General features: G+C 36.7%; 4 protein-coding genes and 1 long non-coding RNA gene across 11 annotated transcripts; all 5 read left to right on the top strand.

The window, feature by feature from the left end:
• Positions 1–26,620: 26,620 nt before the first annotated feature.
• LOC121797405 (protein TIFY 9-like) lies at positions 26,621–28,514 on the top strand. 5 transcript variants are annotated; one of them, XM_042196158.1, is made up of 7 exons: positions 26,622–26,831; positions 26,908–27,013; positions 27,082–27,169; positions 27,243–27,351; positions 27,441–27,498; positions 27,825–27,872; positions 28,306–28,514. In XM_042196158.1, exons 1-6 carry the CDS (start codon positions 26,720–26,722, stop codon positions 27,835–27,837), a joined length of 486 nt encoding a protein of 161 aa, XP_042052092.1. In that variant the 5' UTR covers positions 26,622–26,719; the 3' UTR covers positions 27,838–27,872; positions 28,306–28,514. The 5 variants fall into 5 exon arrangements, 4 of the variants coding, with proteins under 4 accessions (XP_042052090.1, XP_042052092.1, XP_042052091.1 ...); XR_006049839.1 differs by having other exon boundaries at positions 26,621–26,831; positions 27,441–27,872; XM_042196157.1 differs by lacking the exon at positions 28,306–28,514 and having other exon boundaries at positions 27,825–28,054.
• A 3,661-nt stretch (positions 28,515–32,175) lies between these two features.
• On the top strand, positions 32,176–35,725 carry LOC121794565 (U-box domain-containing protein 4-like). Of its 2 annotated transcripts, none has more exons than XM_042192775.1 (5): positions 32,176–32,437; positions 32,661–32,940; positions 33,042–33,158; positions 33,258–35,273; positions 35,356–35,725. In XM_042192775.1, the coding sequence occupies exons 2-5, from the start codon at positions 32,665–32,667 to the stop codon at positions 35,413–35,415; spliced, it is 2,469 nt and encodes an 822-aa protein (XP_042048709.1). In that variant the 5' UTR covers positions 32,176–32,437; positions 32,661–32,664; the 3' UTR covers positions 35,416–35,725. The 2 variants fall into 2 exon arrangements, with proteins under 2 accessions (XP_042048709.1, XP_042048708.1); XM_042192774.1 differs by having other exon boundaries at positions 32,658–32,940.
• A 1,582-nt stretch (positions 35,726–37,307) lies between these two features.
• LOC121794117 lies at positions 37,308–40,523 on the top strand. Of its 2 annotated transcripts, XR_006049238.1 has the most exons (4): positions 37,308–37,485; positions 38,205–38,325; positions 39,956–40,081; positions 40,292–40,523. It is a non-coding gene; the product is annotated as an uncharacterized LOC121794117 (long non-coding RNA). The 2 variants fall into 2 exon arrangements; XR_006049237.1 differs by having other exon boundaries at positions 38,205–40,523.
• Positions 40,524–50,538: 10,015 nt separating this feature from the next.
• Positions 50,539–64,851, top strand: LOC121793646 (protein LAX PANICLE 2-like). The gene is made up of 4 exons (XM_042191685.1): positions 50,539–51,287; positions 51,396–51,446; positions 51,524–51,596; positions 64,276–64,851. Exons 1-4 carry the CDS (start codon positions 50,797–50,799, stop codon positions 64,441–64,443), a joined length of 783 nt encoding a protein of 260 aa, XP_042047619.1. The 5' UTR covers positions 50,539–50,796; the 3' UTR covers positions 64,444–64,851.
• Positions 64,852–69,731: 4,880 nt separating this feature from the next.
• LOC121796469 (protein FAR1-RELATED SEQUENCE 5-like) lies at positions 69,732–70,919 on the top strand. Its single transcript, XM_042195314.1, has one exon. The coding sequence runs from the start codon at positions 69,732–69,734 to the stop codon at positions 70,917–70,919; it is 1,188 nt and encodes a 395-aa protein (XP_042051248.1).
• The last annotated feature ends 1,170 nt before the right edge of the window (positions 70,920–72,089 follow it).

The following is a 72,089-nucleotide window of genomic DNA, read 5'->3' as shown; positions in this document are numbered from 1 at the left end:
ATTATTTCTTGAAATAAACGCTTAGACATTAAATTAGGTCAAAATCCCACAATACGTTAAGTCAAATAGCACACAATTCTTCATTATACAGAAATTCTAATCAATCTCCGCCGCCTCTCTCACCGGCTTGCACCATCCTGAACCTTCCTCTCACGGTTCTCTCTCCAATGTTGCTTCTGATTTTACTAAAGCATTATATATACAAATTTTCCTGTGAATTTTGATTGCTTTATATGAATTTCGTGCACATGTATTTGTGAATTCGCAGTTGCAGATATAATATAATTACATCTGCAAATTGCTCACCGAAGAAGACGACCGAATGAAAAATGAGTCCAAATTGAGTTGTGTGACATGTTTCTATTGGGTTCATAATTTAAAATATATAATCTGACCCACCTATAAATTCTTTAATCCTAAATCCTTCTATTGTTAGAAAATGAGAGATTGTTAGGCGAAAATTACACGGAAAAATTAGGAAAATTTATATAGAAATAACTGAAAAAATTACACGGAAAACTTGTGGAAAGTGGTAAGCTGAGTTGAGGAGTCCTCTTTCTGCAAGACGAGATACGCCCCGGTAGTGCTCACGGTTTGGCATGTCGTCCCCAAAGATAAAATAGCTTCGTCTCTGAAGTAGCAACACCGCTAGCAACAGAGCTCCGGCGAACGGGAGTAAGGCGGGGGCAGAGCTTCGACGGGAAGATTATGCAGAGAGGGAGAGAGCGTGTATGCAAGAATGCTTGTATATGTTCTGTAGTGAATGCAACGGATGCATGCCTATTTATAGGCCAAGTCCACCCGTAGGGGCATTGATGGAGTCAACAGTCATTATGTGTGCCATGATGACTTGACTGTAACCGCCGGGGGTTATTGACTGGTGCACTAGCCATTGGGAGCTGAAGAGACACGACGCACCTGGACATGCTACACGACGGGATACACCATGGACCGTCGGGGTCCATCGGGGACCAAAAGTCTCTAGTTATGCGTCGGGGTCCAGCGGGGACCTTTTGTCTCCCGTTATGCGTCGGGGTCCAGCGGAAACATGACGTGGACCAGGACCCGTCGGGGATAGCGTGGAGTTTGGGGTGGTCTAAAAAGAACAAGCGGGGCTTGAACCACGCTCAACGACCAGCTCCAAAGAACAGCCCAAGGCACAAGGCACCCGGCGCACGGGTCACGGTGCGCGGCTCGCAGGCGGGCGGCGGGGTGCACGCGTGTGGGCTCTGTCACCCGTCTTGTTCCACGATAATTATTACACATAATAATTCATCTTATTAAATACTTCATCATAGAAGTTTATCATCCCCGATGTGGGATAATTAATAATTAGTTAATTAATCCTTTTGTTTTTACCCATAGTTCATTTTTAGCTTTATTGTGACCAACTTTAATATATTATTTCTCACTCACCGGGAATCGGGTTTGAGAAAATGAATATACTACGGTCATCTACTCGGAACGTAGATCGTGGCTATTGCATTTAATTTCACAAAATTAAATGTCTTGTAACATTTATTATTAGTCAAAGTCGTTTGACCAAGCACGATTCCAACATCTATTTTACAACTGTACTAGTCATTCTATGCATAGGCAAACTGCTTCCCAAGGTAAGAATTTAAATTGTTCATAAATTTATATTTGATCAATAAATTCTAAATAAATTCTCCCAAGTTAGTTCGACATTATATTATTGAATATAATAATTGCTCTTAATTGATCATATTGCTTGTTAATGTTAGTTAATAACTTTCATTTTTCTGTCTTTATTTGTATTCTAGTTGTTTCCTTATTTATTTTTTATATATTAATTGTTAATAGATGCTTCATATCATGTTTATTAAGTACATTTTTAATGCCAAATTTCTATTTTATTATTAGAACAAGATATGAATGCAGCACTTGTGGATGTCAATCTCATGGGTGATGATGGGCACATAAGGAAGCAATTTCAAAGGGATACACATATTGGATTTGGTAAGTGTGTTATATATAAAAATTCTTATAGTATATTTATTATTTATAGTAATGTTAGTCTTATTATATTTTGATAAATAGACGGCGGAAAAAAGTGTTCAAATCAATTACTGTGTGTATGAATCGTTCATGACACAGTAGAAGAAGTGAAGACTATAAAAGATGTTAGGAATTCTTGTATTCATCTAATGAGCGCAGCGGAAATTGCAGACAAGAATAACAGATCTAGATTCATAATCATATTGCAAGTTGAGCACGTAATACACAACGGAACTAAATCTTACTTGTTGTTGTGCTTTCTTCTACGATTGTGTCCTGCAAGTTGAATCCACTACTATCGAGGTCCACGTGTATTCTGATCCGATGCAGGAACAATTCCTCGGTACAATCGCTCTATAGAGAAAGCTAGGAATTCTCTACAAAGCTTTACGTATTTTCTCTCTAATGTTACGATATTTCTCCTCTCCCACAATGGAGAATAAATGACCATTATATAGACAAAGAGTCATTAGGGTTTCATGATTGTTGGGCTTATGGACTAAATATAATTGTAGCCCAACTATAATTATTTAATCCATATTAATCTAATCTAGCCCATATCCTTTCAATCTCCCACTTGGACTAGCATTAGATATAATACGCAGTTCCAACTTTGTACCCTTGAGCGGATCAAAATACACTTATAGTGTGACCCTTTAGGCCCCCATTATCGACGACGATCTAATCGAAGTCTGCACAAAACTCCTAGACTGCGTTGGCAGCGTAGCTCGATATATGAAGGACGTTTACGTGAATTCGGTAAACAAGCCTTTACACAAAGTTTATAGTAATATCCTTTCATTCACGAACCACCCGATTGAGCCTAAGATTTGTCATGTGTCATCCAAATAGCTCAATCACTTTATCTCATCTTTATTAAATGACCCATTCGATCATATTCAATTACTTTAATTGAATATATCTTTGCATTGGCCAATGACTTAATGGTCAAGTAATATAGAGAATTTGAGTGTTCTCTCGAAATTCTAATCGAGGAATGAATCTCATTCTTGGCTCAACTACCATTTCCATTTATCTTATGATGTACCCAACACAAGTCCGTGTCTTAATCCTCCGAGGGGAGGCAAAGCGTTGTACAAGGTCAAAGCACACCACTCAACAAACAAAATGTGTAATGATCTCAGATCCAAGGACTATTACATACTTCATGTACTAATAAACTGTAGACACTAAACAAAACAGTTTAATAGTAGGGTATACCAATACTCTCCAAAGTATACCATGTGTCCATCACGAGTATCTAATATCTCATAGTTGTGAGAACAACTACATTCTCGAAGAATGTGATGCAAACCCCATGCTAACCTATAACATATCATCAATATCCCATTCTTGATGATCATTGGTTAGGGCTATTTTAGAATTATACTATATCATTAATGTCTCACACCATTAACGACAGTCATAATTCAAGGGAACAAATATTTAGAATAAAATCAAACATTTAAAACAATTATTCCAATAAGTGCACAAAACCCATAGAAAATTAAATTTTCATATAATGTGATCAAGTAATATTGTCCCAACACAAAATGTTTCTAAGACATATCAAACTGTAACTCCCACTGATTCAAAGCCATCTTCCAAGATGCTTAACACCTAAGCTCTCAAAGTGCTTGTTGTGTTTTGCTATATATAACGGTTTGGTGAAAGGATCAGCCAAATTATCATCAGTGGGTACTCTTTCTAATTTTATGTCACCTCTTTCAATTATTTCTCTGATCAGATGATATCTTCTAGGAACATGCTTGTTCCTGTTCGTAGCTCTGGGTTCTTTTGCTTGCGCAACAGCACCAGTGTTGTCACAATACAAATGTATTGCACTATTGGCACTCGGAATGACACCCAGTTCTTTAAGGAACTCTAACAAAGCAACAGCTTCTTTGGCAGCTTCAGATGCAGCAATATACTCGACTTCGGTGGTGGAATCGGCAGTTGTACCTTGTTTGGAACTATTCCAACTCACTGTTCCACCATTGAGGACAAAACCATATCCAGACTGAGACTTATAGTCGTCATGGTCTGTTTGGAAACTAGCATCAGTGTACCCAGTAACTGATAACTCTGGTTGTCCATTATAGACTAAGAAATATTCTTTAGTCCTTCTAAGGTACTTAAGAATAGTCTTAACAGTTTTCCAATGTTCCTCACCGAGATTTTGCTGAAATCTGCCTGTCATGCTAAGCGCATAGGCCACATCTGGCCTAGTAGAAATCATGGCATACATAATAGATCCTATAGCCGAAGCATACGGGATCCTTTTCATTTTGTCTCTTTCTTTGTCATTAGAAGGACAATCCTTCTTTGACAATACAATGCCATGTCCCATAGGAAGAAAACCTTTCTTAGAGTTCTCCATTGAGAAGCGCCTTAGCAACTTGTCTACGTAAGAAGATCATGTTGTCTCTCCTCGAAGCTTGCTTAAGTCCATAGATGGTTCAGGCTTGTTCATTCTGTATGTGAGAAGGTTCAGGAATATCACTATGATCTTCTTGAGGTAGAGGTGATGCAACTATTGTATCATCTTGTGTTTGATGCATCTCATTGTCTTGAGGTGGTCTTTCGAGAGTCTCTCTAAGGTCCTCTCTAAGAGTAATTTCCCCTCCCAATAGATCATCAAAACTCCCACTGAGTTATTGTCCAATCCAGTGGATAATACCTCATCCTCATTGTTAACTTGTGGTTCTTGAATTTCTTCAAGATCTACTGTATTTTGACCTTATTCCTTGCAGACATAACGGTCTTCAAGGAACGTCACATTCCTTGATGTTATCACCTTGTGATTTTTAGGACAGTATAAATCGTACCCTTTAGTTTCTTTAGGATATCCCACAAAATAACATTTCTCACTTTAGTTTCCAATTTATCAGTCATCATTTCTTAACAAAAGCTGGACAACCCCAGGTCCGAATATAGTTAAGACTTGCTTTCTTGCCACACCATAACTCATATGGTGTTTTCTCGACTGACTTAGAAGGAACCCTATTTAGAATGTATATAGCCGTTAGTAAGGCATGACCCCATAGGAATAAAGGGAGACTAGCGAAGCTCATCATGGATCGAACCATATCTAATAATGTTCGATTTCTCCTTTCAGATACTCCATTCATTTGAGGTGTACCAGGAGGTGTTCAGTCCGACTGGATTCCATGTGACTTCAAGTAATCAAGAAATTCTCGGCTCAAGTATTCCCCTCCTCGATCTGATCGAAGAGTCTTGATACTTTTCCAAGTTGTTTCTCAACTTCACACTTAAACTCTTTTAAATTTATCGAAGGCCTCCGATTTATTTTTCATAAGATACACATATCCATACCTTGATAAATCATCAGTAAAAGTTATGAAGTACGAATAACCACCTCTTGCTTGAGTTGGAAACGGTCCACACACAACTGTGTGAATCAACTCTAGCAAATCTTTGGCATGCACTCCTTTCCCAGAAAATGGTTTACTTGTCAATTTCCTTTGAGACAGAATTCACAAGCTCCATAGGATTCTAAATCAAATGAAGTGAGATAGTCTAACTTTCTCAATCTTGCTATTCTTTTCTCATTAATATGACAAAGTCTGCAATGCCAAATATAAGTTGCATTATTCGTATTACTTAGCTTAGGTCTCTTGTTTTGCACATTGAGAATATTTTGTTCGTATTCAAGCGTATATAATCATTTTCAAAAGTGGCATTTCCATAAAACAATCCATTAAAAGAAAACAAGCATCTGCTGTTTGCAAAATGGAAGGAAAAACCTTCAATGTCTAACATCGGAATGAAAATAATATTCTTTGAAACAACTGAAACAAAATAACAATTATGTAAATCTAGTCTATGTCCTGAGGGAAGATCTAATCTATAAGTTCCCACGCGTTTGGCAGCAACTCTTGCTCCATTTCCAACACGCAAATCAACTTCCCCAGGTCTCACTTTCTTGCAGTCACTTAGCCCCTGCACATTGTTACAAATGTGTGAGCCACAAGTTGTATCTAATACCCAAGATTGTGAATTATTCATAGACATATTTATCTCAATGACAAACATACCTGAGCTCCCACTTTCTGCACCTTGTGCCTTGAATTTTGGGCAGTCTCTCTTCCAGTGTCCCTTCTCATGACAGAAAAGACACTCATCCTTTGATAATTTCGACTTCTTATTTGCCCCTCCACTCTTAGGCTTTAGAACAGCATCCTTAGATGCTTTCTTCTTCTGTTGCTGCTTATTCTTCCATTTCGAAGACTTCGCAGAAGAGCTCACCATGAGCACAGATTTTACCTTAGCAGTGGAAGACTCATAAGTCTTAAGCTTATTGTGCAGCTCTGGCAGCCCAACCTTCGTGTTGTTCATGTTGAAATTCACAATGAAATTCTCAAAACTACTAGGAAGAGACTGCAAAATTAGATTTGTTGAGACATTTGCGGGGAGCACCGTTCCAATCGATGCTAACCTCTCAATCAAACCAATCATTTTCAGCACATGCTCAGAAACCTTACTTCCATCATGAAGCTTGCAGTTGAAGAGATCGCGAAGTATCTCATACTCCATAGTTTGAGCTTGTGAAGCATACAAACTCTTCAAGTGCTTTAGCATTTCATATGGAAGCATGTGTTCATGTTGTCTTTGCAGTTCCAAACTCATAGATGACAACATGACACACTGAGCATCAGAAGCATTATCAATGTGTTTCTGATGAGCTTCAACGTCAAACGTAGCAAACTCAAGAGATTCCTTATCGGGGATGACACCGATTGGTTTGTCGAGGACATACTCAACCTTGTCATGTCTTAGCACCAAGCGCAAACAACGGAGCCAATCCGTGAAATTTGACCCAGTCAACTTGTTTGTTTCCATCAAACATTTGTAAGCCAAGTTTGACATTTTATCTGAACAGAAATTAAAAGAAAGCAAATCAGAAAAGCATGCAAAGATCACATTCGCATCACTAATCAAACAAGGGTTTATTGTATTGATTAGCTCCCACTAATTTTAACATATATTATGCCCCCCAAACATAAAATACGAATTTATATCTAATATAAATTTTAGTGGTCCAAGATCCAAGTCTATATTATTGCAGCCTCTGCGAGGGCTGATGACTACAATAATATCACCAGGTAGGCCTCCAAGCCAATTGTAACAACAATTTTACAATTCTTGGTTTATTAATCTAATTAATATACGTCCATAAATTATTCTGGCTGCGAGGGCTACTCAAAATAATTTAAGTAAGTCAACCCCATCACACGATGCCAACCATGCATCTATGAATGAGCCTAAACCTTGTAGATTTAGAGTAAACGCGAGGGCATAAAACTCGTGGTCGAAAAGGCTAGGAGCATCAAACAATTGTGATGGACGACGCGTTTATTTCAAAAACAAGACTTATATTTTGTGGGGAATAATTTTGTGATACTAATTTTGTGAATATAATATCCAATATTAAATTTCAAACAATTACTGGGTTCCGCCTACCCAGACATAGTATAACACGGACTACACATACTGGGCGCCGCCTACCCAGACATAATATAACACGGTCTCTAACTACTATAGTTAAATAAATAAGCATAAATCAAATAGCATGCTTATCACATAGGATATCAAATAATGCTCAACAAATAAAATCAAATTTTATTCATTAATTAAATGTGGATTTAATTATTTATATTAATTCTAAATTAATATAAAATTATAAAACATTAATCCAATTAATATTTATTAACGTAATTGAGATATACTGTATATAATTAATTCTAAATTAATTATATACCTAAATGTAACAATCTGCCCTATTATTTTAAAAAGAAAAAGGACCGTTCCTTATATTCAAATAAAAGATGTCAATTTATATTGAAAACTCAAAAGTAAAGCTTCCTCGTTTTCCATAAAACTTTCGAAAAGGAATAGAAATTTAATCTCTAACTTTCGAAAAGGAATAGAAATCTAATCTCTAACTTCCAAAGTTAATTACGAATCAAATTTTGATAGAAATTTCTAATTCTATTCCATGAAAACTATTTCAACCAACGAGAACAATAGCGAAATCAATCACCGACCATGTTCATAAAGAATTACGCGAGTAATTAAGTGCAACTAATGATACATAATTGGAGAATTACTTTCCATTCAATAATCAAAAGTAATCATTCCAAATAATGATTACAAATTGAGAAAACATCAAATAATTTACGTAATTTGATTCTTAAGCGTTCAAGCAATTCACATAATCATGAATTAAACCATATAATCATATTTTATCTTCAAAAGATTGAAGACTGTTTCGAGTTAAATCATATTTCATCTACAAACCCAATCACAAAACTAGATTACCGAAATCCACAAATATTCAACACGCAAATTAATTATGAATCGAGCCCCGAGCTCTGATACCACTGTTAGGAATTCTTGTATTCATCTAATGAGCGCAGCGGAAATTGCAGACAAGAATAACAGATCTAGATTCATAATCATATTGCAAGTTGAGCACGTAATACACAACGGAACTAAATCTTACTTGTTGTTGTGCTTTCTTCTACGATTGTGTCCTGCAAGTTGAATCCACTACTATCGAGGTCCACGTGTATTCTGATCCGATGCAGGAACAATTCCTCGGTACAATCGCTCTATAGAGAAAGCTAGGAATTCTCTACAAAGCTTTACGTATTTTCTCTCTAATGTTACGATATTTCTCCTCTCCCACAATGGAGAATAAATGACCATTATATAGACAAAGAGTCATTAGGGTTTCATGATTGTTGGGCTTATGGACTAAATATAATTGTAGCCCAACTATAATTATTTAATCCATATTAATCTAATCTAGCACATTTTTAATGCCAAATTTCTATTTTATTATTAGAACAAGATATGAATGCAGCACTTGTGGATGTCAATCTCATGGGTGATGATGGGCACATAAGGAAGCAATTTCAAAGGGATACACATATTGGATTTGGTAAGTGTGTTATATATAAAAATTCTTATAGTATATTTATTATTTATAGTAATGTTAGTCTTATTATATTTTGATAAATAGACGGCGGAAAAAAGTGTTCAAATCAATTACTGTGTGTATGAATCGTTCATGACACAGTAGAAGAAGTGAAGACTATAAAAGAGAGGATCAACCAGTACATGCCCCAACACTCTAGTCACTCTACTGTCAGTCTGGTCATGATGATCTGTAGAATTAGTAGATTGACATCTGTTTTTTTTATTTATAAACTATTGTAGTTTATACTTATAACTGTACTAGATTTCATTTTTATTTTGGAAAAATACATTATTACTTTATCAATTTATATTTCTTTTGTCTATAAATTGATGTTATTTATTTGATAATTTGTTGGTTTGTTATAAGCAATTTGTTGTAACTGGATAAGCAAACAAATAATTGAAACAATAATGTAGCAAAATACCAATCAATGATTTTTTTTAAATATTAAATTGGGGCTGAATTGAGCTTGTTGCTAATTCGTTGCTAATTTTAGGAAGAATTAGTGTGTTGCTACTCTGTTGCTAACAATTTGTAACGGACTAAGTTTGTTGCTAATAGTTTCGATCCCTTTTTTATGCCAACAAATTAGGAGCGGATTTGGTGCATTGCTAATTCGTTGCTAACAATTTGTAATGGACTAAGTTTGTAGCTCATTTTTTCGATCCCTTTTTTATGTCAACAATTTAGGAGCGGATTTGATGCATTGCTAATCCGTTGCTAACAATTTGTAACGGACTATGTTTGCTGCTAACGTTTTCGATTCCTTTTTTATGCCAACAATTTAGGAGCGAATTTGGTGCATTGCTAATTTGTTGCTAACAATTTGCAACATACTAAGATTGTTGCTAAATTTTTCTCCCCTTTTGATGCCAACAATTATCAACAAACTCATTCTACTACTAATTCGTTACTAAAACATTAGTAGCTCAATTTAGGTAGTTGCTAAATTTTAGCAGCACGGAATTTAGAAGCGTTGTAGATTTGTTGCTAATCCGCTGCTAACCCATTTTACTAGCGGAATTAGGAGAATTAACAACAAAATTTCCTGCTAGTAAATAGAGATTTTTTTGCAGTATGGCACTATCATTTAAGATGGAGCCACTACATCATATATTGGCCGGCCCACTATATATGCTGTATATGAACGAGACCATTATTATGTGCCACTTACCACCACGCAAGGTGTGACAATATACTACACTACATGAAGATGACTCAAATTTTATTATTTGTGCAATGCCTCATTTGGGATTTATATTAAAATACCTTTTTTAATGCTATTAATAATATACTCCAATTCTGAATCAGTAAAGAGGTGAATATATATTTCAAGAACTTTCACGTGTTATAAGGCCATCCGCAACGCTGTCACTTATCCGTCCCTTAACCGTCTCTTAAATTACTATTCATGGGCCCCACTGTACTTTTTTACTCCATCTCTTAACTAAGGGACGGAACCTGCAATCCTCCATCTCTTATCCGTCCCTTAAATTACTATTCATCCAGTTTCATTTTTTATTTTTATTTCCAACAAATTCAATTAATAAAAACACATTTCATTAAATAAAATAAAATTATAAAATTACATTCTTAAAACAATAAAACAAAACATAATTAAAAATCCTATAAAAAAATTAAAAATACATAATTTAATTTACTCTGCCAAATTTTGCTCAAATATGCTCCATTAGATCATCTTGGAGTTGGGCGTGGGCGGTAGAGTCACGTGTCCTTGCCCGAATAGACAACCGTTCTTGTATAGACGGATGCACTCCACTTCGAGGCGGACTACTTGCGGTTGAGCTTCGGGGGCTTCAGGGTCGAACCAATTTCCCGCCTCGGGTCCTTCGTCTTGGACAATCATATTGTGCATGATTATGCACGTATACATGATGTCGACCATGCTCTCCATGAACCACGTACGAGCCGGGGCTTTGATAATGTTGAAGCGCGCTTGGAGAACCCCGAACGCCCGTTCCACATCCTTACGAGCAGCCTCCTGCTTCTGCGCAAAAAGAGCATGCTTTGTGTTCACAGGCCTGGTGCACGTCTTCACGAAGGTTGGCCACTTCGGGTAGATGCCGTCGGCAAGATAGTACCCCATTTTATAGCGCCGGTTGTTAGCGGTGAAGTTGATGGCCGACGCTTTACTATCCAAAACTTCGACGAAGAGGTCGGATTGGTGGAGCACGTTTATGTCGTTGTTCGAGTCAGGGACCCCGAAGTATAAAGGTGGGGTGGGTGCCTTTTTGGCCGCTCGTGTACGACCCCCTCCACGCCACCGGACAATTCTTCCATTGCCAATGCATGGAATCGATGCTGCCAAGCATCCCGAGGAATCCGTGCACTTCTTCGTGAAGGCGGAGCAGGAACTGGCAATCTGTCGTGCTTGGCTTCCAGAGAAATTCGTCGGTGAAGGCTGCCCGGACGCCTTTGCAGAATTGGATCAAGCACATTCTCCCAGTGCTTTCACTAATGTGGAGGTATTCGTCGAACACATCCGTCGTTTGTCCAGTTGCAAGCTGACGGATTGCTGCAGTACATTTCTGCAGCGTCGTGTGACTGGGACGGCCGACGGCGTCGAACCTTGCTTGGAAGAACTATTCCCGGGGTGCCAATGTATTTGCGATGTGGAGAAATAGCGGTCGTCACATGCGGAAACGGCGACGGAAGTAGGTATCTCCCCACACCGGGTTATCGCAGAAGTAGTCACGGACTAACCTTGCGGCGACGGCTATCGCAGAGCGTCTTTGGGGCGGCGCGGCTTCCTCTGCCTCCCGGCGTCGATCTTCTTCAGGTGATTCTTCCATTATTCGACGCATTTGCTCATATGGATCCATTAGATCGATTAAATTTGGGGGAAGAATAAAAGAGATGATTTAAGATGAAAATTGGAGAGGAAATAGAGATGATTTGAGAGGATTAGATGTGTGTTTGTGTATGAAATGAGGATGAAATATGAGTATTTATAGAGTAAAAAATAAATAAATAAGGAAAACGGTCGAAAACGGTAATATTACAGTTTTCGAATTAATTTTTTTTTATTAAATTCAAATTTTAAAAAAAATAAATTATTGCGTCAGCGTGACGAAACCCACTCGCGAGCCGGTGAGTGGGCGTCACGCATGGTCCCAGTGCGCCCCACGTCGCGGGAGCACGTGGCGAGACGTCTCGCGCGGCGTCTCGGTGTGACGGGTGATCCGGCGGGCTGGTGACGGGACGGGACGCTGCAACGCGTCTCGCGCCCATCTCATCACGGAGGAACGGGACTCTTGCCACCCGCGTAACGCGTTGCGGGTGGTCTAAAGATGCACTTATTAAATGGAGTACATAATTATGAAACCTAGAAAAATAAAGAAACAAATGACACCTGACCTATATGAGGCCCAGCTAGAAGCTACACAGTTCCCATCAGTTGGTGATGAAAATTTGTTCGGAAATTAATACTGTAAATATTTTTTCAGTGAAAAAATGATCAGTTTAAGAAACTATATTCAGCATCATATTTTACCAGTGGTCGGGGTCAATAATCAACAACCTAATACATTTAATTTTCTGTTTTTTTCGTAGTAATAAAATTTGGATATTCTTCACTCGCAAGGCAAAAAAACCATCCAAAATTTATGTGAAAATGTTGATCAAGCATAATTCTTGTACCATGAAAACTTTGAATTGAAATTTTATCATAAAACTAGGTGGTAATATACTACTCCACTACAATGTAGCAGACATCTAAGCCCACTCCATAATAACACCTCCAGGCGTACAAAGGGGGCTATGAATTTATTGGGCTTCAACTCATGCTTTATCGGTTTTTGTTTTCAATCGACAGAATTGAACATTATTTATCAAAAGTTTTAAATGGATACAATAACATATGTCTCTGCTCCAAATTAATTTACAGCATCAAAAGGACAACAAAATATTCGAAAATATTGTTAAAATGCTTTACAGATTATCTCGATATGATCTTATAACAAAAACTTGTGAGAAATTGTATAAATGGGCTAGTTTTAATTTATATCCCAATATTCTATAATATTTTCAAATCTATCATAATCTTTATAAAATACTAGTAGTACAGTACGTATTAATTTTATGGAGTACTAATTTTCAATTTTTATCAAACCTATCCCTTGATTAAATTTATATCATCACATTAATGAGGTAGACAAATTTTTTCTTCGCCAATATGTACATAAGCTTTTGGCATGCTGTGCCACCAATGTGATTGGATATTGAATTTGGTGATAAAATAGATATAAAATTGATTTTTTATAAAGATTAAAATAGAGTTAGAAAATATTGAAAAATAAACTATAATTAATCCTAATTAAATTTACTAGTATTATCTTATCCAACAAATTTTAATTTGTGGGCTGGTTTTACATGAGTGTGCCTTAAATCATAGTAATACATGGAACATTCTTACATTTAATATAGAGGGGTAGTGATAAAATACAAACTCATCTATAGTACAAATTCAAACTTGTCATCCTAGTATCAACACAACGGCAATACAATGTCAACATAGTGTAAAATTTCAAGATTTTGATGTCAATACAATATCAATACAATTTCAACACAACATCAACAGTTGACATTTTTATTGCTATTATTTTATCATCTGTTGATATTTTTTAACGATCCAGATCATAGTTTGTAATTTGTACAATATTTAGAGTTTGTATTTGATCATATTCCTAAAATTTTGAAGAAACATACCAATTTACACATGGTATGTTATGGACTTACGGTGATATGTGTATTTACCATAAAGTAAACAAATTGGTAGAGTCTATCCTTATCAATATTTATCTGATAGCGATATATGAGTGGAGTTGTTCTATATCTTAGATTCCGATTTGCCAGCAAAAGTCAGTAGTTGAACTACTCGATCTTCTTGGCGTGTACAACTCATCAACTCAATTCAAACGTGCAGTTTATCCACCCATAAAATGTAGAGATACTACTATCACATAACTGAACTATCGCTAAACCACGGTTCCATATCTTGAGCCATATATTATTATATACTTAAAATACTATCGTTCCATGAGTTCATATTTGACTCGACACGAATTTTAAGAAAGGTAAAAAAAAATGAGTTTAAAAAGTTAGTAGAGTAAGAGTCCCACTTTTATTTATTAGGGCATCCCCAACCCCGTCCCCAATTCAGGCCTCAAGTCCCTTCCACGTCATCATTCCCCTAAATTTGAGTCTCATGCCACAACTCCTCTAATCATGCATGTCTCATCCCAGGACACAACTATTAAATTGGACTATTCACAACTTCTATCCATTTTACTTATAAAAATTAAAAACGTTGAACAATTATAACACGAGAAATTCGTTTGTAATTTAAAAATAATAAATTATAAACTAAAAAAATTAAAAATTAGAGCATAAAAAATGCAAAAAATTAAAATTAGAAAATCACGTGGGGAGCTCCGTCGCCCCTCTCCCTCTTCTTCCTCTCCCCCTCCCTCTTCTTCCTCTTCCAAATGCAAAAAAAACCAGAAATTGGGGCAACAAGTCACGGCCCGCTTCACCTCCAACGTCGGGTCGAGACTCGCCAACGCCGGCCCGAGCACGCATATCGCTGGACGGACCGGACCCCGGGCGCGGCCCTGAGACACGACTGCGTCACCGGGACCGTCCCACGCCGGAAAATGTTGACGTTTAACGCAGGGGGCCGCGGGCCGGGACCCAAGTGCGGTCCGGCCCACAGCATTGGGGATGGCCTTAGTTTCATAATGAATGTGAGTGGAATGCGTTAGTGAAATATGATGACTACTTAGAGTGTCCACAATAGTTCAGAACAACCACGCCACCGCCACAAAAACTTGTCCACAACTACAAAAAACTCTTCCGCCACATCATCACAAAATAAATTAAGAATCTTTTAAAAAAATAGAAGATGACCGCCGCGACGGAGGCGGCTCACAGTAGGCCGCCGCGGAATCGCCGAAGCGACTGCCCCCTCTGCCCCGTTCACGCCGCATACTCGACTCCGTCCCCTCGCCACGGCGCCCCTTGTCTAGCAATAGACCGCCGCGGCGGGCCTATTGTGGACACTCTTACCATTTAGGCCCTACTTGGTATTATGGAATGCAATGGGGGAATGAAATGACATTCCTACCTCCATTCCATTCCTTTACTTGGTAAATTTATATTTTTCGTAGGAATCACCGTTCCATTTGGAATGGCCATTCCATTTCACATGGGAATAGTCATTCCATCCATTTAGCTAAGGAATGACCATCCATTCCATTTCATATTCCTTTCTTCTTATTTTAAATTTTAACAAAATTATATAAATATTATTTTATATTATATTTAAAATTAATATCATCACAATTTTATAATAAAATAAAATTTTTAAAATTTTTAATAATTGAAAAATCCACACACACTACACACATTTCACATATTTCACACACTTCACACAGTTCTCATATTTCACATACTACACACACTTCACACATTTCACACACTACACACACTACACACATTTCATACACTTCACACAATACACACATTTCACACATTCACACACTACACACACTTCACACATTTGACACACTTCACACAAACTAAAATTTCAAATTTAATTCAGTTTTTCGGTTTGATTTATTTTAAACTGTTGAAAGTTTTCAGTTTTTCGATTCGGTTCGGTTTGGATCGAAAAAAAATTCAAATATAGAATGCTTGAAATGTGTGAAATGTGAGTAGTGTTTGTAGTGTGTTAATTGTTTGAAGTGTGTAGTGTGTGAAATGTGTAGTGTATGTAGTGTGTAAAATGTGAGTAGCGTTTGTAGTGTGTGAATTGTGTGAAGTGTGTAGTGTGTGAAATGTGTAGTGTGTAGTGTGTAAATTGTGTAGTGTGCGTAGGGTGTTAAATGTGTGAAATATGTGTAGTGTGTGAAGTGTGTGTAGTGTGTGTATTGTGTGTAGTGTGTATTGTGGATATAATTATTCATATTCCAATTCCAAACCCTCAATTCCATGGTACCGAATGCAACTTTAAATATTTTTTTTTGGTAGAACCAACATATTAATTATTCATATTTCATTTCATTCAATTTCTATATTAATTTGTAATTATCAAACATAGGAATGGAATCAATCAAAGAATAACAATTCCATTCATTTTGTATTCCTTGTGCTTACCATGCGCAATAATGGAATGGAATCCCTATTTCATTCCCACCTTCATTCCATTCCCATCTCCATTCCATTCCCTCCTCATTTCATTCCATCATACCAACAAGCCCCTTATAGTAAAAGTAAAAGTGCACTTTTATTGTGGGACAGACTAAAATGACAAAAATGAATTCTTACTGTGGGATGGAGGTAATATAAAAAAGTAAAATCCAATAATGTGGTACAGATGTAAAATTATTGTTTGCCCCCCAGCTATATCTTTCCGTTTTCGGATATAATCGCACCCAATACAATCACACGTTTATACTGTGACCAAAACAATACTGTCTCGTTATACTTTATCTCTTGCGTTATTTTATTTTGATTTCTCACATTAAAAAACCCCATTATTTGTCTAGAAATTATTGTTGGAGTCAATGTAGATTTAAGGAATATTTGATGGAATAATAACTATATTTTCTTATCTTTTTGTTTGTTATATTAGCAGCAATAAGTAATGGTCATAGAGTCATGACTAATCAAATGAATTTATGCGCTCTTAAAAGTAATTGTTTTATGAATTTATAATTTTATATCAGTGAAATTATGAAGAAAAAAATTAGAAGTAAGTTGTAGTTGGTTATTTTATTTCATTTTGACTTTAGATCACCTTAATATCCAGATCCAGTCAAATTGAGTAATAATGAATTGCCATACGGAGTAAGATATTGATTGTGATATTACAGCTTGTGATAAATATTGTGAGTGACTATTCAACTACCATTTAAAAGTAAACAAAGACAACTCAAACATATAAGAGGAAATAAAAGATGGAGATCAAGATTTGGGGAAATAGAATAATATAGTATCGATAACAATTATCCAATGTTCAACTAAATTCCAAACTATTCCAGCAAAGGGTCTCAAGGGTTACTAAACTATCATTTAGGTAAAACTATATCTTGTCTTGAAACATACAATTTGTAGATTGTAACCTAGAACTGAAGTCTCCTTCTTAGAACTAAGACAACAACTCCTAAAAGCTTACAAGATAACCGGCTTCATTCAAAGGCTCTAATCTCTCAATTATATTAGCAAAGACGTCAATTTCTCTTCTTTCAAATTAAACTATTTATCTCCCGATTATTGTAGTAGAATCCACATGCATTTATAAGGTTATCAGTCAAATAAAGGTATAAGCACAAGAGAAATCAGAATAACCACATGACCAAGGTATAGAAAAAGGAAATCAATTAAACATAAGAATCAATGTATCTCTCCTGTAGAACTCTACGGAGGATTTAGCTACGAATGTTCATCACAGAAGTCAAAGAAGCATTCAAGAAAATATTCAAAAACATTGTTTGAACAAAAGTAAAACTAAAATATGAACTCCTAAAATTGGATTTGGCGGGTTGGAGGCCTCGTCTTCAATCTTGCGATGAATACTCGTCCTCTGCTCGTTCTTCTCTTCTTCCTAGGTGGAAAACTGAGATTTTTTAGGTTGGAGGCGTGTAAAGTTACGTTGGAGGCGTGTGAATGGCATATATATAATTATGGTTGAAATTTCCATCTTTAATTTCTATCGGCTGAACCTGGCGAGTCGCCAGGTTCGTTGAGGCTCGAAGCTGGTGAGTCGCCATCACCTCTCGACAATTCTCGGTGCAATCCTGGTGGGTCGCTAGATTGATCTTCATGCGAAGCTGGTGGTTCGCCAGCTTGTACGATTTTGCATCCCTTTTAAGCCGGATCCTTCCTTTTGCTCTTTTAAGCTCATTTTCAATCTTTTTTTACACATTCTTTATAGAGTGGTCAAAATAGTAATATCATAGAGAAATAAATATAATTATGTCTCAAAATGCATAATATATGATCAAAACCAAACAAAACTACTCTATAAAACCGTCGTGTAAAATCCAAATATATCACTAGATTGTAAAACAACTGAAGATCTTTCAGAAACATACCATAAGATAAAATTCTAAAGTAAAGAACAATTGTGATGTGGCCAATGACGCTTTTCTCGAAAGTTAACTCTAATAAAGATATAGTGAATTGTGTGTAGAAATCATGGTATTAAATATGTCCGGTCAATGGATTTTGACCAAATAATAAATGTGACGAGACATTTAATTTTGTGAAATTAAATGACATAGCGTCGATCTACATTTTACGTAGATAAATGTAGTATATTCACTTTCTCAAATCCGATTTCCGGTGAGTGAGAAATAGTGGATTAAAGTTGAGCATAATTAGCTTTTATTAAAGCTTGGAGTTGGAGCTTAGGGAATAATTAACTAGTGTTAATTATCCCACATTGGAGGATTAACACATCTTTTAATGTGTATAAATTAAGTGACTTTATGTTACTTAATAATTATAGTGGACCAAGATGGGTGAAAGAGCCCACAAGCGCGCACACGCGCGCGCCGCCGCCGCCGCCCGCCCGCCCGCCCGAGCCCGTGCTCGTGCTCGCGCTCACGGTCACTGGCCGTGGGCCGTGGGCCTCGGGCCTCGGGCCCGATCCCGATCCCGGGCTTGGACTTGGACTTGGACTTGGACTTGGACTTGGATCTTGGCAATTGGGGCGTATCTCGTCTTGCGGGAAGAGGCCTCCTCGACTCGGCTAAACATTCACGATTTATTTGTTTCATTGTAATTCAGTTCAGTTTCGTTTCTTGTATTCCTTCTTTTGGGTTGTATTACGCCCGGCTTTTATCTCTTGTAATCAGTAGAACCAACAATCGCAAGATGAGATAACTTGCTTTTGAAGGGTTTTTGACCTCTAAACTGAACTTAAAATTTCGAAACTTAATACACCTTTGCTGGAGATGTCGACGGAATCCAACACCACCGCTGCCGCCACCACCGCCGCCATTCCTTCAACCATGGCGACCACTGGACCTGTCAACACGTCGTCGATTCCGACGATGATGCCCACTCCCGGGCGCTATCCTTCTTCCTCAACAACCCCTTGGGTAGGCATGCACAAGGGTCGAAAACCGCCGGTTCAGGGTCATGAACCGGCGGTTCAAGGGTCGGGGAATGTATGAACCTGAACCGGCCCGCCTAGCTCCCGGAGGTTCCGGTTCCGGTTCAAAAAACCGGCGGGTTACGGGGCGGTTCAAAACCGTCGGTTTTCGGCTTGAACAGCCGGTTCCAAGCCGGTTCGACGATTTTTTTTTTTTTTTTTTTTGCATTTTTCAACTTTTCAATTTTAATCAACTTACATTACACTTTTCAAGTTTGTTTTTTTATGAAATGTGAGTAAATAAAATTGAAAAAAATACGGATAAAGTTGCAATTTTATTGAAATTGCATGTTTACAAATTACACGTTACAAGTTACAACAATTACAAATTGAAAACATATGGCGATCTTGAAGTCTTAAACAAAATTTAAATACAAATGAGACTACTAGTGAAGAACTAATTACAAATGACAAGAAACGATGTTGAAGTTCTTAAACGTATAAGTGTATTATATATATACTCTTAACCGGCGAAGAAGATCTTTCTACATAACTAAATTAAGGACACCTTTAGCAATTCAACTTTAAATGTTGAGTTTCGTCTAACAATCAACAAATATAGTAGAATTGTCAAAAGTTTCCCTCATTTAGCCGTATAGAGAAATATACTTCATCGACTAGAGTATATACAAATACAATTATGTAATTGTTTTTGCATATACAAAAACATATGGCGGTTCAACCCTAAACCGACGGGTTGTCCACGGTTTCCGTCAGAAAACCGCCGGTTTCTGACCGAAAACCCGCGGTTTCTGACCGGTTTTGCAGGCCTACACACTGACCCTACGGCCTAGCCTCTGAAAAGTTGCCGGAACCGTCAGAAACCGGCTCCCGAACCGGCGGTTTACCCCTCAAACCGGCGGTTTACCCCGCGAACCGCCGGTTCCAACGGCTATACTAAACCCCTACGCGAACCCTACGAACTCCTAACCTACGAAATACTATTTAACCCTTTGAACCGGCGGTTCGAACCGCCGAACCGCCGGTTCAGGTTCAATATATTGCGGAACCTGAACCGGCCCTTCCGACCCTTCAACCCTTCTGCCGGTTCAACCCGCCGGTTCCGGGCCCGGTTCCGGTTCATGAACCGGTGGGCCCGAACCGGCGGTTAACCGCCGGGCTGGGTCGGTTTGTGCATGCCTACCCTTGGGAGTTCGTTAACCCCCTTGGGCTCACTGGTGGATCCACTTCGAGTGGGTCGGTTGGTTCCACTTTGAGTGGTTCCTTCGGGTCCTTTAATGGATCGAGTGCTGGGGCCTTCGGGTCTCACACGGATGTTGGGGCCTTCGGGTCTCACACGAATGCTGGGGCCTTCGGGTCTCATGCGGGTGCTAGTCCCTTCGGGGCTGGTACGACCATGGCGGGCTCTATGCCTAACGTGAATGGTGGGGGCTCTATGCCCAACCACGTTGTTGGCTCCTTCGGGGGCAACGGAATTGGTTCCTTCCAAGGACCAACTGCGGCACCTTTGGCACCAAGAATGATGCCACCTGCCGAGAAGCGACCAAAGTTTGGAGGATCTGACTTCAAGCGGTGGTATCAAAAGATGTTGTTCTACTTGACAACATTGGGCGTCGCCAACTTCCTCACGGAGAACGAGCCGCCCGCGCCAAGCGACCAAGAGACTAGGCTCGAAGTCATGGCGGACTATGAAGCTTGGAGAAAAGGGGATTATCTATGTAAAAATTTTATTTTAAGTGCATTAGATGATAGCCTCTATAATGTATACTCCAATGTAACCACATCTAAACAAATGTGGGAAAACCTAGAAAAGAAGTATAGCATAGATAATGCTGCAGGGACGGAACAAATTGTAGCATCTAAGTTTATGGACTACAAAATGGTCGACTCTCGACCCGTCATGGAGCAAGTCCAAGAGCTCCAAATGATCATCCACTCATTAGTGGCTGAAGGGATGACCTTGCCCGATAAATTCCTAAGGTGCACGATCATTGACAAGCTCCCTCCAAGTTGGAAGGACTTCAAGAGCTATCTCAAGCACAAGCGAAAGCAGATGACCCTTGAAGACTTGATCGTGAAGTTGCGCATCGAGGCCGACGTGCGCAAAAGTGATCAAAAGGCTAAGGGATTCGCCCCAAATGAAGCCAAGGCCAATCTGTTGGAGCAGGGCGGACCCTCCAACAAACGCCCTCGCCCAAACCGTCCAAATGACAAAGGGAAGGGAAAGCAGCCTTCAAAGAAGTTTGAAGGCGACTGCTACAAGTGTGGCAAACCAGACCACTTTGCCAAAGACTGCCGCAGCAAGAAGAAGAAGCCGGCAGCCCACGTCGTTGAGAAGGAGTTCAAGGACTGGGATGAGAACGACCTCATTGCAGTGGTCACTGAAGAGGTTAACCTTGTTGATAACAAGGGAGGCTGGTACATCGACACCGGCGCTACTGCTCATGTTTGCTCCGACAGGAGCAAGTTTGCCTCCTACACGGCTGTTGAAGGAAGGAAAATCAACATGGGGAATCAAGCATCGTCTGAAATCCTCGGCGTTGGCAACGTGATTCTCATGATGACGTCTGGCGTCACAATCACTTTGAAGGATGTGCTGCATGTCCCGGACATCCGCAAGAACCTAGTGTCAGGATCAATACTAGTTAATAAGGGGTTTAAACTTGTATTTGAGTCTGATAGGTTTGTCTTGTATAAGTTTGGAAAATCCCTCGGAAAAGGTTATGTAACCGATGGGCTTTTCAAGCTTAGTGTAGCAACTCGCAGTGTTGCAAAGCCATTGGCTAATAAGAATAAAGCATCTACTTCCTCTTATTTGATTGAGTCTTCAAATTTGTGGCATTGTAGATTGGGACATGTGAATTCAAAAGCTATTAAAAGATTAGTGAATTTAGATTTACTAAAGGCTAATGAATTGGATACCCAAGATAAATGTGAAATTTGTCTTGAAGCAAAAATGACTAAGTTGTCGTTTCACTCGGTTGAACGAAGCACAAAACCCCTTGAATTAATTCACACGGATGTATGTGATTTAAAGATGGTGCAAACAAGAGGTGGTAAAAAGTACTTTATCACTTTCATAGATGATTGCACAAGGTATTGCTACATTTACCTTTTAAGAAGTAAAGATGAAGCAATAGAAGCGTTCAAAAATTATAAGAACGAGGTTGAGAATCAACTTGGTTGTAAAATCAAAATGATTCGAAGCGATAGAGGAGGCGAATATGTAGCCCCGTTTGAGGAGTTATGCAACGCAAGTGGTATAATTCATCAAACAACTGCTCCATATTCACCACAATCTAATGGTGTTGCAGAACGCAAAAATCGAACTCTAAAAGAGATGATGAATGCACTGCTTCTAACTTCAGGATTACCACATAACATGTGGGGGGAAGCTGTTTTGACAGCCAACTATATCTTGAATAAGATCCCTCTCAAAGGAAAAGATGTCACTCCTTATGAGTTGTGGAATGGAAGGAAGCCATCCTACAAATACCTCAAAGTGTGGGGGTGTTTGGCAAAGGTGATGGTTCCTCCGCCCAAAGAAGTTACAATCGGACCTAAGACGGTTGATTGCATCTTCATTGGATATGCACTTAACAGTAGTGCATATCGATTTGTTGTTCACAAGTCTGAAATATCGACTATCACAGTAGGAACAACAATTGAGTCGAGGAATGCTGTATTTCTCGAAAATACGTTTCCTTGCAAAGACAAGGAAAAAGTCTCAACCAATTCTGAGACAAGAATTGAAGAAGCCACTAGTTCTAAACAAGTGGAAGAAAAAGCCACTAGTTCTAAATCAGCAGATGCGGAACCTGAATCGCGCAAGCGTGCAAAGCCCGATCCAAAAGATACAGTACTAAGACGTGGTAATAGAGTCAGAACACCAAAAACTTTTGGTCCTGACTACATTGCTTTCATGTTGGATGAAGAACCAACATCGATAAAAGTAGCCTTTGCTGGCCTAGACGGGCTGCATTGGAGAGAAGTTGTTCAAAGCGAAATTGATTCAATTTTGCTAAACCACACATGGGTGTTGGTTGATTTGCCCGAAGGTGCTAAACCTTTAGGATGCAAATGGGTTCTTAAAAGAAAGTTTAAGGCCGATGGAACAGTTGATAAGTATAAAGCCCGATTAGTAGTAACAAAAGGAAGGACATGACTTCTTCGATACCTATTCACTTGTAACAAGGATTACATCTATACGAGTGCTTCTCGCTATTGCTGCATTGCACAATCTTGAGATTCATCAAATGGATGTAAAGACCGCGTTTCTAAATGGTGAACTAGAAGATGAAATCTATATGGAACAACCAGAAGGGTTTGTAGTACCTGGACAAGAGAAAAAGGTATGCAAGCTCGTAAAGTCCCTATATGGATTGAAACAAGCGCCATTGCAATGGCACTTGAAGTTTGATAATGTGATGTTATCAAATGGGTTTAAAATCAACGAGTTTGACAAATGTGTCTACATCAAGAGCACTAATAACGGTCATGTTATAGTGTGTCTCTACGTTGATGATATGTTAATCTTGGGTAGCAACACTCAAGTAATTAACGATACAAAGGCCATGTTAAAGAGAAACTTTGACATGAAAGACATGTGTCTAGCCGATGTAATTCTTGGAATGAAGATTCTAAGAACGAATGATGGAATCATCTTAACACAATCACATTATGTTGAGAAGATATTGAATAAATTCAAAGCCTATGATGGCACGCCGGTTAAGACTCCAATTGAACTCGACGTTCACTTGAGCAAAAACAAAGGCGAGCCCGTTGCACAAGAAGAGTATGCACGGGTCATCGGGTGCATTATGTACTTGACTAATTGCACTCGACCTGACATTGCTTGTGCCGTGAACAAGTTAAGTCGTTACACGAGCAATCCAAACAAAGAGCATTGGAGAGCTCTTGTGAGGGTTTTGAGATATTTAAAACACACTCAAAATCTTGGGCTACACTTCTTGAGATACCCCCCGGTACTTGAAGGGTACTGTGATGCCAATTGGATATCCGATAATAGAGACTCACTTTCAACAAGTGGATATGTCTTTACTATTGGGGGTGGTGCTGTATCGTGGAAATCCACAAAATAGACCTGTATAGCCCGATCAACAATGGAATCGGAGTTCATTGCCTTGGATAAGGCTGGTGAGGAAGCCGAGTGGCTTAAGAACTTCCTTGAAGACATTCCATGTTGGTCTATGCCACCAGTGCTGATCCACTGCGATAGCCAAGCAGCTATTGGAAGGGCAAACAATGGCTTCTATAACGGTAAGTCTCGACATATACGTCGACGACATAACACCGTGAGACATTTGATCACAACAGGGGTGATTACAATTGACTATGTGAAGTCAATAGATAATCTAGCGGATCCGCTAACCAAAGGGTTAAACCGTGATCAAATGAATAAGTTGCTAGAGGGAATGAGTTTGAAATCCACAAACTAAAAGAACTATCACAGTGGTAACCCAACCATGATGACTGGAGATCCCAAGAACTTGGTTCAAAGGGACAACTAAGCTATGAGAGTTCATGAGAAACACTCAACTATATCTATTCCCTAGAGAGCAATAGAGTGTTGGAGAGCTTGCCTAGTGGTAAAGGCTAAGTCTATGACTTTTAATGGTTCTTAAGGATCTCAAAGAGATGGAATTCTCAAAGAGACCAAGTATGGCAAGGTACTTGACTAAGAATCACCTATGTAAGTGCGAAGTGTGGTCGCTTCATAAAAAATGCACTTATGAATCCAAAGTGGTGTCCAAGACCGCAATGGACACAAAACGTGAGAACGGATGAGGTTGAGGTGTTTAACCGTTAACACCATTGTCTCGGTGCACGCCGTGGGGGATTAGTTCAAAGCATCGCGCTACTAAGCCGCCTGTGTATCCGATGGTGTCGACTATGGAGGGTTCAAAGTCAACAACTACCTATCCTTATGCTTATATACCTCTCGAGGGTTGAGCTTGTGTCTGCATGCATATGCATTCGGCTATTTCCACTCATGTGGGAGATTGTAGAAATCATGGTATTAAATATGCCCGGTCAATGGATTTTGACCAAATAATAAATGTGACGAGACATTTAATTTTGTGAAATTAAATGACATAGCGTCGATCTACATTTTATGTAGATAAATGTAGTATATTCACTTTCTCAAATCCGATTTCCGGTGAGTGAGAAATAGTGGATTAAAGTTGGGCATAATTAGCTTTTATTAAAGCTTGGAGTTGGAGCTTAGGGAATAATTAACTAGTGTTAATTATCCCACATTGGAGGATTAACACATCTTTTAATGTGTATAAATTAAGTGACTTTATGTTACTTAATAATTATAGTGGACCAAGATGGGTGAAAGAGCCCACACGCGCGCACACGCGCGCGCCGCCGCCGCCGCCCGCCAGCCCGAGCCCGTGCTCGCGCTCGCGGTCGCGGGCCCCGGGCCTGGGCCCGATCCCGATCTCGATCTTGGGCTTGGGCTTGGACTTGGACTTGGACTTGGCAATTGGTCTTTGGGTGGTCTTTGGGCTTGGGGCTTGGCCCAAACTATTCTTTTTGGACCACCGCCGAGTCAGCAATCCAAGTGGCTTGACACGTCGTCAAGCGAGGCACAGTCACGGCTGCCACGCGAGAAATCCACACGCTCCACATGCGAAAGGCACACGCCTGCCACACGCTCGTAACCGACGTCGGTTACGAATCTGCCATGATGAGCCTTCATGGCTCGGTTGACCCTGCATGGTGGCTTGGCCTATAAATAGGCTAGCCATACCACTGCATTAGGACACACAATTCCAAGCATTCTCTGCATCATAAGCTCTCTCCCTCTCTGCATTGTCTTTCTGTCGAAACTCTGCCCTCTCCTCCATCCAGTTCGCCGGAGCTCTACTGATTGCGGTGCTGCATCAAAAGAGACGTAGTCATTTTACCTTTGGGGACGAAACGCCAAACCGAAGAGCACTACCGGGGCGTATCTCGTCTTGCGGGAAGAGGCCTCCTCGACTCGGCTAAACATTCACGGTTTATTTGTTTCATTGTAATTCAGTTCAGTTTCGTTTCTTGTATTCCTTCTTTTGGGTTGTATTACGTCCGGCTTTTATCTCTTGTAATCAGTAGAACCAACATTGTGACGGACCATAATATTTATTTTTCCCGTTTCATTGAAAAATCTCACTATCTCCCTCTCACAAGAAGAACCTTCCTGGTACTTCTGGGAGAATTTCGTATATAATTAATACTAGAGTAAAATGAATTTCTCCAAACAATAATGAAGGCACATGTGGTGGTGTACATTGGTGGTATTGTAATGACAAAAAGGGCACGAATTAGCCCAAAAGTAAACGGCGATACCAACCCATCAACCACAGAAGAATATGAGTATTAAATAAAAACAAAGTACAACACTGAAGTCTCATTTTCCCCGTGTGTACAAATATAAATATGGATATGCACATCGAAGCATATGCCATTACGTGAATGAATCACCATCTCCCACCTTCTCTCTCTATCTCATCTAAATCAAACAGAAATACATAAATTTAGCCATGGCCAAATCTTCATCTCTGGATCTTGATTTTTTCGCCATGAATAAAGGATCTACTGCTCTCCCACCGCCCTCTGCCGCCCCCGTTTTTCAGCGCAGAAGAAGTTTTCGAGGTTTGTAGAAATATTATTAATAGTATCCTTTTATCTCTCTCTCTCTCTCTCTCTCATACTATATGTATATGTGCAGATATACAAGGTGTTATAACGAAGATGAATCCGGAGGTGGTGAAGAGCGTGATTGGGAATGGCGGTTTTGCGATTCCTAATTCTCCTCAATTGGATCCTAAACTTAGGTAGCTAACCATAAATTTTCTTCCTTATTTCATTTCCTGCATTTAATTCTTTTTCAAAAATTACACAGCCTGCGGTGTGGGGGTGATGAGAATAGAGCTCCAATGACCATTTTCTACAATGGAATGGTTTCTGTATTTGACGTCTCTCCACGCAAGGTGCGTCTTTTTTCACAGATACCTAACATTCTTCAAATTTATTTGTTTCAATTCTTATTTATGATCGGAACAGGCACAAGATATTCTCAAAGCGGCTGATGAAATGCTTCCTTCTAAATCGCCTGAAAACTTGGAATCCAACGCAAATGGTGAAACAAATTTGCTGGAATCTTTCAACGGAGGTTGGTTTCGCTTTTTAATCCTATATTTATTCTATTTCAATAGAGGTTTTTCAGTTGTTTAAATACTCCACTTGAATGGATATATGCAGATTTGCCCATATCAAGGAAAATTTCTCTGCAAAGGTTTCTGCAGAAGCGAAAGGAAAGGTTGGTACTATTATTATATTTAAATTGTTTAATTTTTCGTTTTATTATGCTCCCTATATCACTCACAATTATCTAAAGGTTACTGTTGTGTTAAGATGAACATTTTTCTCGAAAATTATACTACTACCAAACTACCTATAATATGCCACCCCATATTTATTTATAGTTAATTAGCAACGGCCCCATTTAATTCGGGATTAAAATTATATGATTCCGCGGTTTAATCTTTCCTTCTTCATGTTGCCGACGGCTCATTAATCTGCAATTGTTAATCCTATTGTTCACTCTTTTTTTGATAATCCAAGTCTGAATTTAAATTTTTTCAGGGTTGAACATTGATGAAGACGTAATAACATAATCGTGCAAAAATTAAGGTCGACAATTCTCTTTATTACTCCCTCCGTCCTCCCGTATTAATTGTTCACTTTTGCCATTTTTGTCCGTCTCTCATTAACAGTTCACTTTAACTTTTTATCATAAATGATTAGTAGGTCTCACATTTTATTAATATTTTATTATAAAACTAATATACAAAAGTGGGGTCCATATTCCATTACTTTTTCACCTACTTTGCTTTACATTTCTTAAAACCCGTGTCAGAACCAAAGTGAACAATTATTAGAAGACGGAGGGAGTATTTTGTGTTAGACACCGGAGGAGTTTCTATATGTTTCATAGTTAAAACTTGACAAACTGAAGCACTAAACATGTGATAAAATTGGAATTTTAAATTGGAAGTCAATTAATAGTAAAGCAAGTGAACACGTGGGTCAAATGTAATTAACGCGGTTATGAATTTGAATGCAGGTTATGAATTTGAATGCAGCCAATTTGTTGGCTGCAGTTTCTTGGTTTAGTCGTGTGGATAGTGTGGAATGCTACGACCACTTTTTTATTTTATTACTAGTATATTACTATTAAATTACAATATTGTATGTGGAGATTTCTTGCAATTGACTTTAGTGTTTGCTACTCTTTGCCACCTATACTTAAAAGAAAAACCTAACTTTGAACAAGCGCCTAATTGTTGACCAATTCAACTGTGGAAATTTTAATGTATCTACATTTTGAAACATGTGGTTTTCGTGTTCTAGATCGACATAATTAATTTAGGTTTTCCGGTGCAATTATTAACTTAATAATTCATGCACAATTTTATTTTCATTTGACTCGCTGAACTAACTCAATAGGAACGTGTCGTGAGGAATTAGTCTTATAAATTAAATACACATTTTAATACTATGATCTTCCCTTCCATATGAGGTTACGGTATCTTTGATGAAAAATACTAAAATACATATATTTTCATTTTTCTTGTTCACCAAAAATAGTCTTGATAATAGAAAATATATATTACAAAATTGATAAAAAAAAACATGAAGGAGATAGAGAGAGAAATTGTAAGTATTAGTTATTCTTTTGGATCAAATTAAAAATGTATAGCACAATTAAAAATTAAAAATTATTGTTTTAAGTGTTTTTGTTACTACTATTTTTCGAAATGGTTCATTATAATTGTTTAAATTAATTTTTGTTCAAAACTTTAAAGTTCAGAGTTGCAATAAAAAAAGAAGGCAATGACTCGGTTTCAACATATCTACTTTTAAAAAGTGTATATCTAACTAAGTGCAAAGATCGAAGATCGCAATATTACTACATCTCATATATATCGATAAATGATCAGTATGTAGGAATAAAGTCCAATACTCGTGTACTCCACTATTTAGATCACGAATGTTGAAACTCATTTCGGTAACAAATGATGAAACACATGTAGGTGGCGTTCGGTTGTCATGACTAATATCATGAGACTATTCATCTAGGATTAAGTTGTGAGATTATTTTAGTTGGAGGGGGAGGCTATGACTAATTTCATGAGACTATCCATCTAGGATTAAGTTGAAGGGTTCAATCTTATGAACCAAACATGATACATATTTTATCATGAGATTTAATCTTGCCAAGCGAACACCCCCGTATTATATAATTTCACAGGCTAATACACATTTTTTCACACGTTAACATGGTTTAATTACTCAATTGTTTTCATATCAATTTCACACTATCAAGTAACTAGAGAGTCCATGTCAAGTGATATATCATGGATGGATTGTTGATAGCCAATGGAAGAGTTTTGTGGATCAAAAAAACAAAGCAAAGTAAACTTAAATTCCGAAAGACGTATGACTCCGTACAATGGGACTTCCTACAGGAAACAATGGCGGGGCATGGATGGAGCATTGATAGCCAACGGAAAGGTTTTTCCGAAAAATGAAGCACACTTGGGCAAAACTACTCGTTTGAAGCCGGGTGTAATTAAGCTATTTTTTAAACTTGGGCCTCAGTTCAAATCCAAGCTCATTTGAAGCCAGACTAAGCCCACGGCCGACCCACCTAAAAACCATCATTTTAATTGTTCAAGTATATATATGTACTCCCTCCGTCCCATAATAGATGTCACACTTTCCTTTTTAGTTTGTCCCACAAAAAATGTCACATTTCCTCTTTTATAAAAAGTTCCCTCTCACATCAATTATAAAATTATATTTTCTCTCACCACTTAACATACAAAATAATATCTCCTAAAATTCCGTGCCATCTCTCAAGTGTGACATCTACTATGGGATGGAGGGAGTACATTTTTGTGTACACTTTGTAGAAAGTTATGTGTATATTGAGAATAAATGATTTGTACAATTTTTAATTTATGATACTGTACTTCTTAAAAAATAAAAATATGTTGAGAAATTAAAAAAATAAAAATATGTGGAGAAATTATAAACACAGTGTAGGTTAGGCTGTGTCTAAATTTATAAAGAGAAAAATGTAGCCCAAATCTGACCAACTCAAGTCATGGGCATTTGCGTAACCCATCCTCAATATGAGCAAACTTATAATCTTGGGCTGGACAAAACAAACCCATTTTGCACCTCTAAATCAAGCACAAGTTAGTTCATTAAAATAATGGAGGAACCCATTTTTCCTTTTGTGATAGGACTTGTATGTTGTTCCATGATCAATCGAAAATTTGTCTCTGCCTATCTATTTGTTTAAAATATAATAGTATTAAGAAGTTAAATTAAAATATATAGATTAAGTTTGATTTATATTTTGATTTCAAAAGAAAGTTTATTGAAAAGGTCGTAAATATTTAAATCTTCTTACCTAGGATTCTTTGTTCATCAGGACTTCTCAAGTAAAACTCATGAATTGGAGTATAAAATTTGACACCCTATATAAATGACCTACGACTATGTGCTATGGTATTACACATATTGTTAATCTAAAGTCAGGTGTTGTGCCGCCTAATCTTAATCCTAAATTTTTATTCTACAAAAATTTAATACTATAGAAAAACGATTTCGTATCACTAGATGATAAACTCTAGTCTATCCCGAATTAGAAACGGCATACTACATAATAATTTTAGCATGTCATTTTTTGGGTTTGACCACAGATTTTCCAAACCCGTCTTCAGTGGAATCAGATTAATTCTGCTCGATCGAGTTTATGGATTAAGGCTGAAGCCTCCAAGAGGATGACAGAGACCCATAATCTCAAGATCATCATAGCTCATCACTGGCAACTATGCTACAATCACGGCTAACTATGCTACAACCAGTTGATTTTAGTAAGATTTTTTTTCACAATTTGTTCTATTCAGATTAAATATTCTATATACAAACACAATTCTATAATAATATTGAATTACAAGTTTATTAGACCCGTTTGTTTACTAGTAATAATATTATTGATAGATTACAATCTTATGTTTGGAAATATCAATAAAAATTGTTATGATTTCGAACTTTTAATAATCAATTGAATTCAATTAATCAATTAATTGACATAATAAAAAATAACTAATTGTCGTAATGTTGTTTTAATTTTTAAAACAATAATAATATAATCCATAATTTTTTATTTTACATTATGTTTGATTAATAAGTTATAAATTAAAAATATAATAATAAGTTATTCTTAATATTATTAACAGTATTAATTTGAATAAATACATTAATATTTTATAAGTTTTTAATCGATAACATAGTATATAACAATAATAAATAATAGAAGATTCATAATGAAGCGTGATTCATAATTTTAGAATTATAATAATATTTTTGTAGTTAATTATAATTTGTAGTAATATAAAAAAAATAAAATAATAATAATATAGTTACATCAACATGATATGATAAAAAGTACCCCTGCATTAACTTTCTAAATATGTAAAACTCCTGAAATTGTACTCCTAAAGAGAATCTAAGAAAAGTTTGAAAATTAGAATTCTGGAAAGTTGCACTAATTTGATTGTTTTCATAATTTTGATTATTTTTCTTGTTCAATTAAAAATTAAATAAACATCAGAAGTTAAAAATAAAAAATTTTGTTTAGGCATAATCATGACAAATACAATTCCTCAATTTTACAATTTTACAATATAGCTGTATGTATGCGTATGGACAATTTGACGTTTTTATTTATATACAGCCACACATGTTTTATAAATTCGATAAGAACAAATAGACACACCCTGTAACAAAACATTTTGCATAGTCTTTTCTAATTTGTAGTAGTATTATAATTTTTGAGTAGTTAATATTTAAATATATGAGGAGTTAGTGCGTTCAATAATTCGGTATGTGAAAATTGAAATGAGAGAGTAGTAGCAATTTTTAAAATTCGAGAGAAAAAAAAATGAGACCCGGTATTCTTTGTTGTCAAATTTGGTGCGCAGGCTGAGGGTCAACCCCCCAAATCAAAGAACCCTTCTCAGCCGATACTCCGCCTTCTCCTCTCCTCCTCCTCCGCAAGGATCGGAAACCCTCATACCTTATCTCAAAATTTCCCCAAATTATAAAACCCTCACCTCGGCTCCGCTACTCATCTCCGCCTTCCTCTCTGCCCGTCGCGGTTCGTGAGGAACTAAATCGGAGTATGTCTTCTATCTTAATTATATCTACTTCGGAAATTATTTGTCTCCTCTCTGCCTGTGCTGTTCTGATGTGTGAGCTTTATTGTTAGATACTAGATATAATTCATTCTGTCCAATTATTACGGAAAATTCCTACTCCAAATTTACTTTTTGCTAATAACTTCTATTCTGTGGTTAGCTTGCATCTTATATCATGGGCAACTATTTATTTTCATTGTAGCAGGGAAATGGAGATATCTTTGCTGAAATCACTCCTCAACAGCATCACTAGTTTTTTACAATTATCCACTAGTGAAAGCATACAAAGTGAACCAGTTCAGACATATCACCCAAAGATTGAGGAGATTTTGAAACTTCTAAAGCCAATACTTGATGCGATTGCTGATGCTGAATTTGTCTCCGATGAAATGGTTCAAGGACCATTTGCTGGAATCCTACAATCTGTTGATGAATTGAAACACATTTGTGAAAATTGGCAACCATTGATGAGTAAAGTTTACTTTGTACGTGATTACTTTGTTTAATCATAAGTAGAACATCTAATAAATTTGTTTTATAGTACTAGAAATTAACTTTGTACTGGTTGATTTTTCTGGACTTATAGGTTTTACAAGTTGAGTCACTTATGTCAAAGATTAGAAATCATGGTGTGGATATTCTGGAGTTGCTCAAGTCATCTGATCAATGCTTACCTGTTGAACTCAGCCCTGCATCTCTTGAGGTAATGTTTAATGGCTAAAATCACCGTTACTTTTCTATTTGTAAGAGGTACGCATGATGATAGATGGTTACTTCTTCTCATAGTAGTCTTTATGTGTAGCAATCTGTACTGAAAATCAAGCATATGGAATCTGAGCAAACTTCGTCAATAATTATGGGTGCTATCAAGGATCATGTGGAGGGTTCTGGAGCCAGTGCAGAGAGCCTGGCAGATGTTGCTGATTGTTTGGGATTAAAGTCAAATGAGGAACTTCTAATTGAGGTTGTGGCTCTTGACAAGCTGAAGGAAAATGCTGAACAAGCTGACAAATCTAGTGAAGTTGATTATATAGATCAAATGATTGCCCTGGTCAGCCACATGCATGACCTCCTTGTTATGATGAAACAGTCAGAAACCTGTAATCCTGTTGCCATACCTCCTGACTTTTGTTGCCCTCTTTCACTTGAACTCATGACCGATCCTGTTATTGTTGCATCTGGGCAAACATATGAACGGGCTTTTATAAGAAGGTGGATAGATCTTGGGCTTACTGTCTGCCCAAAGACGCGGCAGACTCTGGCACATACAAATCTTATTCCTAATTACACTGTCAAGGCTCTCATTGCAAATTGGTGCGAATCGAACAATGTGAAGCTGCCTGACCCAAAATCAATCCACTTAAAGCAGCCTTCTTCACTACTTGTAAATGCTGAGTCTGGTGGTGTCAGAAGAGGTAACAACTCTGGAACTCCTGAAAGGTCTATTGGTTCTCCCTTAGTGGGTTCTGTCCCATCGATTGCCACACGAAGAGACGGAACTTCCCCATCTCATCCACGTTCATTGTCTGAGGATTCTTTCACAGAAGTGGCTATAAATGGAAATGTGTTGGATATAGAAAGAATATCCCTAAAAAGCTCTGAAGACAGGTCAGACCATTCGGGTGAGAGAACTTTGAACTCAGGTGGTTTGGGTCTTATGTCCCCAACGAGAAATGGCGGAGCTAGTGCTGATGTAGAGTTACCTCAGGGTCATAATCGAACCAATTCAGCGTCCAGTACACATTCAAATTCTAATATGTCGCAGGGAACAGCAGCTGATGGCAATGAAGTAGCATCACATGCTTCAGCGTATGGTAGTGATGCTTCTGGTGAGCTTAATGCTGAGTCTCGACCTGCTTCTAACTTAAGTGCTCCACAAAGAAACACTGATGCCCCTTCTAGGCTGGAAACAAGACTTCGTGGCCAAGCAATATGGCGTAGGCCATCAGAAAGATTTGTCCAACGACTTGTTTCTTCTCCTACTGTGGAAATGAGGCCTGACCTGTTAGAGGTTGAAACTCAAGTCAAAAGGCTGGTTGAGGATCTTAAGAGCAGTGACATTGATGTGCAGAGATCTGCTACGCACGACATTCGGGTTTTGGCTAAGCATAACATGGACAACCGAATAATAATTGCAAATTGCGGGGCTATTAACTTATTGGTGAATCTACTACGCGCAACAGATTTGGCAGTACAAGAACATGCTGTTACTGCTCTTCTCAACCTATCAATTAATGATAACAACAAGACTGCCATTGCAAATGCTGAAGCTATTAAACCCTTGATTTATGTCCTTGAGACTGGAAGTCCTGAGGCCAAGGAAAACTCTGCTGCAACTCTCTTTAGCCTTTCTGTGATGGAAGAAAACAAAATCGAGATTGGGCGATCAGGTGCAATCAAGCCTTTGGTTGACTTGCTGGGAAATGGAACTCCGAGAGGCAAGAAAGATGCTGCCACTGCACTGTTTAACTTGTCCATCAATCATGAAAATAAAGCACGCATAGTGCAAGCAGGCGCAGTCAAATATCTCGTTGAGTTGATGGACCCTGCATTTGGGATGGTTGATAAGGCAGTGGCTGTTCTGTCAAATCTTGCGACTATTCATGAAGGAAGGACGACAATTGGTCAGGAAAATGGGATCCCCGTTCTGGTTGAAGTTGTTGAGTTGGGGTCTGCAAGAGGTAAAGAAAATGCAGCTGCTGGTCTTCTTCAGCTTTGCACCAACAGCGCTAGATATTGCAATATGGTTCTTCAGGAAGGTGCTGTTCCCCCATTAGTGGCCCTCTCACAGTCTGGAACACCGAGAGCCAGAGAAAAAGTAAACTCACAATCACTCTGTTACTTTACCGTTGCTGCTCATTTCTTAATGTGATTATTTACGGCATTTTCCGCTCTTGCAGGCACAGCAACTTCTTAGCTACTTCAGAAATCAACGCCATGGTAATACGGGCAGGGGTTGATCCGTGTGTTGAAGTTGCAAATATTGTGGTAAAAACTGTATTAAATGTGTAAATTCTGCGATGCAATTAACTGATGTTAGATCATGTACGTGTCTTGGCTTTTTTTTCCCCTTGCTCTTTATTTTTTCATTCCCTTTCCATTTGTTCTCTATATTGAAAGAACGACTTATTAATTTGTGAAATATTGGTGTTGAGTTTCTCAAGTTATCCTGTAGTCGTTTGATAGAGAAAAACAATACTAGTGTGTATTTTGTAAGCTTCTCTTAACTCTTTATTCATACAGTTTTGGGGGTGCCTTTTCCATTGTTAAGTCTGTGCATATGTCTACCTTTTGGTCTAGGGAGGTTGAGAAATTGTGGCCCGGGTTTTAATGTATAATTGAAAAAGTAAGAGAGAAATAGAAAGAAAAAGTTTTTTAAGTATTGTTAGTAGAGAATGGATTCCACTTAATTAGAGAGAAAGAAATTTCCAAAATTAGAAAGTTCATATTTTTCGTGGACAGACTAAAAAGGAAGTATAGTTAATTTTTTTCAGGGACGGAGGGAGGAAGTAGTTTTGAAGGTGTTAACGTGTAACCAAGCATATAAAATAAAATAAATAATGCTAATGTAACCATTCAGGGACGGATGGTGTAAGTAGTTTATAAAAGGCATGTCTACAGAGCGAGGGAGAACCCTTCATCTTCTAATATCCTTTCATGCACATATTCACACTTTTCATCTTTATCTTTAGTATTTTTCTTGCAATATGAGTATGAATCCTAATAATGATAGCGGTTCATTCGACGTGGATGTATTTATTGGAAGTGGGTGACGTTTGTGAAGTCAATATCTTGCTCAAACGATCTCAAATATGTTCTTTTTGCGCAAAAGCGAGAAGATGTTTGAAAAGATGTTGAAAGAATATTTAGAGTTCTACAAACATGTTTCACCATTACCAAAACTCTGGGGTGAATGTGGTTCCTAGAAGTGCTTTTGACATCATGACCAAAACTCTGGGGTGAATGTGGTTCCTAGAAGTGCTTTTGACATCATGTATGTGTGTGTTATAAAGCACAACATGATTATTGAAGGCGAATGACATACGCGATTAACTAGTTCAACAAAGAAACAATCGGCCAATCAAACTCCGCCACTACAGCTAACCCCACACACCAAGGTGTGCTGCCACCATTATGCGAATATCTACGATGTCGGGAGTCATCTTGCGATTCCACCATCCACGACGTACTCCAACAAGATCTAGTTGACTACATTAGGACAACCTTTGGCCACAACGAGTGATTGTAATTTAGATTATGTGCAACAAAATGTAATTTTAGGATTTCAATTATGTATTTTTCGTCTTTTAGTGAAAATGTAATTTTGGAATTTTAATAAATTTTGTATTTAATTAAATTAAGATAAGTAAATTACAACTTAAAATATAGAAAAAATGTGAGACCCATGAATAGCTTAGGGTAACGATAGTTGATTGTGAGTATTATTTCTTGAGTAAGGAATGAGGCAAAAATACATCGAGACATCCGAGTATTGAAAGAAGGGAACGATTTAAGGACATGATTGTAAATGACATGAGCAACTTCGAATGCATAAACATATTTGCTTTAAAATTTTTGGATGCTGAAATTGATGTTATCTTCAATACTCTATCCGTCCATTGTAGTAGAAGTGTTTTATTTTGAGTACTCGTTTTGAAAAAATGATAGTGATAAATAGTTAAAGTGGAGAGAGTAAAGTAAGAGAGATAATAATGTAGAAAAATATTGTATTACCTTTTCTCCCACTTTAACTAGTATTTAGATTAAAATTTTTTGCACACGTTATGTAAATATATGGACCACTAAAATAAAACAGTTTTTACAATTCTTAACAAGATAATAAATTGATAAAGAGCGGTAAATGATTGTTTGCGGAAACAGGGAGTAGGATTATGCAATGTGCATCAATCGGCAGCATGTTTTCTACTCCTATCTAATACTCCAAATTCAGATGTTGGACATTTTTGCAGCAATGGAGATACGCCGGCTGTCATCGAATATCCCTTTCCACAGCATCGTCACCCATCTCGGTTGGTCTACCTCAACTGTTTAAACCTATTGGCTCGCTATTTTTGTTTGAATCTGCACTTGGAAACGGAGCTTCTATATGCTGCTCTAAAATTGTTAGACGAAATGCCAGAAAGAAATGTTGTTACTACTTATGATTCTGGGCTATTTTCAGTCCAAAGAGTATGATAAATCTGTAAACTTATTCTTTATACGCAAGATTAATAAAGATTTCTATTAAATATTCCCATTATATCATGTGTTGAATAAGTAGGAAACCAAATTATGGCTACAAGACTTTCTATACACTATTCAAACATCCTCAAGATATTTTTGCCTTTAAAGGAACCAGCTGTATTCCTTACTACTGTTTTCTTCACTTCTTAATCCCTGTTTCTATATTCACCATTCCTGCTGTTTTTAATACTAGTAACTGTTATGATTAACTCATGTCATGGCATCACGCTGAGCTTTTGGACCGTATCCATGGAAACTTAGGACATAGAGTCTGGATTTGATATTTATTTTACCGATTGTTATTGGAATATGAGATCATTGATTGAATACTACTTGGAAGTGAAAAGAAAAATCTGTACGAGGATCTTGAAAATGAAGGTGTCATTCATTAGTTAATAGTTAATACACACAGCTTTTCAATATTGTTCAAATCTGACTCTGTGCTCTATGAATATCAGATTTAACTCCGTCACTATTATCAATACTACTTGTTTTAACCTTGTAGTTGCATCGCAATTGGATTGCTTAGTGTAATACATGATCATCACACCACATACTGTGAGGAGTATACGATCAAGTCCTGGCAACAATTTACATGGTCTTCTGAAGTCTCCAATATCTTAGAGGTACCGAGTTAATTTTTCTACTTTCACCAGTATTATAAGTCATTGTTAACAATTATGGTTCTCCATTTTGCCCTTTTAGATCTAATCCTGTTTGAGAAAAGTAATTACTCTTCTGTTTTGGAGCTCAAAGTAGTTTGATATGACCAACAAACTTTTACCATATATGGTTCATAAAGTTTTTCTATTTTAGAAGTGAAACTTATTGTTCCATTATCCCTTATGCTATATTACTTGGGCTTTATTGTTCATCATTACATGTGAAATGAAACTTAATCAAATAGATTATGCTCTTTCCTGTGGTACATTAGTTCAAAGTTACATGAGTTTGTTGTCTGTTTCGGACATCTAGTGACGTTCACATGTATGCATGACAGATATAGGAAGCGTTTTAAGTCGATGTCGCTGCAATTTAATTTAATTTGAAGTTATTATTTAGATCTGTAAATTTTCCTAATATTCTATAAATTCGATCGAGTGTGAATACTCTGTTTCTGATTCGGTCTGAAAAGAGTTTGTTATTATTTTCTTTGTCAACGTGTTACTCTGAAAATGATCAGACTATTTGAATGACCACTTTTGGACAACTGAGGGTCAATTATGTGTGTCATTTGTGTGTATAATGGTTAAGATTGCTGATGTTGGAGATAGATTAGTATGCCTAGCTATTGTCTCCCACTTCTAATTCCATTTTTTGATGTTTCACACATGACCTGTATTGCACGTAAAACGTAATTATTTAGATTCTTGTATTCCCGATCAGTGATGGGAAGACTTCACCACAGTTATTTTCTTCAAAATAAACTAATAGAATTAAAAAAGTTTCCACTGAAATGCTTCAAAACAAAGTAAATTTAGATTCTTGAAGGTTATAATGTATTTTACTTTACAAGAAGATATTAGTGTATGTATATTCTATGTTTGTTTGATCGTCATTATTGACTAGATATTCTCTTTGTGATCAACACTGACTTGTAGATGATTATATAAGGAAATTTCCGGATTTGAGTGGATAGAATATGATTGTATACCTAGACCAAAGAAAAGTAATTTCCAAGATCCTTCCTAATCCCACTATTTACTTGTAATGTGGTATTCGATACGACTCTTCGTCCAATATCTTGTTCTTTCTCTGTGATAGTTATTTACCCCTTATGATTTTCTATGTGATTTTTTGTGTCACTGAAAGCAATATCTTATCTTACTATTTGGTTTGTTGTTACATTCATGCTGCACAAACATTTGAAATTCCAACCGCAGATTCCTTTGAGAATAGTTAATCAAATACCATAATAAGATGATAGCAAGAATAGGAATCAATACAATTAATTTCTTAAAAAGTATGTCCACTGAAGATATTTATGTTTGAAACTGATATTGAATGTTCTTTGTGGCCAGCTGAAATTTTATATCCAGCATTGGAGATATCAAATTTATTTAATCGAAAAGTGTTGGGCGTCTCCCCTGAGGCCTTTTATCTTTATTTTCTCTCTTTATCCGATTAAGGCAGAGACATGAAGGATGTCATTGTTAGGGCTAGGACTGTCCTGGATCCTTATATAGTAGTATATGAGGAGATAAGAATCCTAGAAATTGACTGATTCCATAACATTTCTTCTTGGAAGAATATTAGGAATTCTTCTTGGAGTGATGCAGATGCAGATGCAGATGCAGATGCAGTTTTAGGAAAGCAGATTTGAGCATACAACTAAACACAACCATAACCGCTTTCTGTACCTGAGATTTATCATAACCTAAGGTATAAATCGGTGTGAGCCCATACATATATTGGCTTAATAGTGTTTGTGCATATATATATATGGTTATCACAGCACTCCTTTTTGTCTACATGTTTCCCATGCTCTGAACTCATAGACTCTCCTTATCTATTCTACTTAGCATAAACCAAACACGCTGAAAGAGTTTTAGTATAGATTGTATTTAAACTGAAACTCATCAGAATAATCAGATTATGCAGGATTATCATCTGAAAGATTTGGATGCGCTAAGCATGCTTGGGTTATTCCATTATCACTATGTATGAAGAAACAGGTCTTTTTTTTGGGTTGCTGCATCTAAAAGATCATTAGAAGTTAGAACTCGTTGCATCTATGCATGCTTGCTGTTTGTTGTAACACTATTTAAGTAGAAATGAATGGGATTCATGCATAAAAATGTATGCAAGTGGAATGAACTTTACACTCTGGTTTTGTTTGGGTCCTCTTCTCTACATATATTACTGTTTTACTATTAACAAATTTAACCTTATTTAAGCTAGTGCAATAATTAGTACTCCCTCCGTTTCACAGTAGTGGAAGCATTTCTTTCCGGCACGCGATTTAAGAATAATTGTGTTAAATGAGTTAAGTAAAAGAAGAATAAAGTAAGAAAAAAAAATTGAGAGATGAAGAGAGAATGAAGTAAGAGTAAAGTATGAGTAAAAGATAAGAAATGTGTTGACTCTTGCTAGAAAAGAAAATGATTCTACTAATATGAAATTTATTAAAATGACAAAATGACTCTACCGTGTAATGGAACTGGAAAGGAAGGAGTAGTATGTGCTAGCGGCTACAAGTCTACATAACTCGAGGGATGGTTTCCATTCCAATATTGAACTTTTGTATGTACTTGAAAAGTGAGAGAAAAATATATAGAAACAAATAAATCCGACATAATTTTCACAACGTGAAAAATATAAGATAGGAGGTGAGGGTGGTAAACTAATTGGTAAAGTATGATTGATAATGAAGATTAGGAAAAGAATACAATGATGGATAAAAGGAATAAAATTGTACGTGGGAGGATTGCACGCGAGATGGGGCCCACGGGAGTAAGCCAGCTCAGCACACGCACGTCCATGCAGGCGTGGAATTTGATGTCCCCCCGCCGCTATTTTTTTTATATTTTCTGCATGACTTCTTTTTCTTTCTTTCTTTCTTTCTTTCTCCAGCTTAATTTATATATTACCAGAAATACAATTGTCTCGATTATATCCTTGGTTTTTAATACTACTCCCTCTTTTTAAAGTTTTAATTGTATTTGTTGGTGGAGGGTATTACGTAATTTCCAACAACAAAACCTTCATATCTGAAAACCCTATTATGGGCCAAAAAAGATAAGTATAATCTAATTGATTTCTTAAATTCGTAACTTCTACTCCACCAATTAATATGTGCACTATAATGGCGAATTTATAATCTATCAATAGTGAAAATATCTCTTTGGGGTCAAAATCAGTCAAGGACAGGCATGAGGAAACGAAATTAATCTAATCAATATGAAAATGAGCAATAAATAGGCTAGCTACATACTCTTTTATGTCTTTTTAAATTAGAATATTTTTCAGGGGATTTAACTTGAAATCTTCAGTAGATAATATAATACAGGTACTTATGCAAGAAAGAAAGCTTATCCGCTTTGTATTAAAATTAATTTGCTTTTAGTTGGACAAAGTTGTACATGACTTGATTTTGTAAGCGTTTTGGACCTTTGGTCCATTAAGATACAAAGTCAAGAATTTAAATTTGTAAATTTCACATATTGATTAATACTAATACTTTTAATCGATAAACATCTTACAGCTATCGGATTCTTGAATTATACTATCTGATTGAGGAATAAGAAATTACACATGGCAGTTCATGTGATAAATATAATTATACAATTTCATACCTATCAGATTCTTGAATTATACTAGCTGTTTGATCTCCTGGGTTGAAACTCATAAATTATGAAATAGCGCAAAAATTGAATAGTTGCATATATTTGTATGGGGACCCACATGAGATTTGATGAATTGGTGGTAGGGCAAAAGAAATCCCCGTGGTTGACGAAAGAAGAATAAACACGCAATGATATTGCAAACATGTAATTATGACATTGCAACCTAAAAATAAATTGGGAGTTGACGTTGCACATATTCAGAAATTCTGACCATTATACTCTCAATCTATCCTAAAAAAATGTTTGGATGTCTTGTGGCATAGATTTCTTAAGGCAAAACTGAAAACTGAAAAATGACACTGAATTTATTTCTAAATTTCCATAAGCATATATTTAAATAAAAATAAGAAAATAAGTTTAAATATGTTCAATAACTAGGAGAAATTTTTTAAAGTAAAAATAGACAAGCAAATTAAATTACTAACATTTAGTAAAGTCATGTTGATGAAATCAATATTATAAATCCTTGTCACTTCTTGAATAGACAAATTACTGGTTGATCAATGCCTTTTTTCGTTATTTAAAAAAATGGACCAGTTCCAAATTCAAATTATTCCACGCCTCACCTTTTCATGACCATTATGCCCTCAATTAGGACGAATACACACACATAGGTTTTTTTGCATGGGAAAAAATTTCAACAGACAAATTATATAAAATGCGGAAAAAATGATTTCCCTACTCGATATTTAATTAGACTATAGTTTTATCTTAGTTAGTAAATAGGCATACATCAATTGCGTTAAGTTTTATGATTACTTATTTATTTAAGTAGGAAAAACTGTGCTATCCTCTTTCGATGTAGTAATATAGAGTAACAATAAAGTCACATCGAGTTACGGAATTAAATGATTTTAACATTAGTTGAAAAAATCGAAATGGGAGAAGAAATGAGTGGGTTGTGGTAATGATGGAAGGTGGGGTTCTCTATGAGTAAACGAGAGAAGGGAAAAAGGGATTAAAAAGAGAGGAATATTTGGGGGTTTGTGACATGCAAGGAGATGTGTAATATTAATGCATTCACCTTTGTTACCCTACACTGCTTACTTGATTAATTAATTAATTACCACTATTGTTTATAGTTTCACTTTCGCATCACTCACAATATTATTATCAATACTATATAAAACCCCACCTCTCTATTCCAAATGCATGTCCCATTTCAGTTTCAGTGTTTCAAAGCGTGCCTGCTCTTTCTGCAATTAATAACCCCAACCCAACGAATTTGTCTTGCCAATTATACACTTCAATTTTATATAATATATATATATATATATATATATATATATATATATATATATATATATATATATATATATATATATATATATATATATATATGTGTGTGTGTGTGTGTAATGTCTACACAGAGAGGACTGTGTGTGTGTGTGTGTTAAGTAAAATGTGACAGTAGGGGAAAAATATGCAATTTGGCTTTAGTGATTAGTTGTTTGATATTCTTCAGATATGATTATACATTAATCCAGTTTAAATTAACAGATCTGACCTAAATCAATATTAAGGTTTTAAGTTCAACTGGCAGTATGAAATGCGTACTAAATAATTTTGTAACAAAGAAAACTCATTTATTCATAAATGTTTACTAAAAGTGATGTATTAGTTTTAGGTCAAAAGACAGAGATTTTGAAAACTCAGTTTTACTTTTCATCAAAATGTGCCAACAACTAATTTATGAAAAAAAATACTAGCATCTAAGATCCTTTAAATTTTACCTTTAAAGCGAAGTTGGTCAAAATATTACCCGATAAATTATATCTATCTTGAAATGCATATAAAGAAAAACACGAAGGAAAGTGATTGAAATAGAAACCATTTCCAAAAATTGAAATGATAATAGAGGTAATAATGAATTATAGAGTAAGGATTGAATAAGTGAGAGGGGGCCACTAGGCATAAATGTTAAGGGGTCTATTTTTCCAAAGTGTAAAGAAAAATAAAATAAAAGTGGTAGATTGCTTGGACGTGAGAGCTAATTTTTCCTTCATCAGAAGCCAACATGCAATGCAAAAGTGCATCCCCAAAAAAGGGGGAGACTTATGCTAAAGTGTAAACACACAAACACACTCTCTCTTCACTTTTTCTTTTTTGGAGAATTAATGATTTGTATGCACTATAAGTATATATGTAGAGAAACCCACGACACTAATTCTCCAACCACACCACAAAAAGCTTCTCCATTTGTGGATATTTATGTAGTATATCACATTTTAATTTCACATATATGTATACCTGCATTCTTATTGTACCGAGGATCGGTTGCATCAAAAATATATGGAGTAATTGTTTCTCTCTCTTTTTTTTTTATTTCGTATACATACACTTTCAATCTTTTATTCAAATAGACAAACTTCACATTTAATTTGATGAAATTTTATCACAATCTAGCCAAACCAAAGGTAATGTAGCAACTGAAAGTGCCACCTGCAGGATTTTTTTATTTGACTTAAAATACAGAATCTTTTGTTTAGGGACGAACTTAGCCACATTTATGTCACATTTACTTTGTTTTAAAAATTGTTAAACTGTGAGTGTGAGAAGATTGCGACAAAAATAAATTTATCTATTTGGATTAAAAAAATTGAAAGTTATTGCAGTGCAAAGCTAAATTAAATGTGCAAAAATTTATATATGTGATATTGCCTATATACAGTACCTGATCTTAAACATGTTTATTTAAGTATTCATATCCAGTCGATATCAGAAACGGTACTAAAAAAAATCATGAGTATATATATGTAGAATTTAGATAATCATCAAAGCATAATTTGGATGAGGTGCGGCAAAAAAATCCCTATCAACTTTCTCTTCAAGTACTACAAGAATAGTTGTAGTCTGCATCACAAGATTTATTAACAAGTCTGCATAAAGAATGTTACAGATTGATCTGCACGAACCACTGTATTGGTCGGAATGGAAGGAATATTTTTATGACAACCTTCGACAAATAGCATATTTTTACATTTAATGTCAATATTTTTGTGTGGGTCATTGTGTCAATAGTAGTAGTATAACATATTCAAAGTTTCAACCCACTCTTGTTGAATGATAATTTAATTCTAGGATTTAGATAATGAACATATAGGTTAGGGTAGGGTTAACGTAAATTGTTATTTTGAGTGGTAAACTATTGAACCGGATTGTTGCATTTACAGTAAAATTAATTATATTTTGAAATTAAATTTAATGATATTTTCGCTCATTGAATTTGAACTCTGATTTTCCTTTTTTAAGCAAAAAAAAGACATTGATCACCATATTATTGGCTCAGAAATACATCCGCCATATTATCTTTCCGACTGAAAATGGTTATTCGTTTTCATTAAAAAAAGAGTTTTTACCCCCTCAAATGTAGAATGCAGAACCAAAAATAATATGATTACACAAGGAGAACAAAATTAAGTAAAACTAGTGGTGCTTTTAGTTAGATGGAGTCACTTCTCGATTTTTTTTTATAAAACATTTCCTTTATTTATCGCGAAAGTAGATCAACGAATATCCATATTGACTCGATCCAAGCTTAAGACTTAAAATCCAAGCTTAGAGTATAAGTTGAATGATAAATAACTTGTAAGTACTCTATAATTTACTACTCGTACTTATTTGAATTTGTCAGCAATCATGCTTAAATAATGTTGGAAAACCTAGAAATTTTTAAGAAATCAGTACCTTTGTCTGATTGAACCCAATAAACAAACAGATTGTGATGTTCGAGTTTAAAAAAAATTATGTAGTTATAATGTTGGATGAAGTGATGATTCACATGCAGAGACTGTCACAGCATTAATTAGGGCACATGAAACTTGCATATTATTTTACTTTCTTATTACAACTAGAACTCCTACACATTACTGCTCCCATTTCTGCTAAACTTTGCTAAAGCATTTCTGTTAAACTTTAAGTCTAGTGTTTATTATACACTCTCCATTTCATTGCCTGACTTTTCTGGAACATGAGAATTTTAGTCTTTCTACTATAGTCAAATTGACAATTAATCTGATACTATAATGTATCCTTTTCTAAGGAGATATCTTACATAAACAACTTGGTTTAGCAATTTGTTTAATAGTTCAATCACTTCAATCACTACAATTGTTTGGATCTCTAACCTTTTGATGATTTTATTCCTTCTAAAAGACTCTTTTTCTCGGATCGATACAAAGAAAATTAAATTAAAGAAATTAAAAAGAATGGAAGTAAATAGTAAGGCATGGTGAATGAATGAGTTCTTTTTCTTTTAATTTTTTGGGATCGCACTAGCTATGTTAATAGGTAACATAATATTGGGGGATGGAATGAAGGATGATGATGGTAGTCATGATGCCATGATGATTCATGAAGCACACACTAAAGCAGCAGCCCTTTTTACCCTCAACTATGCAAATGAGAAGTGGGAACCACAAATTAAATCTCATCCAATTATATATGGATGGAGTATTAACATGCATATATTATGAATAAAGAAGAGAAAAACATCATAAATAAATGGCCCATCATAAAATGAGAATGATGAGAAGGAATAATGTAGTGTATGAAAGAATAGGGAAAGCATCCCATGCAATGCATTATGATTACGTGTATTACCCAAACGTACGTACTCTCTCTCGAGTTTGCGTCTTCTTATGTGGATCATCATCATCATCAATTCATCATCAATGCTTTGATTTTTCCGTTGCTCCACTCTAAAGATTAAAATTTTCAACTCTTTAATCAATAGTTTATCATGATTCGATCATTTCGAGTTTTACTTATACAAATATATGTATCTTTAGTTATAAAAACTGCACAATTTCGTCAACATCTTCTATTAAATAATTATTTATATATGAGACGATTTCTTCAATAAATTAAAGACGACTCAAGATTATGAGATTGTTTAGTAATACTAACATCTAAAATAAATTAAAACTCATTAATTTGTGCACCCAAGTATGTTAATTAACTTTGGTTCTCCATTGTAATATCATATGGAGTTACTGTTCATACGACACGTTAATATGGAGTTACTGTTCATACGACACGTTAATATGGAGTTATTGTAGGCATATATAGTATTAATACTCTTGTATTAGTAGCAGCATATTATAATAATGTAATTGCTAATAATTTATACGCTATACCACATTCAATATTTTTTACTATACTACAGACGTAAAATATTACTTAATATATTATATACTACAATAAATATAAGTTTTTGATATTTGGAGATGTAGTTCGAATAAAAAAAACGAATTACTCTCGAAAAACTTAAATTAATCTCAAAACAAAAAATAACACTAAATTAAAGACACTCAGTAGGCATGTGGTGCACCTACCACATGATAGTTTGGAGTTCTTAGGGCATCCTCTACTCATACATCTCTTCGTACTTCTACTTCTATTCATGCCACAACTTAGTTCTATTCTTATATTTTTAATGATCATCCACTTTGTAAAATTAAATTAAATAGCACTATACATAACAAAATTAGTCCATTAATATGCGTAAAAATCGTGTTATTGTGACAAAGGGAATGGAATAAGAAGATGAGGATCATAAAGGAGAAGAGAATCAGAAGTCCAACCATCATAAGTTCTTAATTATTTGTGTTTTGTAGGCCACGACATCAGCTTAAAACTGGTTTCTATCAGATTTTTTGTTGTTGCTGTTGTAATCAACTAGTTTCTACTTCTGCCACTTATATATATTGATAGGAATCTAATTAAGAGGGGAAAAATAAAATAATACTCCATCAGTTGTTGTGGTAGAAATATATGTCCAGCAAGCCTTAAGTCAGCCATTCCATGCACTCTCATCACTAAATCAAGCAAGCTCATGCTTCATTTTTCCAATTAAATGCTGCTTTTCATCATACCAAATGCTTCCTCTTTTTAACAACAACCATCAAAACTTTTTCTACCTTACAACTGGAAAACCCATTATTTCAAAGCTGCCTCCTTTCATCATTGTTTACTACACATCGCCAATTAATTTGCCTTGTGTTATACTAGTATTTATGGATTAAATATAACTTTTCCAATTTCCACATTAGACTTTATTTGTAGTCTTCTAGTTGGGCTCCTTGCTACTACTATATATACCACACAATTACTATACAACATAAGCGCTATAAAAAAATTTGCATGGCATCTGATAACATATTTCAGGTGTGCATTTATGAAGGCAAATGTAATATAAATACTATTAGAATTTTGTTATATTACAAGTACGTACAGTAAAGGCAAAGTTCCTAGTTGTTTTTTACAAATTAACAATTCAAAAGCATGGCCCTCCAGGCTATACATATCTCTCTTCAAAATTATACTAAGTACATGTTTCCAGGTCACAGTTGCCGTTGCATCGAAAGAGAAATAAAATAAAAAAAATAATTTAGAGAAAAAAAGAAGAAGAGCGGAGCTTGGTTGAGACCACTTTTAATGGGATGATATCAGCTTTTCTGAGGGAGATGCAGCCTAACACGCCCCCTGCCCCCCTCTATTATTTTTTATCCATACGTTACATACTAATTATTCCCCTTCACCAATTTTATAAACACTATTTTTCAAGTTATAAGATCCTAAAAGATTCCACTTTGAATTAATAGTTTTGGGAGAAAATTAATTTAGGGAATAATGGAAATGGGAATTGGGGGACAAATGAGAGTCAACTGTAGAGAAAGTTGGGAGGGTGGGGGGCACATGCCTGTTAAACGGAATGTCTGAACAAGACCACGTCCTCTCTTCAATTTTTGGCTTTTCAGAAAACACAATCATGCATGCCTAAACCCCCCTTTTCCATTTCTTTTTTTCTTTTCTTTCTTATTTTGCTCTCATTATTTCTTAATTAATTTCCCCTACGCCCTATCCCATCATTAATTATACTTTTAATTCCCACTTCTAATCAGAATTTTCTAGCTCTCCGATTTGTCTCTACTATACTTTCCCTTCTCCTTGCCTATCTTCATCCAACAAATAGTTTTTCTATGATTTATTACACCCAAAACGAAACTACTGTGTTTACATATGGAGTATAATACACACCCATATGACTCACACTACATATGTGATTGATATATGGAAATAATGCAACATAATTTGGAAAGTCCTACCGATATAGCCATATAGGCCATGTCCATGAACCCCCTAGGTAAAAACAAAAAAAAATGTATACATTTTGATGCATGTACGGTGTAAACTACTTCATATAGAGTTCGTATAGAGTTCATCATTCCCTAATTAAATTTTACTACTATTCTACAATTGGAATTTGATATTTAATTATAACGGATGCACCATAGTGTATCTCATTTATCAAAACATACATAATCATCAGTAACACAAGAAATTTAGGGAAGTTATAGCTAGAGGGTAATAAGTAAGGCAAATACAATTATACAATGAAGACACGTGAGATAAAGAAACCACCGCATACGAATATGATGATATTGATATATGACAAAAATGAAATCATATACTCATAATGTAATTTCTACCTTTTCTACTATACTATATATAAACGTATAATAATACTTGAAAATTCAATTAGTAAATTTCCATTATATGTTAGCTATTCGAGGTTATCGTGAATGTTGTGAGCATGTCAAGTTGCTAACCTCATTTTAGATGGAAATTAAGAGAGGGGTAAAATCTCAAAAGTTAAGGTACATATCAATTTAAAAACCACCCAATCATCTTTTCAATCGAGCTATAGGGTCAGAACTCATAAGTAATAAAGTTGTGAAATAAAAAATAAAACTAATAAATCTGAATAGGAGGAGGCGTGGAAATGAGTGAAAATGTCATAATGGCAAGTATATAGGAGTATACTAAAGCTACCATGTCATTGACTTGGCAACTGCATTCTCCTTTTATGTTTTCCTTTTGATTATGCACCTTGAGTGCAAAATCTAGTGATTTAGCGTTAATTAACTTGTTCTTGTAGTTAACTATATACAGGTATTATTACTAAAGATGCAGACTTTTCACCATTAACCTGTTTACAAATAGATTAACATTGCTTTTTTTCTGGTAGCTAAGTGGTGGTGATTAAATTAAAAAGTGAACAGAAAAGATAACTAAATTAACTATAATCGGATATAAAGCGTTGATTTAGTAGTAATAGATTAATGAAGAGAAATGGTGTTTAGCATTTCCAGGTAAAAGAAAAAAGATGGGTTAATTCCTTTCCTAGTATCCAATGCCCCAAAAGAAGATAAAAAGGGCCTTTTTGTGATATCTGAAAAAGAGAGTTACTTGTATTGTAATTTTTTCATTCTTGGAACATGCCCTAAAGTTGTTAGCTTGGAAAACCTCCATTACAAAACAAGTTGGAACGTGTATTTTTTTCTTATTAATAAAGTCAAAAAAATATACTATATAGATAATTACTGTTGGCCATATAATATACATACACATATACATATATGTATACACATCACTTGACATTATATATAGCATGTAACTGACTAAGCACCATCTCTCTACCAGCCCCAACCCCAGCCCCCCACAAGCTTCCAAACAAAGAGAACTAATGGAAAGTGAGATTTGAAAGTTTTATTCTCTTATTTCCACCATACATATATATACACACACACACACACCAACAAAATTAATAGTACTAATACTTATCTGGTAAATGGGTATGAGGTGCATCTGGTTTGATTCATGTTCATGGCAGCAGAAATAGATCTTTCTCTCAGCCTAAAAACCCTCATTCATGGAGATCGTTTGTGATCGGGCTGGGGTTTCGAGATGACCATGTTTTCGGCTGAGAAGCGGAGATTTTGCGGCGGCGAGGGTTATGGTTTCTTAAGCGTAGGATCGGATCTAGTTGGTGGAATGACGGAGGAAAAGGGAGATACTCATGTTCAGGAAGGCGGTGAATCGAGCTCCAAAGACGAGGAGTGGCTGCAGCTCAGCATCGGCGGTGGCGGTGCCCAAGATGCTGGAAAGAAGAATAGGCCGCCGGTGGAGTTGGAGTTGTTGCCTCATTCGCAAATTAGGCCGGAAACGTATCGGGCTCCGGCCGGGTTTAGCCCCTCTTTTATATCATCGCATCAGCACGAGATTAACTGGGCGTTTAGGCCTATTCCGATTGCTAGTCCGTCGCCATCGCCCTCTTATTTTGTGAGGCCGGCGTTCCAGCTGTACGAGGTGGGTGCAGCGCCGGATTTCAGAGTGGTGCAGCCCCCGAGGAGGCCGCATTCTGGAGTCTGGTTTATGCTCCAAGCATCGCATAATCAGTAAGTAGTTCAATTGTTAGAATAAAAAGTTTTGTTGATGAGTTTTGATTTCTGGTGTCCCTACTTTCGACATCATCATGTGTAATGGGCTGTTTCTCACCATCTCAGGGAAAGAGAGCCATTTCTTCCCCAGATATCCAAGAGCTACTTGAGAATCAAGTAATTCCCTACTAATTTCTTTTCTGTTAAAACTGTGAAAATTAATAATGATTCAATCTTTTGTTTGTGTGTTTTAGGGATGGGAGGATGACGATTCGACTGGTGATAAAATACCTTGTTAACAAGCTTAGCTTGGAAGATGAATCAGAGGTAATTAAACTCAGCTTCTTCTTTAATTAATTGCCTACTTCATTAGTATGTTAGATGTGATTCGGTAATATGGAATATGAGGAGAAATGGTTGGTGTGTGTGAGATGATGTAAACAGGAGAACCACAGTGGGTTAGTTCTTAATCTCAAGGGAAAAATTTGAGGGATAACATCATAAGTAGGTATGGTGTATGTGTCTTAGGTCTGTTTCTGTTCATATTAGCTTAATCCCATAATTAGTGGATACTTAATTGCTTGCTTGATCAGCCGCTAATATGTGATTTAGAGAGTTAGTTATGATCCAAGTAAAGGATATGAGATTTAGGGTTGAAGTGACGAAATGTTGAAGGAAAACTACTTGTCACCTTATAAGCAATTCCCATAGCTATTTGCTTCTCTACTTCATTTTGTTTTCAGGAAAGTGACGCCTCCATTGATTATCCTTCCCTCAATCCACTCATCATCATCATCATCATCATATATTACACCTTACTATATTTATACATAAGCTAAGTGCCCTATTTTATAAGCTTTTTTCAACTTTGTAACCTTAAAATTTGTCCATATATATTTATTATATATAGGCATTACTTATTAAAGAGGAGAAATCCTACTTTTTTAGTTTTCTACTAAGGAATGATACACTCGAATTTGATGGTTTAAACAATAGGTTCAAATATAATGGAAAATGATTAAGTGTTAATTTGTGTAAGCCATTCAAATATATAACAAACCCACAAAAGAAAGTTAACCCTTCGTTTTAATTATAATTTCATTGCATCCTTAAGATATCTATAGTTTAATTCTTATTCCGTTTTAGGTGCTACGGTTAGTTATAGTACTCCTTAATCTGTAAATTTTATTGTGTTTATGGATTTATGGATAGGCTTAACAGCGTAGGATTAAGGGTTTTTGATTCAAAGTTCATAAGCCATTATTGCAAAAGATTTATCAAAAACTAAACAGGATGTATTTTTTCTGTGATTAATTTTATGGCGAAGGTGTTTAAATATCCAGTCATTATAAAGAGCATAAGGAGATTGAGTTGTAGTTGAAAGAATATAGGTATATACAGTATTTTTTATTCGTATAAGATTTTCTAAGGTATGTCCATCTCAACTAGCCAAAAGTTACAGCAACTTTGGATGTTGAGGATTAAGTATCATGCATAAAAAATATTGCTATAAGTATTCTTCCGAATAAGTAGCTGTACAATATTTGTTAAGTAGTATTCTTAAGATATAATTAATCAAAGTAAATTATGAATTTCGACGTGATGACTAATGAGAATTTTTAATAGGGAGTTTCTATAGGAAGACGTGTTTTAGAGAGTTTAAAGATATGATATTCCGTAATCGACTATTAATTAATAGTTTCGTCAATAATCAAGGTAGCTACTTCAATTTGTTGGATAATTTAATGAGTTAGGTTGTTAACAATTTTGGATAGAATATTCTTATAGTATTATTTATATGACATATTGATTAAATTTATACATGCGTGCTACAAATGACCCAGTCGTTGTAGAACGTTCAATTGTGGATATTTAGAAGTATGTATATCAGTATTTGATACTCCATATGCCAGCAAATATAATGAAAATTCTAGATTTATTGTTTTATAATATACTAGTGCAGAATACGAATTATCGACATTAAGAACATATTTCTGTATAGGCTAAAATTCGTCATAACGTCGAGGAAGTAAGTTGGTTTCATTCTGTTTGACTTAAATCGGAGATATATGAAGTAATTAGGACTTCAAGTCTGGAATTAGAGTAGTACTATATTATTTTGGTGAAGGTAAACTCGATCGATAAAATGATACTGATGGGGTACGTACTAAACAAGCCCAATAGCAGTGACAGCTCGGCCAGCCCAAAGCCCAAGAGTTCAGTTCGGCATTACCAAAGAGTTCGGCCTCAGCCTACAGCTCGGTAAAAGCCAACCAATCAAGCTCTGCTCTCAGGTCGGCATCAAGCTCTACTCTCAGATCGGCAACCAAAGCAGTTCGGTCTCGGTATTCGACCGAACAAGGAGTTAGTGGACCCATACCGGATGTCCAACACACCCACTACCACGTGATGTCAGTTCAGGCCACGATCGTAGGCCATGACCTACGCTTCACCCACGATCTTAGGCCATAACCTACACGACATCCACGACTTAGGGTGGTGACGCAAGCCATGATCTGAGTTCATTATATAAATAGAACTTAGATCTGATAGAAGAGGTTAGAATCTCTCTAGAGAAATAATCATATAGCAAGTCTGTGTTGTAAGCTGTAATTCGCAGATCAAGCAATACAAACCTGCCCCCATTTCTCCCCGTGGACGTAGATTTACCTCAGTAAATCGAACCACGTAAAATTCTCTGTGTCGTAATTTATTTTTACGTGCTTTTACTAACATCAAAAATTCGCGGAATCATCACTGGCGCCGTCTGTGGGAAACAGAGAACAAAATTTGTGATAAAGCGAATTTTTGATCCATTTTTTCCACCCAAAAAATGCATACCAGATCGCAGAGTACCCGTATTCCTGCCCGTGAGAACCAGGAGGAAGCCAATCCATCCCATAGGTCGGGAAAACAGCCTAGGGATAAATCCACCACCAGTTCTCATGGTGGAGGAACAAGCCGCTCCAAAAGCCGTCACACCGAGTCTTCCCAGCAGCCCGATTTGAACGAGGCTGTCAAGCTGTTTTTGGCGGAAAAGCAGGAGGAATTCTTAACCTTCCTGCAAAAAAGCCAAAAGCAGCCGGGGACAAAAACGGCGGATTCTCCCTCTCCCTCCATACGAGACAGTCACTACCGCAGTAGTGTCATGTCTTCCAGAAGAAAGAATCCTCGGTACCGGAATCACAGGAGAACTCCATCTCCTCCATACCGAAGAAATGTCGGGTTCGCCATGTACGGAGCATTGAGGACTCCGTTCTCGGACGATATTACCCGAACTCCCCTTCCACAGAACTACCGAACTCCGTCGATAACCTATGACGGACTCGTGGATCCTCATGACTTCCTGGGACGCTATCAGTATAATATGGCGAACCAAGGTCTCAATGAGGTCCATATGTGCAAGCTGTTCCCCGAGCTGCTCATCGGGAACGCCAGAAGGTGGTTCGACAGCCTTCCTCAAGGCAGCATTAGATCCTACCGAGATCTGATGGATGCTTTCCACAGGAGGTTCTTTCAGAAAGCGGAAGCCCGAAATACTTCGGCTCAGCTGCTTTCTATACGTCAAGGTCGCGACGAAAAGATCAGCGACTTCCTGACGAGATTCCATAAGGAATGCCTACAGGTAGATAATCTCAATGATCTACTTGTCATTTCGGCATTCCAAAATGGAATCCTGCCCGGAGCTCTCTACAGAAAGCTCGTGGAGTGCGGTCCGCAAACAGCTCAAGAGATGTGGGACATTGCGGACAAGTTTTCTCGTGCCGATGAGGCAGACCGTCGAAAACGGTCTTTAGACAGCTCATCTAGAGAAGACAAAAAGAAGCCCGGTCATAGCGATCAGAGGCATCCTCGCCGAACACCTTCTCCACTAAAGGAGAGATAGCGGTCATCCGAGGTGATCGAAAAAGAGCAAGTGTGTTCGCAGATTGCGCTTAAAAGTGCCTAGCAATCAGTTCGGCACCATCCAGCATAGCAATCACAGCAGCCGGAATCAGAGGCCGGCGAAATGACCGAAGTCACACCGGAGCCGAACTCGATGGTGTACGGCACTGAAGCCGTGATTCGGTTGAGATCGGCACATCCAGTCCCCGAACTCAATATCTCCTCAGAAATGAATGGTGATGGACTGAGAGCCGAACTAGATCTTGCCGAAGAAAGAAGAGAATTGGCCTGCCTAAAAGCAGCCAAGTACAAGGAGCAAGTAGCCCGGTATTACAACCAAAGGGTGAAGAAGCTGCAATTTCAAGTGGGAGATCTCGTCTTGAGAAACAACGAAGTAAGCCGAGCAGAAAAGCTGGGCGAACTCGAACCCACATAGGAAGGTCCATATCGGGTGTCAGAAGTCCTCGGCAAAGGGTCTTACAAATTGACTCACGCGTCAGGAGCACAAGTACCCCGAACTTGGTACGTTTCCAACCTCAAAGTTCCATTTGTAAGAGACAGTCCGGTCAGTCAGTCTTATGTGTTTTCTTTGTTTTTTACTTGTTCTTGTCTCTACGTGCGTTGTGTCTGTCTATGTGAGTGTCGTCTCTTACAAATAAAACTGAGGTATCTCGTTCTTCAAAGGCTGATCCCCTTTTTAGAACATACAAGCAAACGATTGTGCGTCAAAGCTTCTAAAGAGGATACAAGACCACAATTCAGCTTAAACAAGCAGTTCGTCTGAAACGAGCTGCAACAAGCCCACGATTGTGTGTCAAAGCTTCTAAAGAGGATACAAGACCACAATTCTGCTTAAGAATCAAGCACTTCGTCTGAAACGAACTGCAACAAAAGTCCGATTCTCGCGATAAAACTTGCCTGAATTAGGACAAGGGAAAGTCCAATCCACGCGATAAAACTCGCCGAATTAGGACGACCAAGTTCGGTCAAAGCAGTTTACCTCATAAGACCGAGGACGACCATGTCTAGTCAAAGAGGTTTACTGCATAAGACCACTTCGGTTAACTGGGAAAGTCCGATCCACGCGATAAAACTCGCCGAATTAGGACAAGGGAAAGTTCGATCCCGGCGACGAAAATCGCCAAATTAGAACACAAAGACGAGTCCGGTCAAAGATGTTTATTTCATCAGACCAAAGACGAGTCCGGTCAAAGATGTTTATTTCATCAGACCAAAGACGAGTCCGGTCAAAGATGTTTATTTCATCAGACCAAAGACGAGTCCGGTCAAAGATGTTTATTTCATCAGACCAAAGACGAGTCCGGTCAAAGATGTTTATTTCATCAGACCAAAGACGAGTCCGGTCAAAGAAGTTTACTTCATAAGACCGAGGACAAGTACGATGAAATTTTTCGCTAAGCTGTAAATACAGTGTTAGAAGCGAAAACAAAATTTCATTTATCAAATCTTGTTCGGCATACAACTCCGCTACCCTACAAAATGGCGTTACGCTATTACAAAGGACTATTCTACTGTCCAGGGTTGCTGAAGTTAAGCCACCTATCTGCAAAATCCTCTGGAAGCCGAGTTCGGTTGTTCCGAGCAGATGAAGAATAAGCAGGTCGACGAGATGCTATCCTCGACCCAACGCCTCTTCCCCGAGCCCGAGAAGTCCTAACACCTCGGCGATGAAGAGTCTCTGCAATAAGCATCTGCTGATCTTGCTCGCTCATAGTCACAACTCCTCGGCGAATTTCAGTCCGTCCCCGTCTTGACGATTCCGGTTGCTCCTGAGCCCGTTCTCGTCTTGACGTTTCCGGCTGTTCCGGAGTTCGTTGTTGGCTGGGAGTAGGATTTTGAACAAGGGAACCAGAGGTTTGATCTGGAGTGCGAGCATCTGTTGGCGCGATATGCCGGAGGAATCTCTCAATTGAGGGACGCCGGGCAAGAACAATGTCATACCGAGAAGCCCAGCGCCGTAATGATTTCACAACTTGTTGGCAAGCCGAGCTCTCCAGCGCATTGTTCCTCCGGAGTACAAGATATTCCTCCCACAGTTCGTCAACTCGACTCTGAACATCTGAGATGGTCAATCCCCCGCGCACACGGATGTAATCCTCGTACGCAGTCCTCTCAGCAATGGTCGTATTCAGCTCGGCCTCCAGATCCTTCTTATCGGACTCTAAGTCCTTATTATCGGCCTCCAGCTTCACTAAACGAGCCAGAAGCTCGTCATTCTTCGTCTGATCGGCTATAGCTCTTCTCTCAGCTTCGTCTAAAGCCGAAGAGTACAGCCGTTTCCAGTGAAGTATCTCCATCTCCTTGAGTACAAAGCAGCTATATTAGTTCGGCAGCTGTACCGAGCAGATAGTAAAATACAACAGGAGTAAAGGCGAGTACGAAAAGCTATACGAAGACAAATGTAGAGAATTTTTCATTCACAAGGAAAATTTTTTACACTAGGGCTTCAAGGCCATTTTACAAGGAAGAAACTAGACTAAGAGAAGGGAGACGAAATCATACTCCGCCTGCTTCGTCTCCGGCTCCTCGGTCTGGTACAGCTTCCTTCTCCTGGGCTACCTCAGCCTCGGCCTCGCCTCCTGCCGGCCTCGCCTCCGCCTCCTGATCGGCCTCCTTCTCCGGATGCCCGGCCTGATCGACTTCGGCCTCCCGCTCCAGCGGCTCGGCCTCACCCTCTCCGTTGTAAGTCGAAGCGGGTGAAACGGGTCCCACGGAGGCAAAGATAGCCTCCAGGTTCTCGTCCCGATCAGCTCGACAACTCCGGACTCGGTCTGCAGAAAGCAGGACCGAGGATGAAGCGAGCTCCTCAAGGAGCGGCAGATTCTGAAGCCGAGCAGCTATCTCTCGGCTGTACAGAGGCAGCACGACGTCGGGCCCCTGCTCGCCCTTATCGGCAATTAGCCTTACCAGACTACCGACAAAGGCCGAGAACTGGCTGCTCAAAAAGAGTCTCTCCGTGTAGGCACGGAGACCCTCTCCTTGGGCAACCACGGCGGCAGCATCCCTCCGTTTCGTCTGCTCTCGCTGGATGACGAGCTGGTTTTTGGCAAACTGAGCTTCATCCTGGGCCGAAATCCTAGCAGCCCTGGCTTTCTCAAAGTTTGCCTCAGCCTGCTCGGCCCGGTGACAAGCAGCCGCCAATTTCCTCTGCATCTCGGCATAGTCGTTGGACGCTTTGGAGAGTTCGACGGCGACGAGCTTGGAGAGCATATCATTCCTCTGAAAATGGATAAGGAAAAAAGTTAACAGAGGGCACCAAAAATACAAGACAGAAGCCAAGCCAAGGAATCAAGAAGACAATTCACCTCGGCGAAGTCCGTGGGCCATAAAAATGGCTCACAGATATGCTCCGAAGGAGGCGCCAACACCACGTCTTTCTCTGGCGCCCTTGGGGGCTTCTGGGTCTTCCCCTTCTTTGGACCCGAAGAGGTCTTTTGCCTCTTCGGATTCTTCTCGGCATCAGGCGCCGAGCTGGTAGCCTTCTCTCTCTCCGGCTCCACAAGCTCGGAGGACTTTCTGATAGCCTTATTCAACATGAACACTGCCAAAAAGCAAGAAAGCAAAGTCAGATTTTCTTCGTTAAAGCAGTAGAGCATAAAGATAAAGAGAAATCCTCACCCTCGGCCTCTTCGTCCGAAGACGAGATGTCGAACACGACGTCGCCCTTGACGAGCTCAGACTCCGTGTATTGTTTCCTAACTATGGGAATCTTGTTGAGCTCGCCATCGAGCTCGTCCAACGGTTCAGGCCGAGGGTGACGGATAACGGACTCCGGCCCTCTCCAGGGAAAACTAGGAGCCGCGGTCCTATCATAGTAGAAGAAGCGATTTTGCCACTTCGGCCACTTCGTTTTACAAAAGGCCCTAAAGGGCTGTAAAGGGATCAAGTAAAACCAAGACCCCTTCCTCTTAAATTGAAAGAATTTAAGGATCGCCTTCAAAGACAAATCCCTTCCTAACCTACGGAGTTCGGCAGCGAAGGCCGACAAGTGCCTCCAAGAGTTCGGAGTCACCTGGCCTAAAGGAAGCTGAAAAAAATCTAGTAAATCTATAAAGGCAGAAGGGAGGGGGAAACGAAGCCCGCATTCTAAGCAGGCCTCATACACGGTGACGTAACCCTCCGGCGGGGAGTCAGCCCTGTGATCACCGTCAGGTACCACCGCCTTCCCCCCAGGAAAAGAGTATTTTTCGTAAAGGGATATCACAGTATCCTTACTCAAGATACTGTGAAAATACTCTACGGTCTTCTCCCCGGATTCTTTCCGGCTAGAAGACCCCTTACCCCCTTTCCTAACGCTACCCGACTCCGAAGAAGAAGAAGAAGACATTTTTCTTACTTTTTGAAGGTGAAGGTAGTCTGAAGAAATTTTTGAAAGCGGAAGGAAATTTTTCACGCAGAAGATAGAGAGTGCAGAAGAAGCCAATAGCAAAGGTGTTCAAATGATGAAGAAAGACGGTATTTATCAGATTTGGAAAAGATTTCAAATCATCGCACCGTTTCATATCCCACCTTTTCAGGATTCAACGGCCGGATTTTACTGTCGCATTTAATGCCGCATTTAATGCAGTCACGCGCAGGGCACGTCCCCTGACTTCAGCCTCCCCCGTACCCTTTTCCAGAATGCCGAAGTGACTCGCTTCGCCGAAGTGAATCACTTCGCTTTTCGGGGGGGGGGTAGTGATGGGGTACGTACTAAACAAGCCCAATAGCAGTGACAGCTCGGCCAGCCCAAAGCCCAAGAGTTCAGTTCGGCATTACCAAAGAGTTCGGCCTCAGCCTACAGCTCGGTAAAAGCCAACCAATCAAGCTCTGCTCTCAGGTCGGCATCAAGCTCTACTCTCAGATCGGCAACCAAAGCAGTTCGGTCTCGGTATTCGACCGAACAAGGAGTTAGTGGACCCATACCGGATGTCCAACACACCCACTACCACGTGATGTCAGTTCAGGCCACGATCGTAGGCCATGACCTACGCTTCACCCACGATCTTAGGCCATAACCTACACGACATCCACGACTTAGGGTGGTGACGCAAGCCATGATCTGAGTTCATTATATAAATAGAACTTAGATCTGATAGAAGAGGTTAGAATCTCTCTAGAGAAATAATCATATAGCAAGTCTGTGTTGTAAGCTGTAATTCGCAGATCAAGCAATACAAACCTGCCCCCATTTCTCCCCGTGGACGTAGATTTACCTCAGTAAATCGAACCACGTAAAATTCTCTGTGTCGTAATTTATTTTTACGTGCTTTTACTAACATCAAAAATTCGCGGAATCATCAGATACGTGGCTCCAAATATTATCATGGTCTAACTAACTGAATATTATATTATATGAGGAATATTATATGCTACATACCTTATGTGAGCTTCTTACGTGAGCATCATCCCCGTTTAGCGCATATTTAGCGTTGTTTATTTTGATTTATATATTTAGTTTGATCCTAATACAATAAAAATTGTTATTGAAGTTTTTAATTTCACAAAATTTATAAAAACAAAGCTCAATTTATTATTTTAGTAATCTATTTGAAATTATGGAGAAAACGGGCAAATTGAGCTTTGTTTTTATAAATTTTGTAAAATTAAAAATTTCAATAACGGTTTTTAACTTATTAGAATCAAACTAAATATATAAATCAAAATGAACAACGTTAAATATGCACTAAACGGGGATGGTGTTCACGTAAGAAGCTCACATAAGGTACGTAACATATCATTCCTCTATATATTATTATAAGTTTATCGCAGGAGAGCCAGCTGCATGCTCAATTTTAATGCTAATGGAGTATAAAATATTTCAATCTGTTTGAAAATTAAAGTGTAAATATTATGTGTGCTTCTGGCGTGTAAATCTTTATTTATTTTATTTAATAAAAAATTGATGTCAATGCCATATATTATAGAGTAATCAACTGAAATAATACTTAAATCCATTTTCCTTGTTTAATTATTGAAATCGTCATTAATTCTGAATATCAATCTGCCTCCCTAAACTGAAATTAGCCTAACCTGCCTACCTCAATTCCCATTTCCCAACATAGTACAACTGCAAACATTCCGATTACAATTTCCTCATAATAATGCAAATATTCAAAGTTCTACTAGGATAATTTTTTAATTTAGTATTGATTAATTTATAATTATGTCAACCCTTCATGATTAGGATGCGTATATAACCCTCCTTTGATTGCACATCAGACTTCATATCATAAAGTAAGGTATTGAAAACATCTTATTATAACATAATCTATAATCTAAACAGCTATTTGTACAACCAACAGAATTCTAATGTAATCTTTTTAAAGTAAAAAATATGTTAGGTAGAATTATACGTGCCGCTCTTGTATACATTTATTAGTTAGTATTAAATACGATTTTGATACGTTGAGAATGTATGACACTCAACATTCTCCTGTACATATCATGCAGTTTTCCTAAGTCAACCTTTCCTTTCCCCTGAACCATTTTTTTCTCTAATTTTGATTAGTTAGTATAGTTCTATTTTGGAGGTGGCATAGTTAATTAGTTTTTATTTTTTAAGTCATAATTATTTAACCAAATTGTTAGCATGGTTAGGCGGTCTTGATTATAAATAATATATGAGCAAAAGTAGAATAATAAATTATGCCCGTTTTGGCCCGGAATTTCAAAAACTTTTTTAGACACGGCATGCAACTTAGTGGCCAATCATTAAGATTATAAGTGGGTAGGGATAATAAATAACTCCAAATTAAAGTTTGGAATCTGCATGAAAATCAAGTATAATTAGGGCATTTCTCTCTCTCGTACTTAAATGGGGAGATCTTGGACTGATTTGGTATGATGAAATCAATTCACTTTTAAGCTGAAGATCTTTGTTTTCATACCATATGAATATGAGCGCATTAATAGAGTTTATATCTCGTAATAATGATTAATTATTACTTAGAATACGTGACAACAAACATTGATGTTAATGATAGAGGGGGAGAAATCTTGTAAAGAGATCTCATTGGATTCATTCAATATAGTAGAATATGATTAGATACATATATTATTGGTTTTATCCTTTTGTCCTCATGTTATTATAAGCCTATAATTTTAGGGAGGTTTATAATAGTAGAAAACAAAAATAGCTAGGTCTCTGATATTGTTTTAGGATTAGGATCATCATTAATCACTTTAAGTAGCTACGTGTTATTCATATATCATAAATATAGAGCAAGAAAGGAAAATATTTAAATTTAATTGAAATAGTGAAAAATCACACGTGGAGCATGTCGTTCTCAAGAGTAATATGGTTTGATTTCATCATGCTTGCGTTGGTTTCAACCCAGCCCATTGTAGGGCCTTGATTGTCTTAAGTGCAGCACTTCCATCATAATAAAAGGTGATAAATAAATGATAGTAAAGAGACCATCATCATATACGTACTATGTAGTATGTCCATTTCCCAGCAGCTATTTATAAAGGAGTATATGTACTACTATATCATACACTAATTAATTAAGTAGCTGTATTTTGTTACCCTTTTGTGGAAATGCAGAATTGAAATAATTACTAACATGAAGAGTTGAAAGGGGGTAATTGAGAGGCATTGATTTATATGGTTTTTATTTGCTTCAACATTAATGTGAGCGTGAAGAGAGAAGAGAATTCTGAGCCCTTAAAATATATATATAGAGAGAGAGATGTGAATGGATGTTTTACGTTGGAGGAAAGCAATGCATGATAGATAATGCACAGCAGAATGATTTGGTGTTGTTGACAAGAAACGAACAAGAAAGCGTGATGAGGATTGACGTGACCAGTTAATCAAATTCAATTTACACACATATTTATATATATATTTTTTATATATGTGTGTGTGTGTGAGAGAGAGAGAGAGAGAGGGAATGGAATGTTCATTTAACCAATAAAAAGTACTATTCCACTAGCAAAGAATGTCTGGAGGGAATGTCTAAGATAATTATACTCCCTATTAGTAGTTATACATAAATAGTTTTGGCACGTCACGAATATACATACATTTATTATTAGGCACTTAGCCAGCAAGAGTCTTGGATCTTCATTAATTCTTATGGAAATTGAAGCTATATACATTTAGGTTTATGTGGGCCCGGGTATATCCCTAATATGTACATAAAATAATTATTTTATACATAATGTACGATATATATAGGTTTTGTAAGTGAAGAAAGCAACGTGAAGGAGACTTGCATGAAAGATATACTATTAGATTATATTAATTTTAAAATGAAGTCTAAAGGTATAATGATTTAGGCTTAGGAGCAAAGTCTGAATGGGTCCCTTGTAAAATGATTAAAGTGTAGATAAATTTAGTGATGGTGGAAATTTTGCATTGGGGCGGCATAGCTCTCAGTATTGGGTAGGTTTTATGTCTAAATTATATAATAATTAATACATCTTGTCGATAACATTATTAAATTGGATGTGTGATTATCGCTTCTTCAACAATATAGCATTCAATTAATTAATTAAAATGCAATACGTGCGTCCAACATAAATTAATTAAAGGGTTTACTTTAATGATAGAGAAAGATATATTTTGATGTGATCGGTTTCTTTGGCAAAGAGAATTTGGAAGATGCCTATGCGTTATGACCATAGCATGCGATCGATAGTATAATCAATAGTTAGATTGATCATATGTAGGAATTAGCTTATTTGAAAGATCAATAGTTACATGAAAATATATTAGATGTGATTTTGATTCATTGATTTGATTAAGTTTAACCTTTTCTAAAATTCTTGCTATGATTAACCCTCTTCATCAGATTGATGAAAATATACAAAAAAACATACATGTATCATTACTTCTTTATCAATCACTCCAAATATAATGTTTATTTTGGGTGAACTTCTCTCACACCAACTTCCAAATTTCCAATGCATTAACAGCTACTATATCTGATTGATATGTGACGTAGACGTGCATGGGACAAATTTGCATCATATGAGAATCGACATGTGTGTAGTCATCATGACTATATGTGTATGCATGATAACACTAATAATAATGAATGATGAAATAATTATGTGTAATAAATAATGGAATGATTTGGTTAATGTGTGTTTGGTTGGATGTATTTTGCAGATAGAGATAAGATGCAAAGGACAAAGGCTTCTACCTTTATTGACACTGCAGTATGTAAGAGATAACATTTGGAGTAGTTCAAGGGATTTCATCACCTTGCTTCCCAATTCCTCAACTACTCATCACATAATGGTGCTTCACTATGCTAGAACCCATCCCTCTAATTAAATATTCCAACCCGACCCGACCCGACCCAACAGGACTCCGGCGATCGATTTTAACTTTAAATTATCAATTCAAGTACTTTTTATATCTTTTCATTGTTCGTTATCTTTTGATTTCGGTTTCAATACTTCTAGGTAGTGGTTTGTATTTTTTTCTTTTTCAATTCTTCTTTTTTTCCCTCTCTTTAAATTATTAATTTCTCTTGCAATACGATACTAATGAAGAGTAGGTTGAAGAAGTAATTAGCCCCATCCATGTAAAAGGTGTTGGGCCGTCGTGACTTGGCGTAACTTATGTTGGCTTTGGGGCTTTCATTAAATCTCCTAGCCAATTTGATTAGAGATTTGTGTGTTTCATTAATTGGACTAATGTAAGATGTAACTTCTTATCTTTATTCTAGCTCTTCCTTAATTCCAGTGTGTGTGTGTGTGATTTTATAGTTTAAGAGGTACTTTACTAAGTTACATATAAATCAGTAAATCACCATCTATTCCTCAATTATTTTTTCATTACTTGGTCATTTCTTGACTTCTTTACATCAGTTACGACTTACGACTATCTTTTATTTTCAAATATTTGCAAACCAATTATATGTACTATTGTACTTATTAGTAATTGAAAGATGTTAATTCAAATAAAACTTAATTACTAGCATAGTATATTAGTATGCGAGAGAGAAAAAGAGCACCACCTATATATCACTACGTAGGCAAATATTCAAATAAATGATACCTCCAAACAATACTATAGTCTCTTAGTTGAATATAAACCGTTAGCAGCAACTAAAAATGATTTATTATTTTTCCCTAAGTAGAGATAGGTGGAATCTTGTGAAAGTCTCTCATGTTATTGTTTCTTCCCAAAATATTTTACTCCATATACCATTCCTTACTTAGGCCTAGATAGAGGCCTTTTATCCATGCCTTTTAACATGTTTGATTAGCATATTTTTGAAACCCTATCGACAAAAATATTTCAAAATGTTTACAAGTCTTTTAAATTATAGTAACATATTTGTGAACTTCTCTAAGAAAATAAAATTCAAAATTTACAAAATATTTGCAGAAAATTTTCGGAAGATTAGTTGCCTTTTATTCATGTTAGTACCATCAATTTCATGTGCGTGACAAAAAAAGCTTTTTTGCACGTTACTATCAAATTCATTGCATTCAAAATATTTTGATCTTCATCTTGCAAGACACAAGATAATCGGTTAATCATACCCAACAAGGCAACAAATCTTTTATCAATATCATACTCCCTCCGTCCCCCAAAAATAGAAACATTTGAATTTCAATACAAAATTAGTAAAATTATAAGAGAGATATAGAAATAAATAACAAATTCATAACTTTCCATCTATGAAGCAAACTTTTACATGTCCCAGTTTGTTCTGGTCAACTCCACCACTAAATAAGCTTTAATAAATTTGACTATTGACGGCTACATAGATGCAAGAAGAACTATAGTTTTATAATGATATTTCCATCAAGTGTCACTCTAGGCAAAGAAGTTTTGTTTAATTTAAACCTTTACCTGAACTTATAAGTTCACCTTTTTCAATCCTTTCAATCGTTCTATCATATTTATTTTGTCGAAATTTATCCATCTTTTTACAAGAAGATCCACATATTATAACAATTGGGCTAAGATAGTTTAAAAAATCAAACATGTCCATTGGCCTTGCATACCGCAACATACACTAATTGAAGTTGAAGTTGGTGAACAAAACAATGGGCATATCACGCTGGTTGATTTTCTTTTAAAATAAGTGCTTTCAAATTCACCTCTCACATTTGAAGCTTCATCGTAACTTTGACGTCTCAATCTTGACAAAGATAATTCCAGTTTAGAAATACTAAGTCAATTGATATTTTAAATATGTTGATTAACTTTATTTAACATGAACCAAAGATAAAATCTTTCTATTATCTCTCCATTCGTGTTCAAATATCTAATAACAATAACTATTTGCTCTTCCAGTGAGCAATCCCGAGACTCATCAACCATTATGGAAAATCATCATAATCCTAGTTCACCCAATATTTGAAACGTGATTTGAATTGCACATACATTAACCATTTCCTTTTAAATTGATGTAACTATCATTTGATTATTCATCGGAGCATTTTTTAATATAATTTGACCAATTTCATATTTCCTTAAACTATACCAATATAACATTTCTAGAAAGTTACCCATGTTTAAGGAAGTCAAGGACTCATAATTTCCTCTAAAAGCCAATCTTTGAAACAAAAGGAAAAGAATGACATCAAGAATTGCAGTCAAGCAAATTTGGTATTCTGTCTCTTGCCTTATACGTAGTACTAATTTTATTAACAGCCACACTCACTTTTGATTTACAAATTTCTCATATTCAATTTTGGCTTTGTTGTATGAACTGTATATATAGTAGTTGACCTCTAAATTTTTTATTAGTCCCTTTGGAATTAGTGAAACTACTACTAACAAAATTTTTATTTTCCCGTGCCAAAAAATCATATACTTCAAAAGTAAACGCTAAAATCAATGTAGTATCGGTTGTCTACGTCCAATGGCGTATACACATGGGAAAAGGGGTACAACTGTACCCCAAAACTGTGATGTTTAATTGTGACAACCTAGTCTTTTGACCATATTAAGAAAGTGAAACCTTATAATAGTTATATGATAAAGTTGTAAGTTTAAGACGAGTTGTGTAAAGAAGTTTTGATATTGATTTTACCACCTTTTTAAATAGTGTTTAAACCAAACAAAATAGGAAAATTAATTTCAAAACGAGAAAGTATAATATCCAGGAGCATATGTTCGAGAGTTCAAGACAACTCGAAAACAAATATATATATATATATATATATAGAGAAAAGTGATCAAGTTATAACTAATTTTAAGTGTATAACTAGAGAACAAATCTCAGCCACACAAATAAATTCAACAAATATTATTTATTTTAATAATGTAAAATAGGCCAAGGGTATTTTTGGAAATCACATTATGAAATTTGATCACGCTCATACGCGATTCATTTGTTCACGCTCATACCCGACTCATTTCCTTCCAGATTTTTTTCCATCCAAATCTCCTTCCAAATCTGATCACCTTCCTTGCAAATCTCCTTCCAAATCTGACCGATTTCATTCAATTTATAAAGGCGATTCAATTCAATTCGATGCTATTCAATTCAATCCGTTCATCGTGATTCAAATCAATGGATTCAATTCTGAGGTCGGACGAAGATTATTTCTATTCCGACTCATCATCGTCGGGAGAGGAAGCTGAGACTTCTAAAGGTAATCATTATACGTTTCATTTTTATAACAATTACAGTCGATCATGATTAGAGTGACGAAGATGAATTTTGTGTGTTTGTTCTCACCATGATTAGAGTGTGTATGATGTGAAGATACGTTAGAGTGATGTATTTATATGTTAAAGTGATGTATGTAGGCTTTAATTGAAGCGTGTGTGTTTTGTGAATTGAAGAGTGCTCTGTTTTCCACGGTTAAGTGAAGTGGCTATGATATTTGTGTATAGTGATGTATTTTATTAACAACAGTGAAGTAAAAACATGGTTATAGTGATGTGTTCCACGGTTAAGTGATGTTTCTTTGATTTTTTGCTATAGTGATGTAATTTGTTAACATCAGTGAAGTGAAATCATGGCTATAGTGATGTGTTCCATCATCAGAGTGATGTTTCTTTGATTTTTGGCTATAGTGATGTATTTTATTAACAACAGTGAAGTAAAAAAATAGTTATAGTGATGTAATCCAGGGTTAGAGTGATGTTTCTTTGATTTTTGGCTATAGTGATGTATTTTGTTAACATTAGTGAAGTAAAAACATGGTTATAGTGATGTGTTCCAGGGTCAGAGTAATGTTTCTTTGAGTTTTTGCTATAGTGATGTATTTTGTTAACATCAGTGAAGTGAAATCATGCTTAGAGTGATGTATTTTTATCATCACAGTGTAGTGACGTATATAGAACATATAGTGACCTATTATATGCTTACAATGAAGTATATTATTCATTTTAGTGAAATATTATATGCTCACAGTGATGTATATTCATCTTACAGTGGTTTACGTACCAAAATGCCCCAATGAATTGAAACCAAAAATTGGACAAAGTTTCATGACCCTTGATCGTGCATTAGACTTCTACAACAATTATGCTCGATATGTTGGGTTTGACACCCGTAAAAAGGGATCTAAAAAGGAAAAAGATGTCATTATTTGGATTTTCGTGGTGTGTAGCCGAGAAGGTACAAAGCAAAGAAAGAGTGAACAATATGACGTGAAACACAAGCGTTCTTCTATTAAGTGCTATTGTAATGCTAAAGTGTTATGGAAGTATTTTATGGTGTTGGTTATGTTATACAAAGTTTCGTTGAAGAACATAATCACGAGATGGCTGAGGAACGCCATAAGCGTTTTATGAAGTTGAACCGCAATTTGGATTTAGTCCATCAGAAATTCATCATTGATTGTGCTAATGCAAACATTGGTCCAACTTTAAGTTTTAACTTACTTAAGGAAGTGCTTGGTGGATTAGATTATGTAGGGTGTACTGTTTTAGAAGTGCGCAACTATAGACGTGACCTTAGAGCATACGTGGAAGGAGCTGATGCGCAAATGCTATTAAATGAGATGCACAGGAAGAAGGAACTTTGTGGTGCATTTACATATGAGTATGAAGTCAACTCAAAAGATAGACTGACACGTTTGTTTTGGTGTGATCCTACTGCCAAGAGAAACTATCATTTGTATGGTGATATTGTTTCTTTTGATAGACATACTCAACGAATAGGTATGTGCACACTAATTACTATTTTTCACTTCAGTGAAATATATTGTGCATTACAGTGATGTATATTTCTGCATGCTTATAGTGTATTGTTTTTCATTTTAGGGAAGTATATTGAGCAATTAGTGAACTAGAACATTCTTACAGTGAAGTGTATTGAGCATGCCTTGACATGGAGTATATTGAGCATATAGTGATGTATATTGTGCATTACAGTGATGTATATTGTGCCTTATAGTGATTTTAATATGTAGGTACTGTATGATATTTGCTCATTTTACGGGCAAGGATAATCATGGTCGCCCTGTGACATTTGCTGTTGGTCTTTTGTCCAAAGAAAATGCCAACTCCTTTTCATGGTTATTTAACCAATTTGTAAAGTGTATGGGTGTGGCTCCCAAACTCATTGTAACCGACCAAGACTTAGGAATGGAAGTTGCTATTGAGGAGGTCCTTGTCAATACAAGTGGTGTATGTGGCACATTATGAATAAAGTTGCTGACAAATTGCCAAAGAACATGCTTGGTAGTGAAAAACTAAAGAAGGAACTGAATGCATGTGTATGGTCGGAGTTGATAGAACCTGATGCATTTGAAGAAACTTGGCATGCTATAATGGAAAGATATGGGCTGGCCAATAATGACTGGTTTTCATCAATGTTTGCATCCAGAAGGTTTTGGGTTCCAGCCTTTTTCCGTGATTTTCCGATGAGTTCGTTGATAAAGACAACTTCTTTGTCTGAATCACAGAATAACTTCTTTAAAAGGTACTCAAAGTCTCTGGCTAACCTTATGCAATTTTATATGAACTATAACCATGCTCTGGAGACTCAAAGAAGTAATAGCGCAAAGCTTGAATACTATGATTCAACAAAAGTGCCTATTCTGCGAAGAGAATTGGAAATCGAGAAACATGCATCAACGATATATAGTGGTAGTGGTTATACTGCAATTCAAGAAGAGATAGTTTATGCATGTTTCTTTTTGTCTTGTGCAACTCTAGGAGTGTCTACCAATAGAGAGATTGAAGTATATAACGTAAAGGACAAGGATTCAAACTCATGGACAGTGACTTACTCCATTGGTGATGATACCTATTTTTGTGGATGCAAAAAGTTTGAGAGACTTGATCTATTGTGCAGTCATATATTTTGTGTGTTGAAATATAAGTTTGTTAAGTTGATACCCGAGAAGTTGCGTGGAGGGAGATGGTTGAAGTCACAGTTTGTAAAGCCAATACATGGAGGTTTTTGTGATGATCAAGAAATACACCTTACTGTGGACAAGAAGAAGATTGCATTTAAAAACTTGTATGCATTATTCATTGAAACAACACAAAGTATTGAAGGGAATATTGATCAAATCAATGCATTTGCTGCAATTATTGAAGAATGTAAGAAACAGCTTCTCGGAGAAGGTGTTGATCTGTCTTCGACAGAGAAGAAAGCATTGATTGAGAACTTCTATGGCTCACAAGTCCCGAACTTTATTGAAGTTCATCCTCCTGATGTTGTTAGTACAAAGGGAAGTGGAAGTAGGAAGAAATCAAATAAGGAGTCGGCAATGAAGTTAGCAATGAAACCTTGTCGAAAGTGGGGAAACTGTCATGAGATTGGACACCATGATTCTAGGAACTGCAAAAAGGTTAATGAGAAGGCAAATAAGAGGCAGTGAGGATTTGGACAGAAATAGTTCACTTTGTAGCCTTTTTAGAGCACTAATGATTCATTTTATTACACCTTTGAGTGAATTTTATCTCAATGCAAACTTGGTTTTTGTGTTAAGCTCAAGTGCCAATAAGTTCACTTTTATATGTATTCGTTAACAAAATACATCACTATAACCATGTTTTTACTTCACTGTTGTTAACAAAATACATTACTATTGCCAAAAATCAAAGAAACATCACTCTAACCCTGGATTATATCACTATAACTATGTTTTTACTTCACTGTTGTTAATAAAATACATCACTATAGCAAAAAATCAAAGAAACATCACTTAACTGTGGAACACATCACTATAACCATGTTTTTACTTCACTGTTGTTAATAAAATACATCACTATAGCCAAAAATCAAAGAAACATCACTTAACCGTGGAACACATCACTATAATCATGTTTTTACTTCACTGTTGTTAACAAAATACATCACTATACGCAAATATCACAGACACTTCACTTAACCGTGGCAAGGATCACACTGGTTTCCTTAATGTAACAGTGAAGTAAATAGTGAACAAGATATTAATGTAATATAAGAACTGGTATTGAATTTAAATGAAGTTTTCTACAATAGTTCATGAACGCTTGAAGTTTACAATCATTTTTTCCACATCTATGTCATTGTTTTTCCCATATTCTTCAAAATGCTTTGATACTGTTGCCAAGTTCTTCAATGACGCATGGTTTATTTCCGACAACATTAATGCACTGCAACACTTTACTCTTAATCTTTGGAGTGTTCCCTTGCTTCTTGTAGATAATCCACATTTCCAATCTTGTTCCCGCTCACCATGATAACACTCCATATGTCTCATCAAAAAAACTCTACAATCTTCTGCATTTGATCTTGTTCTCCAAGTCATTTTGAGCCTTTTTATGTTGACATCCTTTATTGATTTGCATTGCATGTGATAACCCATTTTTGTCAAATAATGACAAAAATACGCTCTCTGCAATATATCATCATGAATATCAGATGTAGTTCACTATAAAGAGTATTCTACTTCACTGTAATCACAAAAATACTTCACTATATATCATGTATACTTACCACAGTGTCACGTATGCTACCATAATTGACTGTGATGTTGTAGCACCCCGGAAAATTGTGACTTTTT

This window comes from Salvia splendens, chromosome 3 (assembly GCF_004379255.2).
Source record: "Salvia splendens isolate huo1 chromosome 3, SspV2, whole genome shotgun sequence".
NCBI classification, from domain to species: Eukaryota; Viridiplantae; Streptophyta; class Magnoliopsida; order Lamiales; family Lamiaceae; genus Salvia; species Salvia splendens.
This window is presented reverse-complemented; position numbering and strand designations above follow the sequence as displayed.

Bases quoted from the DNA above. Each gene is read 5' to 3' on its own strand.
- LOC121794565 (XM_042192775.1), top strand. From the start codon at position 32,665: ATGGAGATATCTTTGCTGAAATCACTCCTCAACAGCATCACTAGTTTT. The intron at 33,159-33,257 runs GTAATGTTTAAT...CTTTATGTGTAG, and splicing joins TCAGCCCTGCATCTCTTGAG to CAATCTGTACTGAAAATCAA. The intron at 35,274-35,355 runs GTAAACTCACAA...CCGCTCTTGCAG, and splicing joins CACCGAGAGCCAGAGAAAAA to GCACAGCAACTTCTTAGCTA.
- LOC121797405 (XM_042196156.1), top strand. From the start codon at position 26,720: ATGGCCAAATCTTCATCTCTGGATCTTGATTTTTTCGCCATGAATAAA. The intron at 26,832-26,907 runs GTTTGTAGAAAT...GTATATGTGCAG, and splicing joins GCGCAGAAGAAGTTTTCGAG to ATATACAAGGTGTTATAACG. The intron at 27,014-27,081 runs GTAGCTAACCAT...AAAATTACACAG, and splicing joins CAATTGGATCCTAAACTTAG to CCTGCGGTGTGGGGGTGATG.
- LOC121793646 (XM_042191685.1), top strand. From the start codon at position 50,797: ATGACCATGTTTTCGGCTGAGAAGCGGAGATTTTGCGGCGGCGAGGGT. The intron at 51,288-51,395 runs GTAAGTAGTTCA...TCACCATCTCAG, and splicing joins CTCCAAGCATCGCATAATCA to GGAAAGAGAGCCATTTCTTC. The intron at 51,447-51,523 runs GTAATTCCCTAC...TGTGTGTTTTAG, and splicing joins AAGAGCTACTTGAGAATCAA to GGATGGGAGGATGACGATTC.
- LOC121796469 (XM_042195314.1), top strand. From the start codon at position 69,732: ATGAATAAAGTTGCTGACAAATTGCCAAAGAACATGCTTGGTAGTGAA.